The sequence below is a fragment of the Arachis hypogaea genome, chromosome 3 (assembly GCF_003086295.3).
Source record: "Arachis hypogaea cultivar Tifrunner chromosome 3, arahy.Tifrunner.gnm2.J5K5, whole genome shotgun sequence".
NCBI lineage: Eukaryota > Viridiplantae > Streptophyta > Magnoliopsida > Fabales > Fabaceae > Arachis > Arachis hypogaea.
The window spans coordinates 133,162,722-133,234,065 of record NC_092038.1 but is presented as its reverse complement, the minus strand read 5'-3'; the positions used below and the strand labels follow the sequence as shown (position 1 = coordinate 133,234,065).

General features: G+C 36.2%; 4 protein-coding genes and 2 long non-coding RNA genes across 10 annotated transcripts; 2 read left to right on the top strand and 4 right to left on the bottom strand.

Annotated features, from left to right (window-relative positions):
* Nucleotides 1–10,458: 10,458 nt before the first annotated feature.
* LOC112735524 (protein FAR1-RELATED SEQUENCE 5-like) lies at nucleotides 10,459–12,955 on the top strand. Its single transcript, XM_025785058.1, has 3 exons — nucleotides 10,459–12,232; nucleotides 12,407–12,672; nucleotides 12,749–12,955. Exons 1-3 carry the CDS (start codon nucleotides 10,459–10,461, stop codon nucleotides 12,953–12,955), a joined length of 2,247 nt encoding a protein of 748 aa, XP_025640843.1.
* Nucleotides 12,956–14,533: 1,578 nt separating this feature from the next.
* LOC140182803 (uncharacterized) lies at nucleotides 14,534–15,235 on the bottom strand. The gene is made up of 3 exons (XR_011878944.1): nucleotides 15,093–15,235; nucleotides 14,879–15,013; nucleotides 14,534–14,769 (listed from the first exon to the last, which is right to left on the bottom strand). It is a non-coding gene; the product is annotated as an uncharacterized lncRNA (long non-coding RNA).
* Nucleotides 15,236–37,098: 21,863 nt separating this feature from the next.
* LOC140182802 (uncharacterized) lies at nucleotides 37,099–39,648 on the bottom strand. Its single transcript, XR_011878941.1, has 3 exons — nucleotides 39,492–39,648; nucleotides 39,352–39,411; nucleotides 37,099–37,512 (listed from the first exon to the last, which is right to left on the bottom strand). It is a non-coding gene; the product is annotated as an uncharacterized lncRNA (long non-coding RNA).
* A 5,589-nt stretch (nucleotides 39,649–45,237) lies between these two features.
* Nucleotides 45,238–51,749, top strand: LOC112733923 (ubiquitin-like-specific protease 1D). 2 transcript variants are annotated; one of them, XM_025783040.2, is made up of 14 exons: nucleotides 45,238–45,924; nucleotides 46,162–46,216; nucleotides 46,572–46,669; nucleotides 46,760–47,016; nucleotides 47,552–47,600; nucleotides 47,794–47,885; nucleotides 47,969–48,001; nucleotides 48,097–48,192; nucleotides 48,800–48,902; nucleotides 49,591–49,688; nucleotides 50,215–50,337; nucleotides 50,732–50,846; nucleotides 50,951–51,058; nucleotides 51,199–51,749. In XM_025783040.2, exons 1-14 carry the CDS (start codon nucleotides 45,604–45,606, stop codon nucleotides 51,388–51,390), a joined length of 1,740 nt encoding a protein of 579 aa, XP_025638825.1. In that variant the 5' UTR covers nucleotides 45,238–45,603; the 3' UTR covers nucleotides 51,391–51,749. The 2 variants fall into 2 exon arrangements, 1 of the variants encoding a protein (XP_025638825.1); XR_011877640.1 differs by having other exon boundaries at nucleotides 45,326–45,924; nucleotides 50,461–50,846.
* A 4,854-nt stretch (nucleotides 51,750–56,603) lies between these two features.
* LOC112733921 (uncharacterized) lies at nucleotides 56,604–61,664 on the bottom strand. 3 transcript variants are annotated; one of them, XM_025783036.3, is made up of 20 exons: nucleotides 61,574–61,655; nucleotides 61,373–61,478; nucleotides 60,838–60,875; nucleotides 60,723–60,745; nucleotides 60,438–60,544; nucleotides 60,292–60,343; nucleotides 60,116–60,200; nucleotides 59,684–59,774; nucleotides 59,315–59,353; nucleotides 59,153–59,217; nucleotides 58,997–59,059; nucleotides 58,778–58,833; nucleotides 58,620–58,693; nucleotides 58,414–58,506; nucleotides 58,223–58,324; nucleotides 57,931–58,011; nucleotides 57,731–57,819; nucleotides 57,613–57,628; nucleotides 57,051–57,161; nucleotides 56,604–56,951 (listed from the first exon to the last, which is right to left on the bottom strand). In XM_025783036.3, the coding sequence occupies exons 2-20, from the start codon at nucleotides 61,463–61,465 to the stop codon at nucleotides 56,832–56,834; spliced, it is 1,398 nt and encodes a 465-aa protein (XP_025638821.1). In that variant the 5' UTR covers nucleotides 61,466–61,478; nucleotides 61,574–61,655; the 3' UTR covers nucleotides 56,604–56,831. The 3 variants fall into 3 exon arrangements, with proteins under 3 accessions (XP_025638821.1, XP_072083808.1, XP_072083801.1); XM_072227707.1 differs by lacking the exon at nucleotides 57,613–57,628 and having other exon boundaries at nucleotides 57,051–57,182; nucleotides 61,574–61,664; XM_072227700.1 differs by lacking the exon at nucleotides 57,613–57,628 and having other exon boundaries at nucleotides 57,051–57,182; nucleotides 61,373–61,663.
* Nucleotides 61,665–63,136: 1,472 nt separating this feature from the next.
* LOC112733922 (uncharacterized) lies at nucleotides 63,137–66,851 on the bottom strand. Of its 2 annotated transcripts, none has more exons than XM_025783038.3 (9): nucleotides 66,588–66,851; nucleotides 66,429–66,517; nucleotides 65,820–65,922; nucleotides 65,497–65,594; nucleotides 65,213–65,343; nucleotides 64,804–64,912; nucleotides 64,306–64,497; nucleotides 64,086–64,222; nucleotides 63,137–63,643 (listed from the first exon to the last, which is right to left on the bottom strand). In XM_025783038.3, exons 1-9 carry the CDS (start codon nucleotides 66,781–66,783, stop codon nucleotides 63,355–63,357), a joined length of 1,344 nt encoding a protein of 447 aa, XP_025638823.1. In that variant the 5' UTR covers nucleotides 66,784–66,851; the 3' UTR covers nucleotides 63,137–63,354. The 2 variants fall into 2 exon arrangements, with proteins under 2 accessions (XP_025638823.1, XP_025638824.1); XM_025783039.3 differs by having other exon boundaries at nucleotides 66,429–66,511; nucleotides 66,588–66,849.
* Nucleotides 66,852–71,344: the final 4,493 nt, after the last annotated feature.

Genomic DNA, 71,344 nt, shown 5'->3' with positions numbered 1-71,344 from the left:
GTCGTATTGGGACAGCTCAATGGCCCAGGTCATCATCCTTCCAGCCAAATCGGGTTTTTGGAGTACTTGACGGATCGCTTGATCCGTTCTGACGACCACACAGTGACCCTGGAAGTATTGCCTCAACCTTCGAGAGGAGGTTAGGAGTGTGAGCGCCAGTTTTTCCAGTTTGCTGTACCTCAGCTCTGCTCCTTGTAGGGCCCTGCTTACGAAGTAAATCGGTTGCTAGGCTTTCCCTTTTTCTCTTACGAGCACTGCTGCAAGTGCTTCCTCTGTTACTGCTAGGTAGAGGTAGAGTGGCTCTCCGGCTTTGGGCTTTCCGAGCACCGGAGGTGTTGCTAGGGTTTCCTTGAAGTGGTTGAATGCTTCCTCGCAGGCTGGGGTCCATTCAAATGCTATCCCCTTTTTCATTAGATTGAAGAAGGGCAGGGCTTTCGCTGCCGATGCGCCGAGGAAACGGGATAACGCCGTCAGCCTTCCTGCCAGCCGCTGGACGTCTTTGATGCAACCCAGACTCTTCATCTGGAGAATCGCTTGGCACTTCTCAGGGTTGGCCTCTACCCCTCTTTGGGTGATCATGAACCCCAAGAACTTCCCAGCTTCCATGGCAAAGGCGCACTTGAGCGGGTTGAGCCTCATGCCGTGCTGTCGGAGGGAGGCGAACACATCCCCTAGGTCTCTTAGGAGGTCATCGGGTCGTGCGGTTTTTGCGAGGATATCGTCCACGTAGACTTCTACTGTCTTGCCTATGAGCTCATTGAATATCTTGTTCATCAGTCTTTGGTACGTGGCGCCAGCATTTTTTAGACCGAACGGCATCACCTTGTAACAATAGATCCCTCCTGGCGTTATGAACGCCATTTTGTCCTCGTCGGGTCGGTGCATCGGTATCTGATTGTACCCAGAGTAGGCGTCCATGAAGCTCAGGTATTGGTATCCCGCTGCTGCGTCGACGAGTGCGTCAATGTTGGACAGGGGGTAGCAATCCTTAGGGCATGCCTTGTTGAGGTCGGAGTAGTCCACGCACATTCTCCACCTCCCACTGTGTTTTTTCACCAAAACCACGTTAGACAGCCAAGTCGAGTAGTCCAGCTCTCGGATGAACCCTGCTTCAAGGAGGCTGGCTGTCTGCCTGGCCACCTCTTCTGCCCTTTCTTGTGACATCTTTCTCCTCCTCTGAGCCACTGGCTTGGCCTCTGGCTTGACGGCCAGATGGCGTGACATGAGCTGGGGGTCTATCCCTGGCATATCGGCTGGTGTCCAGGCGAAGAGGTCGGCGTTGGCTCTGATCATCTTCATCAAAGGTTCTTTTAATTCATGGGGGAGGTTTCTGTTTATGAACGTGAACTTCTCGTCCTCGTCGCCAACCCTAAATTTTTCCAAGTCCCCTTCTGGCTCAGGTCTGGGCTTGTCATCTATCCTAGCATCCAGGTCGGCAAGGAAAACCCCAGATGCTTCTTTGGATTTTTTCCTAAGAGAGAGACTGGTGTGGTCGCAAGCGACTGCCGTTTCCAAGTCTCCTCTGATGGACCCTACGAATCTGTCATCGGTAACAAACTTTATTACGAGCAGTTTCGTGCTAATCGCTGCCCCGAGGTCATTGATGGTTTTTCTCCCCAGGATGATATTATAAGCAGTGGAATCTCGTAAGACAACAAAATCGGCCATTACCGTTCTTCGCCTCTGTCCTTGTCCAAGGGAGGTCGGTAGTGAGATGATCCCATCTGGCTTAATGAAGTGATCACCCAACCCTACCACACCGTGCTGGTGGGTCGCCAGGTCGGCATCATGTAGTCCCAAGGCGTCGAAGACGTTGCAAAACATGATGTTCGAGTCCGCCCCCGTGTCCACTAGGATTCGTTTGACCAGTCCGGTTCCGACTCTGGCTGTGATAACCATGAGGGGACTTTCCGGTACCTCATCGAACCATTGATCCTCGGGGCCAAAAGAGATGGATGGGTGTCCCCGGGAGCTTCTAGCAGATGAGGAGGAGACCGCCAGGACCTTGGTGTCTTTCTTCTGCGCCGATTTCGACCTCGGGGCAGAATTCCTTGCAGTTACTACATTTACTACCGTGAGACCGTGGTCGTCTCCCTCTGGTTCTTGACGTCGTCTTGTCGCCCTGGACCTGTCCTCACCCTCGCGATCCCGGTTCCGTCTCCTCGGTTCCCTTATGAGGTGGGAGAAGTCGGCAAGCTTCCCGTCCCTGATTGCTTGCTCCAGGGCATCCTTTAGGTCGAAACAGTCTTGGGTCTTGTGCCTGTACCCCTTGTGATATTCGCAGTAGAGGCTTTTGTTTCCCCCCGTCATGTCCTTCAGAGGACGGGGCCTCGATAGTATCCTTTTCTCGGCTATCTGTTGATAGACCTCCGTGATTGGTGCCGCGAGGAGGGTGTAGTTGGTGAATTTCCCGACTCGGGGAAACGGTTTTGTCGTCTTGCTCGAGCCGCCGTCCCTAGTGTGTTCCTTTTGTCTTTCTCCACCATCGTGGTGCCTGGTTTGGTTGTAGGGGGGTTGCCGTTTATTGGCAGCCACGACCCGGCTGACCTCCTCGTCGTTGATATACTCCTTAGCCACGCACTGGATCTCCTGCATTGTCCAGACTGGCTTTGTGGTAAGGTGCTTCCTGAAGTCCTCATTCAGGAGCCCATTCGTCAAACATAAACTCGCCACCGAGTCCGTCAAACCGTCAATTTCCAGGCACTCGTCGTTAAAACGATCCAAGTATTTCATGGTTGGCTCCCCGGCTCTTTGGGTCACCCCTAGCAAATTGATCGGGTGCTTGGCTTTCGCGATCCTGGTTGTGAACTGAGCCGGGAAAGCATGGCTGATGTCGGAGAATTGAGTCACCGAGCCCTGCAGGAGGTTATTGAACCACCGTATTGCAAGTCCCACCAGGGTGACCGGGAAGGCGCGACACCTTACCTCGTCTCCTACTCCTTCTAAGTTCATCCTGGCCTCGAAGACCATTAGATGCTCCAGGGGGGTCCTGCGTTCCATCATACCTCATGTCCGTTGGCTTGTCAAAATGTTTTGGCAGCCAGACCTCGAGTATGGAGCGGTGGAATGGGGTGGCCCCTATTATCACGGGTCTCCGGGTATTCGTTCTCCCGACGAGCGTCTTCGTCCCCCCGGTTCGTCGTACGTCACCTTTCACGTCTGGCGTAAATGACAGGGTCGTGACGTCTTCTCGCGCGCCCTCTCTCCCCGGTGCTTTCTGACTCGACCTGGGGGCTGGGCGTGCGTCGGGAATGGCTCCTGGAGCGAGATCGGGAGTGACTCTGTTCTGGAGTGCGCTGGTCGCGTTCTCGGTCCGCTAACCGGCGTTCTAAGTCTTGCATTCTATGGCGTAGCTCTTGCATTATTCTGGCGTGGTTGTCTCCGGTCCCCCCAAAGGGGCGTCTCTCATGTGATTGGGTTGCGTCCCTCGGGGGTGATCTCGGATGTTGTCGGGTTTCCGTCCCGGCGGCGTCGCCTCCGGGTACGGCCTCGCGGCCTGCCTCCGTTTCGACTAGCAGAAGGTCCATGGACGAGTCCCCACAGATGGCGCCAATGTTTGGTTAGTCGGTTTCCGGTCGGTTCGGGTGAAGATCTTGGGAGACGGTTGGGGCTCGTCAGGTCGTGGACTGCCGGCCGGAGATGCGCGAGGTCCCGAGTACTTCGTGTGAAAAAAGGGGGGTGCCACCTGCAAAGACACTCCGACGCTCTTGTCAGTAAATGTGCAGGCAGAAAGGATAATGTGATATGTGACGTACCTCGGGGGAAGAGCCAATCTTCCCCTTATATATTGTCAGAGGTGGGCCCTGTAAAGGCAGGCCCACTACTCTTGAGGCGCTCCCTTCACAACTGTGGAAGAGTTGTTACGGACGCGTGTCCGGGTCGGCGATGGGGCGCCCTATCCCTGACCGCCCGGGTCGGGTGGAGCTCGGGTCGGCCCAAGCCAGCAGAAGGTTTGGGCCGGACCGTAACAGAATTTATATACACACAAAAAATAGAAAATTTATTGTACAATGTCAGTATATCCTATAGTTCTAACATTCTAAAAAGTCATCGCGGTGGAGAAAAAGCCAATGGTGATAATAGGGTGTTACAGCGATAGATGAGGTGGTGACAATAGTATGGCAATGGTAGTCATAGTAGTTACAGTGGAGTTTCTAGTGATTATCGATGTTGAAGTAATGGATATAGAAGAGAAAATTATGGAAGATAGTAGATCGCTGAAAAATATTGAATGACGAACACAGAAAATACATGTATAGTGAGACTATAAAAAATAGAGAACACAACATCAATGACTAAAATAGAACAGTAAAATCTAAGCGGTAACCAAAACATATTTATATGGTTTTTTTTTTGTATTTTAGTTAATTAATTAAATAAATTATATAAATAATTATTATTTGTTTAATATGCAATTTTTTGTATTTTAAATTTTAAATTAAAAATTAATTTGAAAAAAATTCATTTGTATATGTTTGTTTTTCATTCTCTGCTTTTACATTTATTTGTCTATAATTTTTAAAATATTAACTCTATTTATGAATTTTCATTTATATTGATGGTAGGTTCTGATGGAATACTTTACATCTTTGTAATTCAATCCTAAATTAGTTCAAAAGACATGATAACATATAAAGATAATCATAATTTCATAAAGATTATTGTCGAATTTGAATAGAGCCATTGTATTAGCAATAGAGATTATTCTTGGGTTTGAATTCTGTAATTTTTCTTTTTTCACGTTCTTTTTATTCATTATTTTCTACAACATCAACTCTTTTGATGAAAAAAAAAATAAAATCCTACATCAGCTTTGGAAATTATAATCATGTAGGACCGTTAAAATGGGTCAAATTCATCCGTTTATCCATTTAATGGGTGGGCTTTGCCTATTAAACCTGTTTAAATTTTGGGTTAAACGGACTAAACCCGATTAAATAAAAAAAAATATGAGTTAAACGGGGTGACCCGTTTATATTTTTTTTTTATCAAAAATAGTTACACTTTTAGCCGATATTTCTCGTGATTCGACCCGAAAATCTAACCTATCAACTAAAAAATATTATTTTTTTAAAAGGTTTTTGACCTAAAAGTGATAATTTTTGTCAAAATATTTTTCAAAAAATAAAATAAAATAATAAACGGGTTGGCCTGTTTAACCCATCCGGCTGACCATAAATGGTCTGGACTAAAAAATTATGGCCCGCAAAATGAAGCGGGATTAAACGGTCCAGCCTATTTAACCCACGAACTTAACGGACTGGGTCTAAATAGACCGGACTAATCCGTTTGACAGTCCTAGAATCATGTTTAGTTTATTACAAAAATATTGATATGACCAAACACTTCTTTTTTCATTTAATGACAATTGAATGACTACCATAAATTAATTTATTAATGGAGGTAAAAATGGTGATATGCAATATTATTAGTGCATGGCGTGTAATCCCAAATGTGGATCTGCGATACACAGTAACCTGAAAAACGCAGGTTACGTTTTTTGTGATACAGAAAAAGTAAAAGTTGCAAAATGCAGTTTGCGTTTGTCAGAGAGGGCCATGCAGTGGATGAAACGTGTCCCAACTCCCTGCAACCTGCTGTGTTGACTATCTTGGGAAGTCATCAAACACAGGTTGCGTTTGTCAGTCGTCAATCTACAATTGTAGGTTGCAATTGTCAGCACCGTGTATACATGCGCGACACATGTTCGTCGAGGGCGTTAAGAGGGCCTTTAAATTGAAAAACGCAGGTGGAAGAGGGAAGAGTTTAACAAAACGTAAGGGTGGGTGGGTTCCATTGAGAAAGTATGCGCTGAAGGAGGAAAAGGGTTTGAAGAAAGTGTGGGAGGAAAAAGAAGAATAGAAGGTTTAGGGTTTTATTTTATAAAAAAAAATGGTTCGTGATTTTACGTTACCTGAAGAACACATTATTTGTACAACCGCCACTAGAAGTGTACATTTATATTTTCTGTACAGGTGTGTGCCATCAACCTGCACCAATGGCTTGTGGTATCTAAATGCTACAATATACGGATAGAAGCTCCAAAAAACACAATGGAGAGAACTCTTACACCTCGAACCTCCTCACTCTCACGGTAAACGGGGAGCGTTTTTATTTGAACACGAGACCTTAGCATCTTCGCAGTCATTGCTTTCAATCATACTGGCAGAGTCTGGTAAGAAACTTCCCAATCACCAAAAATTTTGGCCATAGATTTCTGCTTTGCCAACCAAGCCTTGCGGTAACTTATAGTGTAGTTGAACCTATATTGAACTTCTACAATAATAGACTTCACCTTGATCGACGGGTCTGCTTCAACCAACGGCCTAAGAGCATCTGCAATTGTGACTGAGTCCAACTTGGCATGGTCTTGTGAAAGAGTGCCTATTGTGCACGTGTGTTTGCCATTGTATCTCCTGATCTCCCAACAAGCTTTCTTTCGAATCAAGCTAGCTCGGATAAGTCAATCGCACCCTGCACCATAACCCTTGTATTTCGCATAGAATGTCTGCAACTCAGACTCATACACAGTGTAATCAACTCCTCTAAAGATAGTATAGCATTGGACTGCAGATATCACTGACTCTCTAGAACCAAATTCCATTCCGACATTAAACTCACCATCTTCCACCGCAACGTTGCCTTCACCTACGACATGCGCACCACCATCAGTCAGAGAAGGCAAGTAAAATACACACTAGTGGTAACTTGAATTAATAATCATAACATACCCATATTCGCATACTTAGGAAATTTTGGGGCATGCATGACTTCGAGATCCAGAGTCCGCATAAAAGACAAAACGCCAAAGGGGTGCTGACTTACAATCATTTGCGCCTCATTATGTACCGCCAGATTGCCTGCCAAGTCTCCGTCATCGTTTTCGTCATCGTCTTCATAGTTGGCTTCGAACTCTTCTTCACTGTCGTTGTTATCTTCTTCCCAATCTATATTCCCGAACTCATCAACAGTGACCTCCTCGCCAACCGCGTCCAGCCCCGACTACTGTTCAAACTCAACGTACAACTCTATCTTCGGCATGTGAAATCGGGATTGTTGATAAATATAGAACATCTGCTGCATACTTGCATCGTCATTGATGGGCATTATTTGAAACTGTATTAGCCCACCAAATACTTGTATAGGATTTCTGTATAAAATGTTGATCACCCTTTTTGAAATGTGACTTTATATGTTATCACAAAGACCATTTTGCAACTCTACAAAACTCATGGTGCATGGAATAGCAAATGAAAACGGACATTTACAAACAAAAGTCACTCCTTCGTATGTGTTTGGTATAATTTCACCGTTATAATAGAATCGCAAATTTGCAATACCTTCCATAACTTCCACCTCACATAACCCAACTTTTTTACACAATTAACTGCCAAAAAAATTCACTACTATGACATATATGCAAAAAAGAGGACTATGAGGAGAAGTGGAGTGAGGAACTTTGAATGAGTCCCACTTCGTATTTATAGGCAACACTCTTGCTTAAAATATTTTTCCTTCACAAAACACAACTTGCGTTTGATGCTTTCAAAAAAAATTTTTCTGACACTTTAAAAACGTAACCTGTGTTTTGTGGCCTTCAAAAAAATTTTGACACAACAAAAAACGCAAGTTGCATTTTGTTTTTTCAAAAAAAATTCAAATCACTAAACGCATGTTACGTTTTGGGTCAAAAGGAAATAGAAAAAAATTGAAAACTCTCAAAAAGGAAAAACGCAAATTGCGTTTGTTTAATTTCATAAACAAAAAAAAATAAAAAAAAGAATAAAACGCAAGTTGCATTTTATGCTGACATTATAGTAGTGAAAATTTTTTTTTATCTATCAATTTCATTGCATTACACAAAAAATTTTTCCATATAGAAAAAAATCAGCTAATGACTACCCTACACTTCAATTTTGCAAAGGACATGATAAGAAAATTTTGATAATTATTTTTAGGTGCTTTGATTTTGGTAATAAATATTTAATTTATTCTTTGTTTTTTTTTTTTTTTGTAAAATAGTAAATTGATGCTTCTCATAGAAAATAAACATTTTGTTTTATTTTTATCGTAACATTCCTTATTCTTATTAATTTAGAATTTCATCATCAATTTAGATTAAAAAAATGACTGAGTGCAGAAAATATTTATTGAAACCATTAAAACTAATTTCATGGAGGTTTATTTTAATTTTTAATATATTTTGTAGCCATTTTTAATGTTTTTGTATTTCGCATCGGACGTTGGAGTCACTAATCCCGATCTCCCTTTCACTATGTCTTTAATTAGGGAGATTCTACTATGCTGAACTCATTTCCTTTCTTTACATGCTGATGACAAATGGAGAGGCTGCTGCAATGACACACGTTGAGAGAGACTGCCCAGAAAAGCTAGCTTTCTGCTTTGCAACAGAATATAGGTTCCACACACTTTTATTTATCGGTTACTTTTCAGGTGCTTATGTTTCTAACGTTGAATTAACTAAGGTGTTAATTTTTTTTTGTAATTAAGGTTGGTAGTTGTTGCAAAAACTGTGATGGGTTATTTTACAAAAAAAGGATTTGGGTTTAGCCAAAAACGGCCTTTGTCTTATTACTAAGAGTGGATTGTAAGACCACAAAAAAAAAGGATTGGATTAGATTGACCCAAAAAAAAAAAAGGTATGTTTATCATGTTACAAAATTTTTTGTTTTGCTGAAAAGTCTTAAATAAAAATATCATAAATAAAAAGTCTATAATAATGTATAATTTAATAATTAAAGTTGTGACCATATTTGTTGGCAAGATAAAAGATAGTGATAATATAATTTTTGAATTGAAAATGAAGTGTTAACTTTTTTTTTATGAAATTAAAGAGCATTTTTTTAAAATGAATTGTCAATAACAATCACCTTTATTTACTTGTAACGTAGAGAGTACGGTACTCCCAGTTATTTTATTACTCGGTTTTCTTATCGCTACATTTATAATTTTTATTTTTTTTAAATTGTTAATAATTTCAATTAACATAAATAAGTGAATGAAAATACAAATAAAAATAAGAAACATAAATATGAGGGGGAAAAAGTAAAAAAAATATTATAAAAATAAATTAAAATAAAATACGAAGGCTATGAAAATAAATAATCATAAAATTAAATAATCAGTAAAAATTATTGATATACATAGTATGGCCTATAACAGAAACAAAGGATATCAGAATGTTGATTGTAATTTCTGTAATTTTGTTGAAGTGGATTTTTTAAAAATAAAAAAAGGGAGGAGGAAACAATACTAAGAAATAGAAAACGAAATCTTAGTAGAGGGCTAAGAAAGGGATATCCTGAATGACAAAGAAAATCCTAGCTTCTACGGAGGTGTCATTTGTGAGGCAGTGACTAGGTCCCCACATCTTCCACGCTGCCGAACCTGAAGAAGCCTTCTTTGTCCATTGCTGGAACGTGTCAAATGGCTCTTTGTCACGCGTCGCCCATGTTCTGACCCCGACGGTGATCCCACTCTGGTCGCCTGAGGATTTCACGGTCTGCCGTGGAGGCCTGCACCGTCGCCGTCGTTGAGTTGAGTGTTCCAGGTATTGCCGTGCTTAGTCCGCCGTTCAGCCGTCATAGGATCTCCGTCTGAGTTGAGTATTCCAGGTATTTATGTTCGTGGCTGGTCCTCGTTCATGTTATTTGTTGAAGTGTTTAAAATATTGTTCAGGTGGTTTTGAAAGTTAATGATTTTCTTATTATTAATTTGATATTGAATAAAATTGTTCTTGAGGATCTGTTCTTCGAGTGTGTGTCAGGCAGCTGAATTTTTTGCGAAATTGCTAACATAAGTATTGAGTTTGATCTTAGTTCGAGTTTGTTGGTCGTCACGAGCTGGCAATTTGATGAACTGTTTGTGAGGCGATGTTCTTTGGACTTTTTTTAGGTTGCTGTTTTTGGTCCCGGCTATAAAGTTGAATAATTAATTGAAGAGGACATAACGGTTTTGATGTTGTTAACGTGTTCATATGAGCAGTTAATGTTGCTAGGTTGCTCTTTGTTAATGTTCTGACTATTGATATGTAAAATTGATATGACCTTGTGTTCATTTCTTTTTACAACCTAGCTGGAAATGCTTCAATTTCTTTCCTTTTCAAGTAGGGAGTTTCTAATTTGCACTCAACTAGGGGTACTTGGTTCATGCATGTATAGTTTAGACTCTTTTTACAACCTTGGTTTAATGGGATAATAGCTGGAAATGCTTCAATTTCTTTCCTTCCAAGGTAGCGAGTTTCTAATTTGCACTCAACTAGGGGTACTTGGTTCATGCATGTATAGTTTAGATAGAACATGTATTGTAGGAAATTGTAGAGTAATGAGGTTTTTATGAGTATTCAGATTATGTAATGTTTGGAGTTGCAGATGGATGCGAATAGAGGTGAGGCGATAGGGGAGTGCGGGGGGTGGTGTAAGTGACGTGAACGAGGAGATGAATGCGGAAGAGGTTGGTGGTAATGAGGTTCAGGAGGAACATTTGCCTGAAGGAGAACCAGGGTTTGACTTGAGCGCGGATGATATTTTGAACCAAGTTTGGAAAAGTGTGGAAGATGCGTATGAGTTTTATCGAAGGTATGGAAGAGTCAACAGATTTGGGGTACGGAAAGGGGACTCAGGTAAAGATAGCCACAGTAATGTTGTGAGATATCAATTTTTTTGTAACAAGGAAGGATTGAGGGAAATCAAGCACTATAACAGGATTGATAGGCAGCGGGGACACAAACCAGAAACACGGACTGGCTGCAAAGCAATGCTATCAATATACTTGGAGAAGAGTGAGCAGAAATGGAAGGTTAGGAAGGTAGTACTGGATCACAACCATGACCTAGCACCTGTTGGGATGTCTTACCTGATTCGCAGTCATCGCAAAATGACGGACGCGGCAAAGGCTCACATTGACGGGATGCATGCGTATGGAATTGGGACGTCGAAAATCTTGGGTCACATGGCTGGTATGTCAGGTGGATACTCTTTGTTGGGATTTTTGAAAAAGGATGCGTACAACTACGCGGACAAGATGAGGCGGTCACGAATAGCTGATGGTGATGCGAATGCAACGTTGGTTTACCTTGAGGGAAAGGCTGTTGTTGACCCTATGTATGTTGCACGCTACAACCTCACAAAAGATGAAAGGCTTGGTAACATGGTTTGGGCTGATGGGAATAGCCGGTCTGATTTTCAGTGTTTTGGAGATGTCTTAGCGTTTGACTCCACTTATAGGAAAAATAGATACAAACGTCCAGTAGTGATTTTTTCAGGCTCAAACAACCATAAGCAAACTACTATTTTTGGTTTTGGGTTGTTGATTGATGAAACTGTATCGTCGTATACGTGGATGTTACAGAATTTGCTAGAGGTTATGTGCCAAAAGAAACCTTGTGTAGTTGTTACTGACGGGGACAAAGCAATGATAAAAGCTGTGAAGTCGGTTTTACCTGAGGCAACCCATCATTTGTGTGCGTGGCATGTGGAAAAAAATGTGACATCAAATGTAAAAGACGAACGCCTCCGCAGTTTGTTCAAGCGTTGGTTGTACATGGACATGGAGGTTAATGAATTCAAAGAGGATTGGGCTGCAGCAATTGAGGAGTTTGGGCTGCATGACAGTAGTTGGGCAAGGCACATGCATGAGAAGCGAAAGCTATGGGTAAAGGCGTATTTACGTGACAAGTTTTGCGCCAGATTCCAGACTACGTCGCGATGTGAGGGAATAAATGCTGTGGTTAACAAGTTTTCGAAGTCAAGCCATACTATCCTCGAGTTAGTGCAAAATCTAGAGCTAGTCGTCCATGAATATCGGAACAAAGAGATGTTGCTACAATTTAACTCCATTTACACCAATCCGGTTATGACCACATGTTTGAGGTCAATAGAGATAGCTGCTGCTAGTGTTTATACTCGAGAGTTGTTCGCATATGTTAGGAAAGAGATTGAAGGAGCTGGAGCAGTTAATCTACTTACGAAAAAACGGTGCTTGAATACAACCGTTTATTATCTAGAGGAATATGAGAAACCTGATGTTCAGGTAATGGCCGCCTTCGGGAGAAGTACTGGAAAACTCGACTGTCAATGCTTTTTTTGGGAAAAGAACGGGTACCCATGCAGGCATATGTTCTTTATGATGAAAGCAGCGCATCTGCAGGAAATACCTGAAAGATTGGTCCTGCGACGATGGAGAAAAGATGCCAAAGATATAGATCAATATGGTGAGAAGGTGGACGATCCCACCTAAAGAGGTTTTTTGGTTAGACATGGGGCGCTCCACACAAAGGCTCAATGGCTTGTTTACCTTGGTTCACAAGATGAAAATTTGTTTCGAAAAGCAATCGATGGCATAGTTAATTTGTGCAATACTCTGGAATTTGCATGTCGGGGGTTAGGATATGAACGGGACACAAGGGGGACGAAGAAGGTGGTACGGGATCCCAAGGTTGCGAACCCTAAGGGCGCCCCTCGACTGGCCAAACAAAGGCAATTAGGCAAGAGAAGGCGATGTGCTAACTGCAAGCACGTAAGCCATACGAAAAGAAAATGTCCCCAGGATAGGGGGAAGAAGTCGTCAGCAGCTAACGATGCGGACCAGCACGGTGTGGCCGGAGCAGAATGCCAAGATGATTCATCTAGGATGACACCTGCGAGTTTCAAGGTATTCACTTCACATGGTAGTTGTCATGTGTTCTTTACGTATTAGCAATGTCATTCAACTAACTTCCGTCTTTCAGAGGGAACCTGGCCATGGAAATGCTGGAAATTATGCACGGAACCTAGATGACTTAAGGAGACAGTTCGCTGATTCGACCTCCGGCAACTACGTAGGAAACAATGCGAAGGCAGGATGCACCTTCAATGACGATTGGGCAAACGAGGTTAGGATGCCTGCATGTGTATATGTATCATCGTTAAAAGCTTGCGATGATCCAAGTATTTAGGGTCATGTTGTATGCGAATAACTGTTGACTGCGAAAAAATTGTTATGAACAGTTGCTTCCATAATGATGCAGGTTAGGGTCTTTCTCGGAAGAATACAGAAAGGATCACGCAAAGGTTGGGGGAATACCGATCACTAACAGATGCTATCCCGCTAAACAATGTATGGTTCCCTTGTCACTGGCATGGCAACGAGAAGCATATTATATGCAGAGTTATTTGAGTCTGCTTAGTTGTTGGTGTATTGTTCCAGGGATCTGGTGTTTGTTATTTTTTTCTAGCATCTTATCTCAACACCGTAAGTTGAGGGTGGCTATATTTGTTAACCTGCCTTCAAGTATAATTGATTTTGTTTTTGTAAAATTTTGCAAGGCCCAATAGCAATGATAACATGTGCGCCTCTATAGAATGAATTTGGGGCTTGGAGGTTACCCAATCGTGAGAGTAAATAATGATATTTGGGCTTGAGGGGTTACTTGTTGGGCTTTTGATAATGCAGCCCATGTCACCTTAATAACAATTCCCCAACCTGAGGAGTAAGTCGCTGGGTTTATGGTAGCAACCACATGGCTTGATTAAAAACTAAACCTGGGCCGGGTTAGTCAGCTTTTGGGCTTTAAGTTATTATTGCCAAAAAGGAAATTAGTAAACTGGGTTCAACCCACTAGTGTATCGAATGCTACGGGCTTTTGGTTCCATATTATCATTCTTGCCCAGAACGGTAATCATAGTCTTCCATAACTTCCTAACTTGTTACAATTTAATCATAGAATGGCTTCCAATTATTTTATAAAATTCGCTTGAAACGAGTGCGACGATGTGGATCTTATTCATCACTTCTCAATGTTTTTAGCTAGGCATTAAGAAACAATAGCAAAAGAGTTGCAAGTTTTACAATATATTCATGCACATGTAGGGAATATCTAGTCAGTTTAATACATGTACTCCTATTATAATAGTTGAGTCATTAGCATAAGAAAGATTCATTTGCGGTGGCACAGGGCCTCATATTGACAAAAGCGAGGCCCCAAGTATATCCCCAACGAGACACGTGAGGTTCACGCAACTTGGTGCACAATGCATCATAGCAAAATATGCAACTAGGTGCACAATTCATCATAGCAAAATATCCACCGCAACAAAATATCTACGATACCACCTAGAACGTCAAGCTGCCACTACGGGATGGACCTGCATCGGCCGGTGCATTGTTGCCATTGTGACGACGCTTGGAACGGGACATATTTCTGTCCCAATCAGCCATGGCCTTGCGACCTACCTCGCGAGCAATTGGGTTATGTCTACCCATGACCAAATCAAGAGCAAGCCACATCCTAGTCTGATTGGTGACATCCTACAATAGCCATCATTTAATTGGTTTAGCTAATTCCGGACAGTAGCAACAACGATTTCAAGCAATGACAACTACAGTATCAATTGAACTAGTATGTAGGTAAGATAGGTTTGCAACGTAACAACAATGGCATCTAACAATGTCTATTAAAGCATCATTTCAATTTGGCAGTGTTTGTTACCTCTAACATGAAATCTCTAAACACCCAAGATTGCATCATCCACTGAACAACCCACACTCCACAGTCGTTTCTACACGGGAAAGTAAAGTCACATGTGTTGTTATTACATTATTATTTTAGGGTTCAACAAACAAAAACATGGATTAGTATGGTACATACGAGCCCTCAATTTGGTGGCCAACCTCCGGCTCGTCGAGGTCGAATGTGGAGGGATGTGGTTTATAATGTCCCTTATCGCTCTAGAACCTCGTATCTTGCAACATATTCTCTATGAAGAAGGCCTGCAAAGGTCTCAATTTATTAGTTGTACTCAAAGCTACTAAGGTGGAAACATTTATTAATGCCTGAAATGCATGAGGAGTTGATAAGGGTCACGTGCTATGTACTCACCACATATTTCATTTGAGCAATCCTGGCTTCATATTCCGACACATTCTTCGCAGAATCTAGGTAAATTAGCCTGCAGAACACTAGATCCACAATCATCAGGTACCAATGTTGCTCCCTGTACATTGGAACATATATCTACACAAATGAAGTAAATAAGTTACTAACGTAACGGCAAAGGAATATTGTCAATTAAAATGCAGAAATAAGTTGTTACCCGATGCAAGTTATCCGCATAGCCCATAAAGTTAGACCGGATGAACTCGAAAGTGTCAATGCTATGGTTCACAGGACTTAGCGCAATTTGCTGGACGTTGAAACACAATTTTACGTCAGACACATACACGAGTCAACCGCCTCAGGTTTTGCTAACGGTGACGTACTCTCTATGTCACAAGTGGAAAAAAGAGATTGCCGTTGACAAGTAATTTTCAGAAAACGTCTAATTTCATAATAAACAATGAAAATTAAAATTTAATTTCAAAATTTATAAATGTTAGCAAATTTTTAACATTCCAATATTGCTTAAAATAAATTACACAACACCAAACACCACTTTATAGGCATAATGTAATTAACCATGGATAAGAAATCAAAAATCACTATGTACCATAGCTTCTCGGAACCTATGTTCAATGTTTTTTTTTTTACTTATTCCATACGTAATCAGACTATTATTTCAATTATCAAACCGGAATTATGTTATCGCTATCTTTCATCCCGAGAAGGAAAAGTTGTCATAATTCTAATCATAAAGTTACACATTTTCCACAGCCTTTTCTGTAACGACAAATTCATTTCAAACTTCTCATGAAAAGAAGAATCGTTAGCACAATTTACTGGATATGGGGACATAATTTTACCGCAAAGGTGGTTGGCAAAAACCACTTAGGAGACATGTTGTCGAAGCTGAGCATGGAGGCCACCATGTTGATAACCTGTTGCCACAAAGACGGTTATCCAAGACTGCAACTAAGGCTTCCCACACACCAACGTATAACAACAACGTATGTGAACCACTACTTACGTCGTCAACAACTTGCTGCCCCGGTCTTAGGCTCCATAATGTACGCCGATCACCCTGTGCGTGCTCATCCGCAACTAGAATCTCCCTACCACAAGAAACATTAAACAAGCATGGTCACGCTCCGATACATGAATACATCTCAAGTGTAACATTACGACAACTCACATTCACCAAGCCATGTCACATACATACGTACCGTTCATCCATATTCTTCGAGAAAATGTAAGCGGCCATGACAAACTCCGACCCCTGAAAATGCATTCCGTCTGGTGGCCGAAATGCCAACTCGAGACACTACCCAAGCAAAGCAACACAAAATCCGTGTAAGTAAATTCTAGTAGGACTAAGACCAGGAAAATTCACATAGGAGAGAAATATTACTAAATACCCAAACATTAAATTCATTACTTGCGGCATATCAGATGCAACATGGAAGGCGAGGTGTGTGTGATATGTGAACAACGACCCATGCTCAGTTTGGCAGACGTCACTACCTTCAGTTGACGCAGAATCCTGGTTTTCAAATGTTAACTTGCGCTGCACCAACAGTAAATGATGAAGCAAATAACTTGATACTTTTGGACGTAAATTGCCAAAACAAAAAAAACTTCACTTACTTTTAGCTTAGCGGATTTAGTGGGGCCACCGTTTCGGTTCTTTTGTGTCTGCCTCTGGCGGGCCGTGTCCCCTCTAGTTGTGGGCTTCAGTGGCGGTGAGATCTTTACGGCACCACGTTTAACTCCCACAGATTTCTTGCTAACCAAAGTCGCCTCTGGTTCATCTGCCGCCTTTGCCCGCGTCTTCTTACACGCGACCATCCGTGCGTTGCCTTGCACGCCTTCTTTCTTCAGGTCGGCCAGAGAACCAACCGCAACAATTAGAGATTAGAGAATCTTCCCATGTTCCACTAGGATCCCAGAGATAGTCCTAATGTCTTCATTTAGGGTCTTCATCACCTCCCTGGTCATTTTATTCTGGTTTATTATCTGCAATATCCATACAGCTACATACGTAAGCTAGACTTACTAACAACTATACACCTAATTCAAACCTATGGCCACAACATGTTGTGCAGAAAACCAACCTCCTGGAACATGCGGATAAACCTGATGTTATGATCGTCGTCGATTGTCCCGTCACCACCGTCCGTCCCTTTAGCGACCTCACTGCTCGAAACACAACCATGTGTTAACTTGTCAGAGGAAAAATAACACACACCACATAACAAGAATCACAAAGGTTTATTACTAGGATTGCATTACTCACCTTGCGAGAGAGACATTGTCATTTTTCTCCTTCAGTGCATCAACTTGTTCGTTCATTTTTCCAAGTATCTCTTCCACAGTAGCACATGTCTCCATTGCCGAAACTTGCATGGACTATGGTTATGAATAGTTCCACATGTGTTATATGAAACCATGAAATGGGCTCATATCATATCATGGCCCATTAGTGACCTAGCCCAACTGAACAGACACAACTCCATCATTATTCCTTTAAAAAAAAGTTACTCCTACATTTCTAAATATATATTATTCCCAAAAGAAATATATTTTTTTATTTACCAAAGAGGCTTATAGAAGAAGCAATCAGACTGGAATGACTCTTTCAATCACAACCTGCTATGCATTTTCCCCATGTATGCAGTCATAGGCCTTAGGGTAACGGCAACATGACCGTTGACATGACTACTGACATTTGTTTAAGTACACGCCACTCTCACCAGAAGATAATTTTCAAAATCTTTCTTTCGTAATGACTGTATGATTTAATAACTAATAAATCCTATCACTTTTTCTCTTAAGAATAATAAATATGTTTAAATAAATTCCAATTATAATTGTAGATGAATATTGTTTTTTAGTTTTCAGTGTTGCCTGTTTAATTTTTTTGATATATCTTAAATAAATTAATTGACAAAATTTATTCAAAAATACATTAACTGGCATGTCAAATACAACAATCATCTACAACATTAATAGTTTAAAAATTTCAAAAAAATTATATTATTCATGTACTCAAATCTTAAAAATACAAACATTAAATTTAACCGTTACTATTCATGTATAAAAATTTTAAATACAACATTCTTTTACAAAATTAATCTTTTTAAAAGTTAGACAAACTTTTATTACTCCATGCAAAACAATTCCACCAAAAAATACGGACTGGTCACTCATTAGTGTATTTAGGTTTGTTGATTTTTTAAATTTCATTATCAAAAACTTTATAAGTGACTGTCAAATAAAAAATTATTATAACAATTATTTCTTTCACTGATGGTTAGAAAGATTGCTAGTATTGATTTTTTGATGCAACAACGGATTCTTAATTTTAGTTATTAATCATCGAATTAGAAATTTATTCCAATTTGGTGCAAGTACAAATTTGAAAGAAAGACCGGTCATCACCTTGATTACAAACTTAAGCGGTTAATTGTCTTAGCTTATTATTCTATTAGTTTAGTTGGACAATATTAGCTTCTTAATTTAGTTTGTTGCATCTCTTTTTTTTTTTTGGGAAAACAAATTTTCGAAAAAATAAATTTTAAAAGCTCTTTGGACTCGAGAATCGTTTTCAATACACTGATCAACATCCATCTAATTAAGCTTAACAAACTTACATATTTCATACAGCCAGTTGATAAATAAAACTTAACAATTACTTCATTAAACCTAGAGGGAACCCAACGGAAAACCCTATTCCATTAGGACCCAAATTAAGTGTCTTTGTGGTCAAAAGCCCAACCAAAGCACCATCTTCATTGTCCCTTACAACCCCATAAAGGCAGGTCTCTCATCTTATCAAATAAAAAAGAACCTTTAAAAAAGAACCACATACAGAAAGACTATTAGGCGTAATCTATTCCTCTAACATTTCCCCAAACATTTCAACTTGTCCCCTAAGCTCCTCGTTCTCAAGCTCAAGTTTACGAATTCGGTTGTTCAATCGGTCAACTTCTTCCTTCTTCTCCTGATTCAACTGGGCCGTGACACGTACAACAATGTGATGATTGTAATCACGAATAGTATAACCCATAGTAGAAAGAATCTTATCCAACATTGTGAACGAAACTTCTTGACGAGCAAAGTGTTCGCTGTAGCACAACGGACCGTGAGCCACAAGATCGAGTCCTCTTCCATTGTGGGGGAGCACCACCGTGAAACCAAAAAGCACATTATCATCCTTCGGGTTGATCTCGTGGGGGACAAAAATTGGGAGACCAATTTGAAAGAACGAACACGCTCTCAACAACATTAGTTCCATGTCTTCTACATGCATGAACGCCCTCTCACTTGCTGGCTCTACCACTGCACATTAACATCACACTCACTCTGGCATTAAAAGCTTGCTAAATGAAAAACTTAGATAAAAGTATTAGAAGTAAAGTTTTTGCATCTCACCTCCCTGTTCAACAGGGTTGCTGCCACCATCACATTCCTGGCAGTTGGATGGAACTATTCCGGAAGATACTAGCTGCGATGAAGACATTGAACAGAAGGCCACCTCTAACAACTTGGAAGGTTTTCTTCTCACTGTTTGAACAGGCGGTGTTGGCTGTCGGGCGGGAGATGCTGCGGCGCTGCGCAGCCAAGCCACGGCCTCAGCCAAATTACGGAACCCACGATGTTCGCTGTTTCGATAGCCATTGACTTGTTGCTCACACTCTTGCCATGAGCGATAAACGCCGGGAACCCGACCCCTTCGCACCGCGTAGAATGGAAAACGACCACCGTCGGTGCTCATTATCACTTAAGTATACAAAAGAAAATGTGTTTCATAGAGCAAGGAGACAGAAAGCACCCCTGACACCACTAATATCTTCTTTCTCAGCTAACACTAATTCGTAGAATACATAAGGAGAGCATTTTATAAGCCACCTAAAAGTTCATTCCAAACAAAATAATAATAATAATAACAATAATACTAATAATAATAACAACTAACATAAATAATAACTATAACAACATTATTAGTAAATAATTGTCTTACTAATAACCATCATAAATAAAAATAAAAAATTTAAACATTTTTTCTCTAACGATTACAATATTTACATCACACCAACATATTCTATCACTAAGACAAATGTTGGCAGGTTGATTTAAAACTTTGTTTACATAAAAGATGAAAAAATAGAAGGAGATAAAAAGAGAAAAAAAATGACCACCTAAAACTTGGGAAAAAAATTCGGTTTTTAATGTCTTAATGGAAAAAAGAAAAAACAGGTCTCAGGAACAACATAACTAGGAATATCATTATTCATTATTTCTGTTGGTCTTTCATAAATACAATAAAAAATTATATTCTAAAATATTTGCTTCACACTATTCATCTCACATCTGTAACGATGACATGAGACTCTCTCCTATGACACATTACTCTAAGTCTCTAATAGACTGTTTGCAAAATTAAATTATTGAACAATAACATTTAATACCATAATTATTGTTTCTGTTATAGGTCATACTATGTATATCAATAATTTTTACTGATTATTTAATTTTATGATTATTTATTTTCATAGCCTTCATATTTTTATTTTAATTTATTTTTATAATATTTTTTTTTTACTTTTTTCCCCTCATATTTATGTTTCTTATTTTTATTTGTATTTTCATTCACTTATTTATGTTAATTGAAATTATTAACAATTTAAAAAAAATAAAAATTATAAATGTAGCGATAAGAAAACCGAGTAATAAAATAACTGGGAGTACCGTACTCTCTACGTTACAAGTAAATAAAGGTGATTGTTATTGACAATTCATTTTAAAAAAATGCTCTTTAATTTCATAAAAAAAAATTAACACTTCATTTTCAATTCAAAAATTATATTATCACTATCTTTTATCTTGCCAACAAATATGGTCACAACTTTAATTATTAAATTATACATTATTATAGGCTTTTTATTTATGATATTTTTATTTAAGACTTTTCAGCAAAACAAAAAATTTTGTAACATGATAAACATACCTCTTTTTTTTTTTTTGGGTCAATCTAATCCAATCCTTTTTTTGGTGGTCTTACAATCCACTCTTAGTAATAAGACAAAGGTCTTTTTTGGTTAAACCCAAACCATTTTTTTGTAAAATAACCCATTACAGTTTTTGCAACTACCAACCTTAATTACAAAAAAATTAACACCTTAGTTAATCCAACGTTAGAAACATAAACACCTGAAAAGTAACCGACAAATAAAAGCGTGTGGGACCCATATTCTGTTGCAAAGCAGAAAGCTAGCTTTCCTGGGCAGTCTCTCTCAACGCGTGTCATTGCGGCAGCCTCTCCATTTGTCATCAGCATGTAAAGAAAGGAAATGGGTTCAGCATAGTAGAATCTCCCATTTAATTATCATTGCTTTTCCAGTTGACACTATAACATTATTTTTGTTTACTTTAGCCTTCTTAAATTTATATTGAGCCCCAAAAATTTATAATATCCTAACCTATATTTTGTGTATTGGAGATTAAGGTTTTACGAATTTGGATGTCAATATAGATTTCAATTGATTAAGGTTCACAAATTAGGTTATAATATCAAAGAGATGTCTAATATCATATGTCACACCACTTTCTTTTTTTTTTTGGAACTTACGATTTTTTGGATGGAAAACAAAACAGGTTAAGATTCGGGTAAACGGTAAGCAAATATCGAATACGACCGAGCTATAAATGGACCAAGGAGTCAAACATATGTATTAAGAATTTTGCTAAGTAACTAACTAGGAGTCCAACTAATTTCTGCCAACTCTTAATTGGCTAGATCCAAAAACTCAAATTACCAAAAAATTATCTACCCAATTATCTAGCTTTTACTCTAATTACCCTGATCGATTAAAAAAATCACTGTTTCACCTAATGCCCAGTTTTTCACCATTATGTTTCACTTCTCTAGTTCCATACCATTGGCGAGCTTCCTCTACATGGCGACGATTTCCTCATCTCTCCCCCTAGTCATCTTCTCTCCCACAACTAACATCAATCAGCGCCGTCCAGTGCTCGGGCGAAGAAGATGCTGCCGTCGCGTGCGAGGAAGCCATCCACGTCGACCGTGACGGCACTTGCTGCTGCCTCTGCTTCGAATCCTTATCAAAGATGCCGCCACGGATTTGTCTTCTCCGGTGGGTGGGTCGATGCTCCACCTCCTTCAGCATTCATCTCATGGGCGTGAAAGCCATTGCTGTCGCCAGGACGCAAACTCGTGTCCTCCATTTCCGTCGCATGCTGCTGCTCTACTGCCACCTAATTCATATCTGGTGTGTCTTCCTAATACGTCGGATGTGTCCTTTGGGTATGTCTTCCTATGCGTGTATCTTTTAATAGAAGTGTCTTTTATACATGTGTCTTCTAATGGAGGTGTCTTTGGAAATACGGAATTTTGGTTCGCGGCTTTGGGATGTGGCCGAACTTGCGGGGTGAAGGTGCGTGCGATCTCGATGACAATTCCGTTGCGTGCAAACTACCGTTGCTGGCTGATGACGGCATCGATGGCGTTATGGAGAGCGTCGAGTGTTTCTTCCGAATGCATTATGGTGGGCATTAGGCGCGGCTTCCCGTCGGTAAAATGGTCAAGAATTCAGGTGGAGTGGATGTTGGTGTTCTGTGCAATGATCCAGGCTGACTGAGGTTTTGAGGGGGGGTTCGGTTCGAGGTGGGGGTGTGGGTTGGTTTCTCCAAATTCATGTTATGTGAGTATGGAGTTGCTATTTTAGGTTATTTTTATTTTTCAAATTTGTAATTAATGTTGATCATTACTATCAGAAATTAATTTCTAAATGGATAACACAATGGTGAAGTGCAGATAAATGGATACATGGTGTGATGTCCACAAATGTGGACCTGTGAAGATCAGAGACATGCAAAACGCAGGTAACGTTTTGCAGGCGTTGGAATAAAAAAATGCAGGCCCTGCAAAACACAGGCTGCGATTGGTGAGGGAAGGAAACCAGCAAACGAAACGTGCCCTGCATGCCGACAGGAGCAGTGCTTGACCAACTTCGGACTGCGCAAAACGCAGGATGCGTTTGTTAGTAAACCAGAGCCAAACGCAGGTTGCGTTTTGCATGCTCCCTAGCTGCATGCGTGCCACGTGTTCTCGGAGGGGATTCAGCTGGGTCCTTATAAGTGAGAAACGCAGATTGAGAGGAAAGCAAAGTTACTAAAGCAAAACTAGTTACTGAAGAAATAGTTGAGGGAGAGTGAGGAAGCTGTGAAAGAGTTTGTTGAAGAAGAACAAGTACACAGTATAGAAAAAAAATGGTGCGTGACTATACCAAACCAGAAGATCATATTATTGAGTATTTGGATCATCCTCAATTTGTAAGTAAATTTTTTTTAATATGTAACAATAAATATAAAGATTTATTCGAATTTTATTTATTTGTGTTGTAATTAATAGTATTGAGGTTATTAATATTATTATAACTAATATTATGTTGTTATTAATTTCTCATTACGGTTTAATTTTTTAATATTGTTATTATATTATTATTATTATTAATAGGCAAATTAATCTCTGTATTGTTAGTGACGTTGTTGTTGTTGTTATTATTATTATTATTATTATTATTATTATTATTATTATAATAATAATAATAATAGTGGGTATGTTAATGAAAATAATTTATTAATAATTTTTAATTTCAATAATGTTTAATAATTTATTATTATTTTTTAGTGATTTATTATTATTTTTTATGATAGTAATAATAATAATAATAATACTGTTAACAGTAAACGGTTTTTTTAATAATGTTTACGTAGAAAAAAAATTATTACGTTTAATACTTTAGTAATATTTTGTAATAATAATTAATACTGTATGTTTATAACAAACCGTTTAGGTTATAGATATTATAATAAATGTTTATTATTATTGTTATATTTGGGTAGTTATTATTATAATTAGAGTGTTATTATGATTATTCTATAATACTGGTTATAATATTGAGAATAAGTTATTATTAATTTTTAGTAATTAATAATACTGTTTAATAAATAATAGATAAATTTTTGTGATTTTTTAACAATTTATTATTATGTTATAATCGATATTATTTAGAATTTAATAATTATCATTATTTTTTTGCAGGCTATCATAAATTTGTTGCCCAGAAAATTGGATCCGCCAGATACCTTTAACGAGGTAGCTGCATCGACATTAGCATTGACTGGGTTTCAACACGTTTCGCGAGCAGGCGAAATGAGAGGTCATTCTGCACTACCGAGTGCTTTGGTGGAACGCTGGAGGCCGGAGACTCACACGTTTCATCTTCCGGTCGGTGAAGTGACGGTGACGTTGGACGATGTGAGTTATATTCTTAGTCTCCCGATTAATGGGGAGGCTGTTACGGGAAGATCAGATACCACCAGTTTTTGGTGGAGAACTGCATTGCGTGTTTTGGTCGGGAGCCTGGTCTGAACGATCACGTGTTGGGAAAGGTTAATATTGCTTGGGTTCGGCAGTGCAGAGACACCGAGCCGTGTGATACTCAGGAGTCTCTCGAGCGGTACGTCAGAGCGCACATTTTCTGCGTGCTCGATACAATTGTGTTTCCGGATAAGTCGACCGTTTCATTGAACTCGAAGTTTCTACCGCTACTTCGGGATTTTCCCCGGATTTCAGGGTATAGTTGGGGAGCAGCCAGTCTGGCACACCTATACAGATCGTTGTGTCGTGCCTCACAATACAACTGCAAGAAAATGGATGGCCCACTGATACTACTTTTTGTTTGGGCGTGGGAGCGTATGCCGTTCCTGGCACCTATACCCCGTGATCAACTCGGCAATATTGGTATTCCACTAGCGCGACGGTATTGGCTTTTATCGTTATTGTTATTCTTATTATTATTATCAAGCTTATTCATATTGTTGTTATTATTATTATTATTATTATTATTATTATTATTATTATTATTATTATTATTATTATTATTATTATTATTATTTTGTTCTTCTTATTAATATTGTTATTCTGTTTTCGTTAGGTGGAGTCATTGGCGCCGACATACGAGATATATATGGCGGCCTACTGCACATTTTAGGCGAGGACTCGACGACATGGGAGTTGACGACGTAAGTTGTACCATTAATGTCCAATGTTTTTATTCAGAAGAATAGTTTTTCTAATCGGCCTCTTGGTAACTATTGTGCAATTTATATGGCGGCCATATATGGGAGTGGGGATTCCGGATGGCCTCGCTCCCCATATGGTTATGTGCTCCACCCAATCGCCTCTAATGTCATTCGAGTGCATAGAGTGGCACGCGACAGACCGGGTCAGACGACAGTTCGGGATGCAGCAGCTACTACCAGGCCCCGCGTTCGACCTTGGTTGTGATCACTGCAAGCGGTTGACAGGAGCACAGAACCATGAATGGGGACAGATTTACAGTCAATGGGTTAACAGATGGACATCTGACCGCTATAACACATTGCAGCTAGGCGAAGAGATTATTGACTTCCATCCTCTCCCAGTGTACTACGACTGGTACACGCAGCAGTATGAGATTCACTTGCGACTGTCAGATAGAGTTCTAGGCGAAGAGGTTGGCGCTGATGAACCACAGCAGCAACAGGAAGAACCAGCTGACTCTCACCAGGAAGTCCCGCCTCATGAGCAACAGGAACATGTATTGTTTTTAATTCCTAGTATTATGATTATTAGGTTTATAAATAGTTATCAGTAATTACTATTAATTGTATTTAATTGTTAATTAGGTGCCGGCATATGAGCACCACTATCAGGTCCCGGAGTATGAGCACCAGTTTCAGGACCCGGCATATGCCCAGCAGTTTCAGGACCCGGCATATGTCCAGCAGTTTCAGGATCCAGCATATGCCCAGCAGTGGCCAACATATCAGTAGCAGGCAGCATATATACCGGAACCACAGCCGCTTCAGGCACTTGAGCCCTACATACCACATCTGGTAATTCCAGCCGAGGGTCACTTTAGCCCGTTGGGTGGATTGGACACTGTTCATACCCTGGGTCGAGCTATCCGACATGGGATGATCGACGACAAAGCGACCGACCTCTTCAGGTCAAGCGGACCGACTTCTTCTTAAAGAACTCGGCCAAATCGACAGGAAATCCCATAAAGGGCCCAAGTAGAGGAACACGACCCAAATCCAAAGGCCGTCCAAGCCTATAGAGATAAGGGCGGTTCCCTTGAAAATAAGCTGACCTCAACTCAAAGATAAAGATAAGATAAGATAACTAACTTATCTTATCTAGAAAGGTCACTCTACAACTACTATAAATACACTGGAGCACCCAGGTATAACTCATACTCTGATTCTACTAAAAACCTGTTTAATACCCATGCTAACTTAAGTATCGGAGTCTCTTGCAGGTACCCTCCACCCTCTGGTGACGAAGGATCAGTAGTGTAGCCAGATCAACAAGTCGGACACGACAGCTCCGGCCGTCTCCCACCAGTCGGACACGTCGGTACCGATCCGTACAGAGGATCTCAACCAAGATCAACCTCCAGTTTCAGGTAACCCTCGGAACAGACACCATCAGCTTCTCTGAGGTCCTGAGAGATACATATTTTCTCGGCCCGATGCAACCGCAGGAAGGGCCTGCTATATCTCATCATTCTAGTGGTCGTCGCGCCACTTCAGGTCATACTAGTGACTTCGACTTTGATCACTCGACGGGTCATGTAGATCTGCCTGGTCCGTCCGCACCACCACGCGGCCAATTATTTGATTTGAATGAGTACCTGCAGCAGGAAGAGGGAGACTTGGGATACGACTTGCAGCACTGGTATGATCTTGGTGGATCGAGTGCTCCGGGGATGAGTGGCATTGGTTTGTATGACACTGGTTGTGCGAGCATGACAGATTTCGACAGTGGTCCTGACGTCGACAGTGGGCTAGACGCCGGTGTGTCTCAGGGTCATCCGTATAACTTACGGACACAGACTGCACCTTCGAACAAATACACCCCATCCTTGTATTCGAAGAAGGTGCCGAGGAAGTAGTTAGTTGCAGTTGATCTTGTATTCAGCATTGTATTCAGATTTGTATTCAGTGTCGTATGTTATATTTAGATGATTCTATTCAGTATTATTATTATGACATATTTAGCTTTGCTCCTGTATAACTCTGTTTGGATCGAGATGTTTGTTCTCCAAAAAAATAAATAACAAACTTAAAAACTTTACTTATTATAAATTGTTAACTACGTTAAAGTAAATGACGAGGTTACAAAAAAATAACATATAATTGTGAAGTATGTCATAAGAAAGTTACATTGAAAAGCCTAACCACTAATGACCTCCAGCGGAACTTGGACCTGCGCGCTGCGGACATCGGCTGCGGCTATGTCCCTCGTGTCCACATATAGTGCACCGGCGAGGACCACACATATCCCGCGAATCCATCTCATTCAAGTATCGGGTTGACTTCGGCCTTCCTTTCGTCGCACGCCTCAATGTCCAGTTGGCGATCACCTTCGCTCCTTCGTATCTATCCCACGTAGATAGGTCACCCATCGGAACAAACTCGCCTCTGTACACCTTGCAAATTTCAGACATCTTGTACACATCGTGCACATACACTTGCCAATCAAGACGCTGGTTGGCGCAACATGCAAGCACGTGGCAACATGGAAGTCGCTCGACCTGGAAATGGCCACAGTCGCAGTGTCGTTGTGCAAGGTTAACAGTGTAAATGGTACCATCTTGCATTTCGCGAACCTCAAACATCTCGTTGCGCCTGTCGAACCGGTTGACCACAATGTTTTCTGCACGTCGGAAGCTTTCTTCAACTCTCTTCGTTGCAAATTCTGAATACGTGAATCCGTTGCGGAGACGCTCATGGGCCTCGGTACTCTTCCGAGTGAACAACTCATTCAGCCAATAGAAAGTTGACCGGACAAGGGCAGTCACAGGAAGGTTACGTGCACCCTTCAGGACAGAATTTATGCACTCTACCAAGTTTGTCGTCATATGTCCCCAACGATAACCACCATCGAATGCCAACACCGATCTCATCACACCATTAAGTATATGCCTCACCCCGCTCTTTGAGCCTTTGGTAGTTTTTGTTGTACTCCTGCTCCGTCCTAGAATAGCCTGTTGAACAAACCATTTAATCATAAGCAGATGCCACAAATTTGAAATTTACTATGAATTGAACCATAACATTGAGTTGAAATACCTGTGTTCACCATGAGTTTATGCAAATATGGAGCCTTGAACCTCCTTAAGAAGTTGGACCCGATGTGCCTGATGCAGTACATGTGCTACGCCCTTGGTGGTAACCATGCACCGTTACTGCGAGCTATTGCAGCGTCGATGGAGGTATGGCGGTCAGAAATAATACCCACACCATCAATGGTAACAACATATCTCCGCAAATTGGTTAGGAAAAACTCCCACGCGTCTGCTTTCTCGCCCTCGACAATCGCAAATGCAATAGGCACAATGTTTTGATTCCCATCTTGTGCAACCGCTACCAGAAGTGCACCTTTATATTTTCCGTATAGGTGCGTGCCATCAACCTGCACCAGTGGCTTGCAGTGTCTGAATGCTACAATACACGGATAGAAGCTCCAAAAATGTGGTGCAGAACTCTTACACCTTGAACCTCCTCACTCTCACGGTAAACAGGGAGCGTTTTAATTTGAACACGAGACCTTGGCATCTTCACTGTCATTGCTTTCAACCATACTGGAAGAATCTGGTAAGAAACTTCCCAATCACCGAAAACTTTTGCGACAGCTTTCTGCTTTGCCAACCAAGCCTTGCGGTAACTCACAGTGTAGTTGAACCTACCTTGAATTTCTGCAATAACAGACTTCACCTTTATCGAGGGGTCTGCTTCGACCAACGGCCTAATGGCATCAGCAATTGTGTCTGAGTCCAACTTGGGATGATCTTGTGAAATCGTGCCCATGGTACACGTGTACTTGCCATTGTATCTCCTGCTCTCCCAACAAGCTTTTTTTCGAATCAAGCTAGCTCGGATAAGCCAGTCGCACCCTACACCATACCCCCTTGCATTTCGCATAGAATGTCTGCGGCTCAGACTCATACACAGTGTAATCAACTCCTCTAGAGATGGTGTAGCTTTTGATTGCAGATATCACCGACTCTCTCGAACCAAATTCTATTCCGACACTAAACTTGCCATCTTCTGCCGCAACGTTGCCTTCACCTACGACATGCGCACCACCATCAGTCAGACAAGGCAAATAAATTAAGCACTATAGAAAACTTGAGTTAATAATCATAACATACCCGTATTCGCATACTCAGGAAATTCTGGGGCATGCATGACTTCGAGATCTAGAGTCTGCATAAAAGACGGAACACCAAACGGGTGTTGGCTTACAATGGCATACGCCTCATTCTGCACCACCGGATTGCCTGCCAAGTCTCCATCATCGTTTTCGTCATCGACTTCATAGTTAGCTTCGAATTTCTCTTCGCTGTCATTATTATCTTCTTCCCAATCTATATCCCCGAGCTCATCAACATTGACCTCGTCGCCGACCGTACCCATCCCCGACTGTTGTTCAAACTCAACGTACAGCTCTATCACCGGCACGTGAAATCGAGTTTGTCGATAAATATAGAACATCTGCTGCATGCTTGCATCGTCAGTGATGGACATTATTTGAAACTGTATCAGCCCACCAAATACTTGCACAGGTGATAAACCACTATTTTATGGTTTATCTTGTGCTCAATTGAGTGATTTTTATCAACTATTTACCCACTTATTCATACTATTTGCATGGTTTTACGTTTTCCTTCCTAATTTTATGCTACGATTGAAAACATGTTTCCTGGGCCTTTAAATTGCTAATATTAATCCTCTCTTATTACCATTATATGCCTTGATATGTGTGTTAAGTGATTTCAGAGTTTATAGGGCAGGAATGGCTTAGAGAATGGAAAGGAAGCATGCAAAAGTAGAAGGAATACAAGAAACTGAAGGAACCAGCCTGACCTATTGGTACTAAATCGACCATAACTTGAGGTACAGAGATCCAAATGACGCGGTTCCATTTGCGTTGGAAAGCTAACATCCGGGGCTTCGCAACGATATATAATTTGTCATAGCTGCTCCGAAGCCAGGCGACGCGAACGCATGGATCACGCGGACGCGTGACCTGGCAGAAACACAATCCACGCAACCGCGTGGATGACGCTTTCGCGTCACTTTCCCGCGACCTGTACGTACCAGAATACGCTGGGGGCGATTTTTGGGCTGTTTTTGACCCAGTTTTCGGCCCAAAAAACACAGATTATAGGCTATAAAGTGGGGGAATGCATCCATTCATGAAGATGTCTTCCATCATTCACTTTTCATAATTTTAGATATAGTTTTTAGAGAGAGAGGTTCTCTCCTCTCTCTTAGGATTTAGTTTTAGGATTTAGGATTATTTCTTCTTCATCACAGGTTCAATGTTCGTTTAATTTAGTTTATCTTCTACTTTTATTTATCCTAGTACATTGGTTTATTTATTTTTCTTATTGATTCTCTTCTTTTCCAATTTGGCTTATGAACTTTCCAATGTCAGACTTGATTCTCTTTATTTAATGCAATTTGAGGTATTTTAGATTTATCACTTCTTCTATTGTTTGTTATTAATTGATGTTCTAAGTTAGATCCGAACTTGATTTTGGAGTTGATTAATATTTGGAGACCCTTGAGTTGAATTGTAATTGGGTTTATTGTTGGCTGGCTCTCTAGTCACTAACGCTAATCCTTCCCAAAGGAGAGGATTAAAACTTGTGAATAGAAGTAGACTTCCAACTTACTTGAATTTCTTTTACTTTACTTGGTAAAGGATAACTAAGTAGAAGCAACCTTCAATTATCAATTGATCTTGAGAAAAATCCAACAAGGATAGAACTTCCGATTGATCTCTCCTAATCAAGGCTTTTTATTGTTATTATTTTATTTCCTCTGCCATTGCTATTCTTGCTTTTTATCTTAATCCGAAACCCCAAAACACACTTTTCTATAACCAATAATAAATCACACTTTCCTGCAATTCCTTGAGAAGACGACCCGAGGTTTAAATACTTCGGTTATCAATTTTAAAGGGGTTTGTTGCTTGTGACAACCAAAACGTTTGTAAGAAAGGATGATTGCTTGGTTTAGAAACTATACTTGCAACGGAAATTTATTCTGAATTCTAAACCGTCAATCTTCCATTCTTCAAAATGGCGCCGTTGCCAGGGAATTGCAAACATGTGCCTTATTATTGGTTATTGTAAATATTTGCTTTTTGTTTGTTTATTTGTTTTTATTTTTGTTTTTATTTTTGCTTTTTCATAAATTAAGAGATTATTGGTTTTTATTTAGTTATTAAAAATTTTTCAAAAATTTGTTCTTCGTGTCCATCTTGACCTTCAAGTTGTTCTTAGTTGTTCTCTTCGTTTTGATCTAAAAATTTTAAGTTTGGTGTCATTTTATTGTTTTTCTCTTTCCTCATTTAATTCAAAAATATCTTTTCTCTTTATTTTAATTGAATTTTCGAAATTTGCAAAAAAAAAAAATTCAGATTTCTTTTTTAAAATTTTTATCTTATCTTATCTTAGTTTTAAATTTCAAAATTCAAATCTTTTTCAAAAATCATATCTTTTTCAGAATCTTATCTTATCTTATTTCAAAAATCAAATTTCAAAATTCAATATTTAAATTTCAAACTTCAAATTTCAATTTTCAAATTTCAAATTTCAAAATTTAAATTTCCAAATTTAAAATTCAATTTTCAAAATTTATTTTTCAAATTCAAAATTTAAATTTCAATAACCTTTTAATTTAAATTTATTTTTTTTATTTTTATTTGTTATTATGAGTTCTCACCCCCATTGCTTTGAGTTTGGTCCTAATGCTATTGCAAGGAATAAAAATTATAACAGGAACATGCATCAAGGTCAAAACAATCAGAGATGGAAGGAGCCACGAGGATCTGATCAACCCTTTCGGCAACATCACCTTCCAAGATACCATGGACAACGACCATCCTACAATGCATGCCAAGACAATAGATATGGTGGACCCCCTTGTAATTACCAGCAAGCTCCATCATATGCCAATGAACCACATCCTTAAAATAGCTTTGGACCACCATACTCACAAGTCCCTTTCCGCCATTCACCTCTATATGACCCTAACCCTCAACTACCATACCAACCACCTTATGAGCCAAATGAACCGTACATAGAACCACTCCCATTCCAACACAATTACTCTCATAAACCACCACCTCAATATACAACATCTCCTTATCATTATCAAGATGAACCACCTTCCCACCATGAACCCTTTCTCCCAACAAATGAACCCTCCTATCCACCCCAAACCTCCATGGAGAAAGCACTTGCCGATCTAAACTCTACTATACAAGCTCTTGTCGCCCAAATCGGACTACCAAATACCTTCAACAATCAACCCTCAAGTTCTAGTGCACTTCCTTTTCAACCACAGAATGATCTCTCCATCCCATCACCACCATCCATGGAAGAGTACCCACATCCATCAATCCAAGAGCAACATGATCCCAATGATGCTATTAACATGGAACAAGAGAGAATGGATCATCTTCGCGAATCCATACTTCATAAGGAGCTAGAGGAGGCCCTAAAGGTAAAGGTAGTAAAGACCCTTGAAGTTGAAGGAGTGGTTGAAGAATGAGTGAAGGAAGACACCAAGGAGGAGTCTAATTTTGTCTTAGAGCAAGAGGAGGCCCAAAATGTGGAGATAGGAGAGACCCTTGAAGATGAAAGAATAGTTGAAAGGAGTTGTCATGGAAAGAAAATCATCAAGGATGAGTACAATTTTATATTAAAACTACTAGACAAAGCAATAATTATTGAAGAGGAAGAAGTGGTTGAAGATCTGGGAGATGCTGAACCTCCATGGAAAAGTCAAGACATAGAGCCTCCTTCCAAGACAGTTGCATTTGATGTTGAGGAGGGTGTACAACCTCCAAGGCGTGTCATGGTTAAGGAATTGGAAGAGGTCGATCAAGAGATGGAGATTCAAGAAGAAGAAGCACAACCTCTCATGCCCTTGGAAAGCAGTGAAGAGGAGATTGAATTGGAAGAAAGCTACTAAGAGAAAGAGGTTGATATTGAAGAAACTTGCAAAGAGGTTGAAGTTGTTAGAGAAGAGCACAAGGGAGTGGAGCTTGCAAATTCGTTAGAAATACCTCCCCCTAAGTTGCCATCATCCTTCACAACATTCAAGTGGGTAAAATTCATATCCCTTAGCTTTCTAATTCCACTTGAATATGGGCTACTGGAGACGGATGGTCAACTTAGAGCTCTTTGTGGCATTAAGAGTAAGAGGAAGATGGTCAGTGGTAAGAATTGTCCTGCAAGGTTCATTATGGTTGGAAGCTTTAAGTTTAAACGCAAAGGTTGGTGTAGAGCTCAATTGAATGGGTCTAGGAAGTTGTTTGGACGCTTCAGTGAGAATTCTAAAGCTGAACCACCCGGATGGAATCATGATAATCAACTTGAAGACGGGTGTAGAAACAAGATTTGGGATCCAGGAATATATGAGGATCAACTTTGGGAGCTCAAAGCTTGTGAAGAACTCTATCAAAACTTGAGGAATTTACTTGGTATTGATAGAGCTTATTGGAAGTCCAAGAATTGGTGGAAGTTTCAAGACGAGTTCAAGCACAAGCCACCATAACAAGGAGCTCACCAAATGTCCAACTTAAGGACTTTAACTAAAAGTGCTAGGTGGGAGACAACCCACCGTGGTATGATCGTTCCATTTTCAATCTTATTTAGTTTTGTTTGTTTTTGAGTTTTATTTTATTTTATTGAACCTGGAATTATTCATAACATCCGCATCAGCATCTGCATACTGCATTCTGCATTTTGCATTAAAAAAAAAACACGGATGCGGCAGCGTCGCTGACGCGTCCGCGTCACCAGTGCATTTTGAAGAAAAGAGAATTGAACAGAGAGTCACGCAAGAGCGTGGCTGGAGGCGTGCCTTTGGCACAAATTGATCCACGCGACCGCGTCGCTGACGCGTCCGCGTCATGTGGGAAAAATGCCTCCCATGCGAACGCGTGGCCCTATGAAATCGACGTAAAGAGGTGTATGGCAGAAAGTTATGATGGAGTGGGGCTGGAACCATGCTAGCAGCACAAGCCCTACCACGCGAACGCGTGCCCCATGCGTCCGCGTAATTTTTAAAAGAAAGGTCATTCACGCGATCGCATCACCCACGCGACCGCGTCACCCAAAAATCTGGCGAAAAGAGTTTCGAACAGAGAGTTGCGCGAACGCGAGGCTGCACTCGCGCCAATCGCACAAATCAGGCCACGCGATCGCGTGACCCACGCTTCCGCGTTACCTGACCTTATCGCGCACCACGCGACCGCATCACTCACGCGTCCGCGTCGCCTGCGCCGCACAACTCATCCAAATCAGCGCTAATTATCTTCTCTTTTCTTTTCTAATCCTAATTTCTTCTATCTTTTCTTCTTTCTTTCTTACTTTATTTCTTTCACTTCTCATTCCTTTTCACCTTCATTCTATTTTACTTAATTTATTTGCATATTTCATTCATTGCATTTTAATTTAGTGCATATTTTTCTTTTCTTTTCTAAATTTTTCCTTTGGTGTTGATTTTCTTATTTAACTGTTGCATCTTCTCTTGAATTATTTTGGGTGCTTAGTGACTTGTTTTATTCTGGTTAGGTAATATTATTTAAATCAATGCCAATCTTTTATATCTGTATTAATTTTACATTGACATGACTTTATATTTTCTCTCCTTACCCACACTCTCTTCCCTATTGTTGCAAATTTTTGCACTCTTGATTTTCCATGTACTTCTACTGTTTTCTCACTTGCATGTTGTAGTTACCATGTAATTGAGACCCTCATTATTTGGCATTAACCCAACCATATTTTATTTTATCTTTATTTCTGGGTTACTATTCTTCTTTTTCTCTTCTTTCAGGCTGGCCACCGAAGACGAAAAAAGGGAGAAACTTCTAAAAGGGGAGACAAACAAGTCCATCTGCACAATCCTTGAAGAAAAGCATCAGTTGGAACAACCCGTCCACCTGCACATCTCAGCATGCACCGAGGACGATGCAATCTTTAAGTGTGGGGAGGTCGATACCGATCTCCATGGGTTAGCTATTTTCTTCTTTTCAACACCATTGTTTTATTTTCTTTGTTTGTTCATTTTGCATTTGCATGTTTAATTGCATGTTTGTTTGATTTTATGCATTTATCTACTGCTTGGTTGAGAAATAATAAGTTTATTTTTAAAGACCCTATTTTTGAAAAATTTTTACTAATTTAAAATCAAAATTTTTGTGTTAAACTTATCAGAAGTTGTATTTGGAACATGGTTTTTGAGCCAAAGAACACACAACCTGTGAGATTTTGAGCTTATTTATATGGTTACATTATTTAACCATAAATATTTTATTCTTGTGTGTTTTCTTTTCTATGATTGTAATCTTTGCTTTGTTCCACTCTATATGTCCATTATTTAGTGTATTTACATGCTTGCATATGATTGAGGCCATCATTTGAATTTTTTCTCACTTATCCCTAAAATCAGCCTACCTTTTACATCACCCTTGTTAGCCCCCTTGAGCCTTTTAATCCCCTCTTGTTCTATAAACCACATTACTAGCTTTAAGAAGAAAAACAAAATAAAAATCCCAAGTTAAATCTTTGGTTAGCTTAAGATAGAAATTGTGTATTATTTAAGTGTGGAAAATTTTATGGGAACATGGGATGATAGAAACAAAGTAGGAATTTAAAAAGAATGAGTTATTTGAAAATTTGGGAAGCATGCTCATGTGAAATCAAAATACCATGTGCATTGAAAAAAATAAAAAAAATATATTAAGTAATTAAATAAGGGGATACAAAAAAAAAGAAAAAAAAAAGAGAGAAGAAAAATAATATTACCCCAAATGCAAAATAAAAAAGAATCAATGCACATGAGACAAAATTCAAAAATAAGTTTGATACATGAGCATGTAATACAAAAGTGGAAAAAATTTGGGTAGCTAGGTAAAGTATTTTTAAAATTGTATAAAGTATGTATATGTTAGGTGAGATCTTAGACTAATCAAGGATTCACTTTATAAAGCTCACTTGGCCATACATATATCCTTACCTTTACCTCAGCCCCATTACAACCCTAAAAAGACCTCATGATGTTTGCATTGGTACATTAAATATTTGTTGATTGGTTAGATGAAGAACAAAGTTTAGAAAGCATGACTAGAGAATAGTAGAGTGAATTACCCTGTACACTTGAGAGATTAGAGTGTATATACACTACCAGTAAGGGTTAAATGCTTGATTCTATGTTCCCTGCTTTCACGAGCTATCTTCTTACAAGTTTACCTGTCTTTCATTGTATAATTTGAATTAGTGGAATTTGATTCATATTTGTCTTGGAAAACTTATTTACTTTTAACCAAGTAGGTAGAAACATCTTAGCATGTAGTTGCATTCATATAGATAGGTTGCATTTCATACATTCTATCATTCCTCTTCACTTTTATAGCTTCTCTTGAGCTTAGCATGAGGACATGCTAATGTTCAAGTGTGGGGAGGTTGATAAACCACTATTTTATGGTTTATCTTGTGCTCAATTGAGTGATTTTTATCAACTCTTTACCCATTTATTCATACTATTTGCATGGTTTTACGTTTTCCTTCCTAATTTTGTGCTACGATTGAAAACATGTTTCCTGGGCCTTTAAATTGCTAATATTAATCCTCTCTTATTACCATTAGATGCCTTGATATGTGTGTTAAGTGATTTCAGAGTTTATGTAACGACCCAATTTTCAATATGTCTAGATCATACCGGAAACTGAGCGCTACCAATTTGTCTTCCTAATTATTATCTATTATTTATCATATGAGCCTGATTCATTGTTAAATGCGTAGTTAATTTGCGTGGTGTATTTTTTTTGAAAATGTTTGGATTAATAGACAGAATCATTTATAATCAATTCACAAGTAATAACAGATAAAACAGTTATAAACAACCACACAAAAATACATAACAAGTAGTTGACAACATTCGGTGATTCAGCCTTTATTAGCATATAGAATGTTAGTTAGAACACCCCTAGATATAGCTAAATAATATCTATATACATATATATATATATATATATATATATATATATATATACAACATCCCAGGTCCTGACCTGTTCAAGAGGTCCCTAAGCTGGCACCTAGGCTAGCCTAGACTCTATACTCACCTAGTCCCTCTAAACTACTAAAGCGAGGGAAAGTACGTTCTAGGTCTTCAAAACTCAAGTCAAGTGGAACATCATCAAAAGATAGAACATCATCTGCTACTCCTCTGCATGATCAGACTTTTCCACAGGACGTCTCTCTGGTACCTCATGAAGTAGCCACACAATAGGAATCTCATACACATGATTTAGGTTAAAGTGCGCATACGAACGGGGTGCAGACGTTGGCTGGTCTCACAGTATATACATATAATCAGAGAACGATATTCACCCTAAACTCAGAAGACTGCCTAGAGCGGAATCCCTTTTTGCGTACAATCGTCAGCGAACTACGGAAAGAAACTCTTACTTCCATCTAAAGGGGAAAGGGAGAGAGAAGGGGTAAGAACTGGGGAGTTCTTAGTAGGGCCGGGGTTATTAGTTACGTTCATTTACTTGGGGTCGATTAGTAGACGAATAACATAATATAGCGAAGCAGTAAACAGAAGATAAAGATAGAAAGAGAAAGTAGAGAGAACAGAAAGCAGAACACAAACAAAAGAATATAAGAAAATAAAACACAAAAATAGCATACAAGCAGACAAACATAAAGAAGTAGATCACACACAGAAAGGAATGCAACAGAGAATGATGCGCAGACAAGAATGATGCATGTCTAGCCCTAGCGCAGGCCATGAGCTCATGTGCCGGTTGGCTGCCCGCAATCCCGACATTTATTCGGTCACGAGTAATCCTGATTTCCCGGATACGATTTTCCGTTCCTAAATAAATGCGCATATAATAATAGCCGCTCATTTGAGACAACCTCTGCTTACTGCAGAAAAATATATATACTCTGCTCTGCTCTGGGGAAGTGGAAAATAGCTGTAGGTGACTTAATTTCCCTACAGAAGCTCTGGGTTGCATTAAGCAACTAATATATATTAAATATAACTCAGGGTTGCATCAAGCAACTAATATATATATATATATATAGCTCTGGGTTGCATCAAGCAACTAATATATATAAATATCTCTTTATTATATTACTCTTCTCTTTATATCTCTTTACTCTGTTCTGGTTTCTCTTTTCTCTGTATCTCTTTTCTCTTCTCTGATTACTCTCTTCATCTGTATCTATATTACTCTTTTTCTCTTTATCTCTTTACTTTACTCTGGTTACTCTGTTTTCTGTATTTCTCTACTCTGTTCTGATTTCTTGGTTTAACGTATGTATTTAAAGCTTATGTAAATTTCGGTATGAACAGTTAGCCTATCCCAAGTATAGGTTCATTAAGTCTATACTGAAACAGTTTAACTTTTCATATAATACATAACCCTATTCGCAATTCCAAGACTAACTATGTTGCCCTAATTCGTTCACTAGTCTCTGTCTGTTTTTCTGTCATTAAAACTTTACAGACTTTTTCTTCGATTTTTATCTTTTCTTCAACTTTTTATCTTTTATTTATCTTTGCCTCACTAATATGTTTTTACCACTCCCTAAGTGTTTTATGAAGATAATTATGAGATTCTGCGCTTAAAGTTTTCTTTCTAAAGCTTTTACAGAAAACTGCCTTTTCCGCATTATTTTATTATTTTTATTAAAATATTATTTTTAATTAAATATTATTATTTAATATTTTATTATTTTTTTATTATTTTATCATTAAATTTTTGAAAAATTAACTTACTTTTATTTTTAACCTTTAAAATTCACTTTTTACCACCCGTAACTTTTAATATTTCTACTTTTACCACCCTAACTTTCAGAAATTACCAAACAACCCCTAAAACACCAAAAATTTTACTTCCTTGCCCTTTTTAAGATCTAAGGCCTGTTCTTCATTGTTCTTCATCACACTCAAAGTGTTCTTCATGTTCTTCAGATTCTTTCTCTGTTTTTACCCGTTTTTCAGTCTTTTCAGCAACCGATTTTTACCATAATTCAAAATAAAATTACAGCCACTAAAACCCCATCTTTTCTACATGATTTCAACATAAATTGAACCTCAATTTAAGCTTAGGGTTTCGTTTTTCCAGCTGCCCAAGAATATGAACTTTAAAGCTTGAATTTCATCAAATTTCATCAAAATTTCACCAAATTTTCACCAAGAATCAATCATATATGCAACCAATTTTTAGCACAGCCAAATAATACAACTTTCACACAACTCAAACACAAATAATCAAGATTAATTTCGTGACACCCTACCTGGTCTTGCTGCTCCTAATTCAATCAAACTTTCAGGTGGTCCTTAAACACTTTTTCCTCCTAAATCACATCAAGAAAACACATATTTAAGCATGTTTCCTTGAAACTAAATCAAAAGAGAGATGGTACAGCCAACTCACCTTGATCCCAGCCTTGATAAGTCATATGATCATGTAGAGAAAGAAGAGAGGATCATTTTGGTCGGATTGAAATTTTGATTTGAGTTTTAGTTCAGAAGAAATCAAGCTTTGAAGATTAAGTGTTCATGAAAGTTTCTCTCTTTTCTCTCTTGTTATTTTCGGCCAAAATGATGAAATGAGACAGCCTTGGAGGTCTTGGGGGTGTAAGGTGAGTTGTGATTGGTTGGCTTGGAGGTGGATTAAAATAATATTAAAATATCTCTGGTGTACAACTACTAAAACTAGGTGTATCGGAACACTCGTAAAAATATCTCTAAAAATTATTTTCTGAGCTACTAGCATAAATGACACTAGTAACATATTTATTATGAGAATAGAACATGTATAATGAGGCCTTAGCATTGCTAAATTCATCAGAGAGTGCTGGTGCTAAGCTGCACCAGTAAACCGTAAATCCGGTTAAACCGATTTTCTGTTTTTAACAAAAACAGACCAGGTAACCTTATAATATCATTCAAGAATTTTCTAATACTAATATAATGATAATATTATACTATTATCTCTCTCCTCTCATGAATCGAGTCCGGTTCGTCAAACAGAGACTATTTACGAAAATCAGAATCAAAACTGCCAACCGATACGGTTCAAAAACTAGGTTCTTCGTGATTGCATTATCGAGCTTGCCTCAGAGGAGGTTCTAGCTTAAGGATGACATAATGATAATGAGGATTGAAATGCTTGATGATATAGCAGAGCTGTTCCCTTTACTAATCTTCCGGAGAAATCCGTACTTTCAGAAAAGATCTCATGTACTCGAAAATCAAGGTTATTACAGTTTATAGGGCAGGAATGGCTTAGAGGATGGAAAGGAAGCATGCAAAAGTGGAAGGAATACAAGAAACTGAAGGAACTGCTAAAGCTGTCCAGCCTGACCTCTTGGTACTAAATCGACCATAACTTGAGGTACAGTGGTCCAAATGACGCGGTTCCAGTTGCGTTGGAAAGCTAACATCCGGGACTTTGCAACGATATATAATTTGTCATAGCTGCCCTAAAGCCAGGCGACGCAAACGCGTGGATCACGCGGACGCGTGACCTGACAGAAACGCAATCCACGCAAACGCGTGGACGACGCTTCTGCGTCACTTTCCCGCGACCTGTACGTACCAGAATACGCTGGGGGCGATTTCTGGCTTGTTTTTGACCTAATTTTTGGCCCAGAAAACACAGATTATAGGCTATAAAGTGGGGGAATGCATTCATTCATGAAGATGTCTTCCATCATTCACTTTTCATAATTTTAGATGTAGTTTTTAGAGAGAGGGGTTCTCTCCTCTCTCTTAGGATTTAGTTTTAGGATTTAGGATTATTTCTTCTTCATCACAGGTTCAATGTTCGTTTCATTTAGTTTATCTTCTACTTTTATTTATCCTAGTACTTTGGTTTATTTATTTTTCTTATTGATTCTCTTCTTTTCCAATTTGGCTTATGAACTTTCCAATGTCAGACTTGATTCTCTTTATTTAATGCAATTTGAGGTATTTCAGATTTATCACTTCTTCTATTGTTTGTTATTAATTGATGTTCTAAGTTAGATCCGAACTTGATTTTGGAGTTGATTAATATTTGGAGACCCTTGAGTTGAATTACTCAAGAGTTGAATTGTAATTGGGTTTATTGTTGGCTGGCTCTTTAGTCACTAACGCTAATCCTTCCCAAAGGAGAGGATTAGAACTTGTGAATAGAAGTAGACTTCCAACTTACTTGAATTTCTTTTACTTTACTTCGTAAAGGATAACTAAGTAGAAGCAACCTTCAATTATCAATTGATCTTGAGAAAAATCCAACAAGGATAGAACTTCCGATTGATCTCTCCTAATCAAGGCTTTTTATTGTTATTATTTTATTTCCTCTGCCATTGCTATTCTTGCTTTTTATCTTAATCCGAAACCCCAAAACACACTTTTTCATAACCAATAATAAATCACACTTCCCTGCAATTTCTTGAGAAGACGACCCGAGGTTTAAATACTTCGATTATCAATTTTAAAGGGGTTTGTTGCTTGTGACAACCAAAACGTTTGTAAGAAAGGATGATTGCTTGGTTTAGAAACTATACTTGCAACGGGAATTTATTCTGAATTCTAAATCGTCAATCTTCCGTTCTTCAACAGTATTCTTGTACAAAATGTTGCTCACCCTTTTCGAAATGTGACTTTGTATGTTCACACAAAGACCATTTTGTAACTCTACAAAACTCGTGCTGTATGGAATAGCAAATGAAAATGGACATTCACAAATAAAACCCACTCCTTCGTGTGTATTCGGTATAATCTCACCGTTATAATACACTCGTATATTTGCAATATCCTCCATATTCTAACTTTTTTTACCCTTCTAATAACCGAAAAATCTCACAAGCACAAGCATCAGATACATGAAAGAAAAGGGAATGGGAGTACAAGTGAAGAAGAGAAGTGAGGTGCGAGTTGGTATTAGCTGTGTTAGCTATTTATATGCAAGGCTCTTTATTAAAATATTATTTCGCATACAAAACGTAAGCTGCGTTTTGTACATTTTGAAAAAAAAATTTAGGCCCAAACAAAATGCAACCTACGTTTTCTCTTCTTCCAAAAAAATTTGAACAGCTCATCTAACAAACGCAGCCTGCGTTTTACTTTTTTTAAAAAATTAATAAATCTTTTTTGACAAACGCAACCTGCGTTTATGCCTTTTTTTTCTTAAATAAAAAAAATATTCAAATGCAAAACGGAAATTACGTTTTGTTTTATTTGAAACAAAAAAAAAAAAACAACGAAATGCTAGAAAATGAAAAATGGAAGCTGCGTTTTTCTCCTGACACCCATAGCAGTGAAAATTTTGGCTGTTGCTCCATTTCATGGTGATACACCATAAGCTTCTCTATTTGCAAAAAAATGAGCCCATTACTATATTATTTTTATTTAAAAATTAATTATTAATTATTGTCGTTACAACTTGACCGATTATGAGTTGGTCTCTAATATTTTTCCATGCGTTAATTAAAGGGTGAATAAATTACAATTTAAACATTAAGATTAAGAGTGACCAATTCTCATGGTGGACTCTTTATGATTTACTCTAACTTTACACAATATTTTCTTTTCATCCAAAAAATCAGAAATTAAAAAAAGGGTAAAACTGAGGAAATAACAATCGATTTATTTTGTCAAATATTTTTTATATTTTTAGGAGCCACATGTTTATTTTTTTATTTGAAAATTATTTTGTCAAATAAAAATTTTGGATAACAATATGGTCATTACCCAAAATAAGATTACTTACAAAGTTTATTGAAATAAATCTCTTTCCTATTTTCAAATTATTTAATTATTGACAAAAATACTCCCAATTTATAATACCAAAAAAATATTTTTAAAATATTAAAGATTTATGTGTATATTAAAGACAAATATTAAGATTATTATTAGTAAAAATATTTAAATATTTTATTTTAACAAATGTATTTAAAATTGACATTTTTATATTTTTTTATAAAATTTTCTTAATTATTAACAATAACGTTTGCCCATGTTAACTAAATCTGATATCTAAAACTGCACGAAACATATCCAAACATAAAGAAAATTAGTTTTCGTTAACAAAAGCAATTAGGATCACAAACAAAGCTTTTGTGGTCGTCTACCACACCAAAATTCGCAAAGGATCATGTTTATGGCTAAATTAACAGAGACAATATTTTTTCACTTTTTCTTTAAGGAATTATAGATCGGATATTTTGGTATGTAACAAATTTTTTTTTTTTGAAAGTCATCCAAAATTAATCCATCTGATAAATTGACATCTCTATTGTTTTCAATCAATTTTTAATATACGTATTAAATAAATAAATACCTAACAAATTTTATTATAACACAATTATATTCTAAAGTATGATGGTAAAACAAATCACTCTACTTCAAAATAACAAAACGACTAATCTATTTAATGAAATTATTTTTTGAAAAGTTAAAAAAAAAAATAAAATTTGTTAAAAATCAAAATGTTTAATCTGAAATTCTTCTATGTCCATCTTTAGTGTTTATGCTACTATTTATATATTATTTAATATTGTTTGAGTATTTTTATTATTATAATAAATAAGTAATATTTTTGTGGGCAAATAGATAATTAGAAGGTTTTTTTTATCCTAATTATATAAATTCTTTTATATAATGTATTAATACTCAAATTTATGACAAATTTTTTATTTTGGTCTCTGAGATTTATGCGATTAATCATTTTGATCATCGAAATTTAAAATTACTTGTACTGGTCTTTCAAATTCAAGTCCGGGTATCAATATGATTCCTCGACTCTTTTTGGCGATGACTAGACAAACAGAATGCTGGCACCCTCTCTGCCACCGTGGATGATGAGTAAATGACGTCGTTTATCATTGGCACCCAAACAAGTCAGAAATGTCGTCACTTTGTATATGAAGGGAGAAGAAACAATGGAGACCAAAATAAAGTATTATTCTTCTTCTCTACCTCTACTATTCTTCATTTCAGACTTGTTTGGCCGCCAAGGATAAACAACATCGTTTACTCATCATTTAGTATGACAAGGAGGCTCCATCTCAGCACTCCGTTTATCTAGTCATCACCGGAAAGAGTCGAGGGACCATATTGGTGTCCGGACTTAAATCTAAAGGATTGATATAGGTAATTTTGAATTTTAGAGACCAAATTAAATAATCGTGTGAATCTAAGGGACCAAAATGGGTATTTACTATTTAGTCCAAATTCATTTTTAAAAGATAATTTATTTTTGAGAAAATTCCACTCCTTCTCCTGCGAGATGCTAAAATGAAAATGACACTTTTCTCCCCTCTATTTTATAAATGTACATTCTCTTTCCTTCTAACTTTTAAAAAACCTCCTCTTTAATCCATTTTAAACTTTTTGTGTTAACTAATGTTAACTTTATCCATTTTTAAAGAAAAAGTAAATTATTTTTTTAAAAAATATTCATTAGCAAAAATTTTATTTTTTATCATTAAATTTTGCTTACCAAAATACTCTTTAATAAATTATTCTTTTATTGATTAAATTGTATTTTTAAAAAAATTAATAATTATATTATTTTTTTCTAAAAAATCCTTCAATAATTTTTTAATTATTAAATTATAATTTTTCCAAAATTTTTGTTAACAATTTTTTTATATTTTACTATTAATTTTTCGATATCTATATATATTATTTTAACATTAAATAAAAAATTTTAATAAAATTATTTTTCAATATCAATATATATTAGTTGTTATATATATTAATAGTAATAAGATTTTTTTATTTAATATTAAAATAATATATATTGTTATCAAAAAATTAATAATAAAATATAAAAATAATTGTTAATAAAAATTTTGGTAAAATCATAATTTAATATTTAAAAAATTATTGAAGTTAGGTATCTTAAAAAAAAATAATTTAATTATTAATTTTTTAAAAATATTTTGATAAAAATACAATTTAGTCAATAAAAAATAATTTATTAAGAGGTATTTTGATAAACAAAATTTAATAATAAAAAATAAAATTTTTGTTAATGGTATTTTTTTAAAAATAATTTATTTTTTCTTAAAAAATAGATAAAGTTAATATTAATTAATATAAAAAATTTAAAATAAAATAAAGATAATATTTTTTAAAAATTAAAAAAAAAGAGAATATATATTTATAAAATAAAAAAAATAAAGTGTCATTTTAACAAGAGAGGAGTAGAATTTTCTCCTTATTTTTTTGGAAGATTTTATTTGTTATATTATTACGGAAAAGTGAAAACATACAATTCTAAGTTTTGAGAAGGAATTTGAGTATATATTAATCGGCTGAAATATTTTACCCTTAACAAAAAGTGTGAAGTTCCATCGTTCTCTGAAAAACTGTGCCACCCTAGCATAGCAGCGCAGGCCACCACACCGCACCGTAAAATGGATTCTCCGCCGTTACTTCCTTCATTCCAATTTTTTACGGATTGCTGATTCATTCCAAAAATACCCTTCACTCGCTGAGTTCACTCGCCCGCTCGCTGAGTAACTCACTGAGAGTTAAAAAAGATCAAATGAATGGACCAACAACGCGAACCTAACTCTAATTCGCAGAAGAAGCGCCGTCTCGACCTTGACTGGGAAGCTCTTCTCCCCCGCCACGGCGACGCACCGCCGCCGGAGATCGTGGTCAAGCCTATGGCCTCCGGTAATTCCTTCTCCCTCGACGATGAATTTAGATACTTAACCGACCACCAGCTCATCGAAAGCATTCGGAGCAAGAAGCAAACCTTGAGAATCCATCTCCCGAAGTTGAAGGATGGAGGTGTCAAGATTCTCGATACCATCAGGCGACAAGAGGAAGAGCTAGCTCGCCGGAAAAGGACGCCACACGTCCAGGTTTGCCTCTTAATATACAAAGAAACATTCATTTGTTTTTTGTTTTTTCCTTTTAAAAATGTGTGTTAATGTGTTGTGTGAGTCGTTGGTTTTGATTAGCCCGCGTTAATCGATTCGGTTTTCGCTTCAATGAGCATTGCGCTGTAAATTCATGTGGTTTATTGATGTCGAAGGACTTTTGTTCTAAGTTTAGTTACTTATATTTTGTTTGATTTTTCGTTTTCCTATGTAGAACAGGAAGTTGTTGATGCTGATGATAAACCGAGAAATGCTACTGGCTCAAGTGATGTTGGTGAGGTTTCTGTTTTGGTTGAATCAATCTTGTGGCAATGCCTATTAATTAACTATCAGCTTAACCCCATAGAGCCTAATCATATGGTTGCTAATAGAAAGTGGCTGTTGAAAATGGTCTATGAGTGAAATTGAATCTTTTCTTGCCATTGTTACTGGGGCATTATGTCATGGCTTTGCATTCGTTGGTTAAGGTGTAGTAAAGCATCTTCGGTATTGTAAAAGTTTCTCATATCAGATTATCAATTTGGACACCAGATGCTTAATGTTTGTTGTGATATATCTGTAAAACCATGCAGTGACGTGTGATTGAATTATTTGTTTGTGGGATACTGAGAAACTGGATGTTTTTGAAGGTGTGTCTAGTGACTCGAGACAGAAGAGTATCTCATCTCAAGTGCCAGTTCAATCCCAATTTGCATCTTGTTTTTCTAAGAAATTGGAAGGAGCTGATGTAAGGTCCTTTGCAACATTTGCAAGATACTCCATTTGTCCTTTTTGACTTACATGTCAGTACCCGGTTTGACTGTTATTTGTTAAGCAGACGGATTGTATGGTGGTTGACACATCTGGAAAAGAGACTTCACAATTCAGACATTGCAATAACCAGACAATAAAAGACATGGGAGAACCTAAAAGAGGAAGGAGGCTTCGATCATCTTCTAGAAATGAGCCATTTCAATGCGCTACCAACCTTTCCAAGAATGATGCTTTTAATGATGGTAAAAAATCCAGAGCAGCTTCCAGTATCTCTACTGCGAACATTGGGAAAAGCCTGTCAAGATTCTTCGCTCCAGAAGTGTAAGAGAAGAATGTCTTGCTTCACTGTTTTTCATTGAAACCCTAGCCATGTTGCCATTGTTAGTTCACTTGACATGTATCCTTTGCATCTCTTGTACTGAATATTTCTTTTTCTAGTATATGCCAATTTTAGTTAAATTTACCCAGGGGCATCCTATAGTTTATAAGGATAATGGTGTGTGGGATTTCTGCCTCTGTATTTGGGTCAGTGCCCAATACAAATTTGGGCTAGATGAAGAATAGCAATCGGTTTCATCTGAAATTATTTTGTCTCCTTGTCCTTTTTTTTTAAAAACAAAGTTTTTTGCTTTCATCCTCTTCCTGTGTAATCTAAACTCATGATCTGGAGAATCTGATGCTCAATTGTTCGGGTACTTAAGTAAGCCATTAATATTAATATGGTTTTCTTTTACCCGTTTACTATCTGAGCCGAAGATGTTACATATATGATTTGTTATTCATGTTTCTCACTGGGAGTTTTCAAATGAATGAATTTGTTAGTTGTGTTCTAATTTGATTTTTTCCTCTCTTGTAGGAAGGAAACTAGACAGGCAATTCAATCAGATGACTCAAGGTCCAAGAAGGTATATTTATAATATATTATTTATTATTTATATTATATATAAAAAATGTCTCATATATCCATTCACCTTTGGCAGTTAGAGTGATTTATACTAGAACCCACAGTTTGATTAGTAGTATGTTGATAATCAAAGACAACTTTAGCTTCATTAATAATTGATTTGTGATATGTTATATATAACATGTTTTAAACAGGGTCAGCCCATTGTCCTTGATGATGATGATGACGATGATGATGAACCTTATGTGCTAGAGAAGACAGAGCAAGAAAAAAAACTTGCTGAATGGTATATATATTTAGTCATTTCATCTTCAGCAATATGTCTATGAAATTTGTTGTTTTATCTGATTTGTATGTGTTGCTTTTCAGTGCGAAAGATGCTAAGATGTATTACCCATCAAGGTACTCCAAAGTATAGAACTTTGTACTTTAACCATCATTGTTTAGATCCACATTTTTCTTGTATGACCTTTAAACTTACCTTTGTGATGGCCCAGTGACGATCCAGAGTCTGTTGAAATTTGTTACTCAGACATAGATTGCCTTGCTCCTGAAGGCTATTTGACTTCAACTATTATGAATTTTTACATACGGTAAGTTTATTTGTACTTTCCCTCCATTTCTCCAAATAGGTTATTAGTGTTAATTTTTTTATTTTGTTATTTTGAAGTGAAATATGTAGTTTGTGTTTTCTTTCTCTTGTTAACCTATATTCATAAGATGTGATTTGGTGGGGATGTATATGGATAGAGCAAAATCGTTGCATATTTGATAGGATAAATTATAGTTCTTTTTACTACTGAAACTATTTAGTCTTTAAGTTCAGTTGTCTGTCTGTGTATGTAGCCAAATATAATACCCAGAAATTTGATATTGCTCCACTAGTTTTTCCTACCAGAGTTGTCTGCCTGTCATTACTATTGCTTTGATTCCTAAACCAATGTGCTGTTTTTGACCTTTTGTGTGTGTGTGTGTTTGTTTGTGTGTGGCTATGCTTAGCCAAATATAACACCAAGAAATTTGATATTGCTCCACTAGTTTTTCCTATTGGAGTTTTCTACCTGTCATTACTATTGCTTTGATTTGTAAACCAATGTGCTATTTTTGACCTTTTGGATGACTCTAGCTGAAAACTTGAACCATACTGCAGTATGATGTTAGCTTTTAATATCTCTACTTATGACATTTTCACTTTGCTAGATATTTGAAGCAGCAAGCATCTTTGGCAAATAGATCGTTATCCAAGTATCATTTTTTTAATACATATTTCTACAAGAAGCTTCAGGAGGCTGTTTCGGTTAAGGTAATATATTATCTTTATGCACATGCATAGCTGTATTTATGTCATTATGTGCATGTATGGCAATAATTTTCTAATTATTTGCAAGTAGAGTTTAGATGTTTAAGATCATCACATTCTTAATTGTTCTATTCTAAAAATAATATGCCCTTTACTGGCTGCTGGTTTGACTGATAGCTGATAACGTATTAATGATGTTTAACTTCTGTTATTAAATATGTTTTTACTTGATAGTTTTGAAGGAAACATTTAATTGATCACCATACAAGTGCAAATGACTGATCGAAGAACTATTTCTCGGGCAGCATAAACTATTAGTTTATCACTTGTATCATGACCCTTTTGCAATGTATTTTTTTTTTTTTTTTTTTTTTTTTTTGCAATGGTTCTTTCTAGAAGACATGTGAAGTTACTATGGGGAAAGTAATCTGGAAATTGGAGTGGGATATTTGATAGTTCATTAGTTAGAATGCATGATAGAGAACAAGTGAATAATAGGTGTAATTATTATTCTTATTAACAGTTAAATTTCAGCTGGGTATTGTCTGCATTTCAAGCCTAAAGGCTTTTTTATGTGAGGGAGGGTATAAGAGACAAACTGCATCCACGTGCCTTAACCTAGCAACTTAGGCATTTTGGAGTGTTAATTTTTAGTATGTTCTCTAATTCATTTTCCCATTAAATGATATAGCAAAGTGACAGAGCAACATTCTTTGTCAAATTCAGAAGGTGGTGGAAGGGTGTAAATATATTTCAGAAGGCCTATGTTTTGATTCCAGTACACGAGGAGTAAGTTTTTTCCTTAGCAGTGAAACTTCATTTTGTAAGTTATTAAATTCTTGACTGCGAGGAAGTTCTTTTGTGCTTTCTTTTGTTTTAGGTTATTATAGGAAGAAAATACAATTCTTGTGATAGGGAAAGCCCTCTAAGGTCAAGAAATATATTTAATACTTGGGCTATAGTGTCACCTCATTTTACACTGACTTGAAACTACAACTATGGCTTGTCCGACTAAAATAAGGGGCTGATATGCTCTGTAGTTAGTTTTTCTTTGATATATTTTAAGTCTCTTCTGCCTTATAATATTTTCATATTAGAAGAAATAGTGGGAGAAGAAAAACTGGTAAGAAAAAACAAATGAAGAATGGGTTATTTAACTGTAAATTTTTATAGTTATGTTTTCTGTGCTCCTGTGAATGCACTTCATGCCCAATTTTATATTGGCAGCAGGGTAATTTTTATTGTTATATTTTAATCTCTCTTGTCCATTCTCTCATTTCCGGATTCTTTTTCTTCTGATGTTTCATGTATTCAGTCTTCATTGGAGCTTGATCATTATTTGTATCCCGGATAAAGGTGATGAATCAGGGCCAATCATACTTCATCTGGATTCTTTGAGTCTTCACTCTAGCAGATCACTATTTGATAACATCAAAAGGTTAGGATGAAGTAGCACTTGATTTATTGTATACCATATATGTGACATATCTAATTCGTTTGTGCTCTGGTTATTAGTTCTTAAATATCTTGTGACTTCACTACCATCCTATGTTACAAGTAGGTACTTTTCTTATGTGCTTGTAAGTACTGGACTTGAAAGCCAGATCCAGCTAAACCTCTTGGGTAGTGTGTTTGGTGGGTATGACAAATTCAGTTAAGTCCACTACCACCTACCTGGGTAACCAATTTCCCTGATTTATTGTTTTTGGACCTGGGGCTGATAACAAGGCCATTTGACTAGGTCGACGCACAATCTAGTTTTTGCTTGCTTTGTTAGTCATTTTTTTACATTTCAAACATCGAAGTTAATGTAGCGAAATTATGCTTTGTAGCTTTTTGATAGAAGAAAAGAACTATTTGGATCAGGAACATATGTCATCAGATGTTTCAATTGCAGACAGGATATGGAATTGCCTTCCCCGTCGAATTGAAGCGCAAGTTATCACGGTAAATTTATGTGCTGTAATCTAGCATATCGTGTTTGTGGTAGTTTGAGGATGATAATATGATTTAATTTTATTTCCACTTTTTATGCGTGTCTTTTGCACCAGGTTCCCCAACAAAGGAATGATTATGATTGTGGCCTTTTTGTATTGTACTTTATTGAACGTTTCATTGAATGGGCACCGGAAAGACTCAAAAAGAAAGATTTGGCTATGGTAATTAGTGTTGGTCTTACTCCCCCCACCCCACCCTCACACACACCCCCACCACAAAATAAAAAATTTATTTTATTTTATTTTATTTTGATAGTTAAAATAAGAGAAGATCTTATCTCTAATAATTGATCAATTTGCAGTTTGGCAAGCAGTGGTTCAAACCTTCAGAAGCATCCAATTTGAGAGTGAAAATCCGTAAACTGCTCGTGGAAGAACTTACAAATTCAATTGACCGTAATTCTTCTCCAAAGTGTTCTCCTTCATTATTTTCGGGCACAAGTCCAACTGAATGTACTGAGACAGCCAAGGACCCTGATCTAACCACCGCATGAATTAGAATTTGCATTTTCATTGGATGAAGAATCTTTCGACAGTTCACATAATCGATGTTATTGTTTCTTCACCTGTACAGACATCAACTATCTGGTACTTTTTTTTATCACCGAGTTTCCCACGGTACATGGAAAAAGGTGGCCGGCAGTTTACTATGCGTAAAAACACACATCCAGTTTCTAACCATTTCTTGTGGATAAGAGTTCCTTCCACTTTCCAAATGTATAGTAGGACAGGTCAGTACAGAGATGATAGTCTGCTAGGTAGGCTCCAAGGTGAATCTACCAATTATTTTGTACTTGAATCGCTGAGAGTTGGATTAATATTATAGGATTCCAATTGAAGTTTGATGCGGTAACTCATTTGATGTTATGTTTCACCATATCGTTTTAACTTGCGGGTTTGTCTTGTTCACCTTAGTCCTTAACGTTGTCAGTGTCAGTACATGAGTTTAAGAGCAAACTAACACCACCAATTTGAGCTAATTTGGCTAATGTCTCGATATTTTATAAGTTGTGTGATAAGCGAGCTCTCGAGTCCTTGCAGTATAACCGAATGAGGCATCTATCATAAACTGTCTTTGGTCCTTGGCAAAATTAAAACAAGAGGAAAACAATTATTTTTCATATACAAGTCATTTTTTGATACAAGTTTATACAAATAATTTATATTTATGTGCACACGTTCTTTCTCGTGCCGTAATTGCACCTTCTTTGTTATTTTTCTCTTTCATTATCGTCATCATCAGCACCATCTCCTCCTCCTTTTCTTCCTTTTTTTCATTGAAATTTCTTTTCCTTCTTTCTTTTTCTCTTTCTCTTCTATCATCAGTTATCTCGTTGTTGAAAATAATAAATAATTTAAGTTCAGGTTGTCAATTGAACTTGAACGAAATTGATTATTGTTTTAAATCCAATCAAGTGGCTGAGGTATGATTCGATTCTAGTTAATTTTTTCGTTAATAGTTTATGATTCTGTAGGTGAATAATGTTTTATCGTTAATGGTTTGAATTGAATGTAATGTAAAAGTTCTGCATTAAAGAAAATATTTTTCTGAATTTGCAGCAAATTTAGATGTAATACAAAGATATGGGTGTAACACAAAGATATTCGAGTATATTGTTTAAGAATTTTTTGTGTATGTGTGCTGATAAGTTTTGCATAATTAAAATTCTTCATCTTCCTCCTCCTCATCTTCTACTGCTTCTTCTTTTTATCATCATCATCATCACCATTTTCTTCTTTTTTTTCTTATTCATCTTTTCTTTTTTATTTTACCTTCTCAAGTTTCTTCTTGTTTTACTCTTTTAACAAGAATAAAAACAAAAAAAACCAAACAAAGAAGGAACACATAATGCTGCAAAATTACTTAGAAGATGATGAACTTATATTCATTCAACTAAAAGAAAAAAAGGAATAAGGAAAAGAAGAAGAAAAAAATGCAGCATTAGAGGAAATATTTGTCTGTAATTGTAGCGAATTTGGGTGTAACACGAAGATATTTGAGTGTAATACGAAGATATTCGAGTGTATTGTTTAAGAATTTTCAGTGTATGTGTACTGATAAGTTCTGCATAATTCAAAACTCTTCCTCTTCCTCATCTTCTAATGTTTCTTCTTCTTTTTTTCATCATCATCACCATCTTCTTCTTCTTTTTTTCTTATTCATCTTTTTCTTTTTATTTTATCTTCTCAAAATTCTTCTTATTTTACTCTTTGAACAAGAATAAAAATAAAAAAATCAAATAAAGAAGGAGAAGAAACACATAATGCTGTAAAATTACTTGGAAGATGATGACCTTACATTCATTCAACTAAAAGAAAGAAAGAAAGAAAATAAGAAAAAAAAGGAGAAAAAATGCAGTATTAGAGGAAACATTTTTTTGTATTTGCAGCAAATTTGGGTGTAACACGAAGATATTTGAGTGTAACATGAAGATATTTAAGTGTATTGTTTAAGAATTTTCGGTATATGTTGCTCATAAGTTCTGTATAATTCAAAACTCATCATCTTCTTCCTTCTCATCTTCTGCTGCTTCTTCTTCTTCATCTTCTTATTTCATATTCTCAGAATGCTTCTTAGGAGCAAAAAAATCAAATAAAGAAGAAAAAAATAAATAATGTTGCAAAATCAATAAAAAGAGGAGGAGGAAAAAAAATACAGCAACAATAACGGTAATAAAAAAATGACGATGAAGATCACGCAAAGAAAAAGGAGGAGAAACGCAAAGAAAGAATGAGAAGAAGAAGGAAGAGGAGTAGGAGGAGGAACGCGGGATACAAAGAGAAACAACGTGATTTCACGCGCGCGTTGAGTTAAGTGACTTGTATGACTTGTATGCCAAAAAGAGCTTAAAGAGCTTAAATCATAAGGACTTTTATTAATAACAACTTATAAATAAGTTATTTTGTGTTTAGATTTTTAGTTATAAAAGTACTTATTTTAAAGTTATATCGTTTGGATAAATAACTCAAAAAAATAATTTTTTTTTACATAAGAATGTGTTACGGCCTGTCCCAAACAACATACGGGCCGACCCGACCCGTGGACCACCCGACCCGAATGGTCGGGCTTGAGCTACTCAACCTCTCACCCGGACATGCGTCCTGACAGCTCCACTACAGCTGTGTGAAGGAAGCTTCGAGGAAGGTGGGTCTGTCCTTGTGGGACCCACCTCTGACATGGTATATATGGGGAGGGTCCTACCCCTCCCCCAAGGTACGTCACATATCATTCTCTCACCTTTTCGCCTGCACACTCGACTGTCTAGAGCGTCGGAGTGTCTTTGCAGGTGACACCCCTCCTCTCCACGCGAAGAGCTCGGGATGTCAGCACACCTTCTCCAACCCAGCGACCAGGAACCAGGCGATTCTCCCTCGATAACCGAAGTACCAACCCGAACCGTCCGGTACCCCGACTTACCAAACAGAATGAATATTAAAATAACGATGATAACAAATACTTTCCAATATTAAATGTTAATTTTACATAACCTAATCACTAAATATTGTGTATGATATGGTAGGTGAAAATAAAAAATAAATATAAAATGTGTGTCAATATATATTTTGTTGTTTTTTTATTTTACTCCTATTAGAACTCCCTTCTCCTTTATTGAGGTCAAGAACTTGTTATAATTAACTATGAAAATAATAGCAAACTATAAAATCACATGTGAAATAAGTAAAATTAAAATTGAAATTTCATACCACAGTTAAATACAAATTTAATAATAAAAAATAGAGTGATAAAATGATAAAAAAATATTTAGAAGGAATATATGCAGTAGGTTGTTCAGATGCAATATTGTCTGAAAATGAAAATGGTGGTAGAGGATCAATACCTCCATCAGATGAATCATTATGTGAAAATGGTGAGGTTTGGAACATTGCGTGAGAATGATGGTGGAAGGCAAGTGCTTCTAGCAGAGTTGCGTAAAAATGGTGGTGAAGGATAAGTATTTTTCACAGAGTCCAAAAGGAAAGTAGATTTTTTTGTTTTTGAAATTAAATTTTTTTTAAGGAAGTGGTAGAATGACTTATCGAAAAGTAGAGAAGTCAAATATTTATTTCTACTTGTAAATTAATTTTTCGAAAAGTTAAAAGTTTTTTTTAAAATAGTGGCAAACACGCAAATTGTGACTTTTCATAATCTAAAAGAAAAAAAAAAAAAAAAGTAGCTTTTACTACTTCCCAAACAGGCTCATGTGTAGTAGTACTAAGAGGAAAATACCAAAATAGTATTTGAAGTTTACATCCTTGATAAAAAAAAATCTCAAAAGATGTTAATGATAAATAAGTTATCGAAAAATTTAAAAATGGGATAAAAAAATTATATTAAATATATATTTTAAAAAAGATTTAGAGATCATATTTTGATATAAATTTTTACAATCATTATTAAAAAATTAAGATCTTTTTATTTTTAAAATTTAGTAATTTTATGTCAAAGTGAATTTTTTTAGAAAAATTTAATTGTGAATGATAACATTTTTTTAAAAAATTAAAAAAAAATCTAGAGATTAAATTTTGTTTTAAATTTTTTTATTGTGAATGATAACATTTTTTGAAAAATAAAAAAAATTTAAAGACCAAATTTTGTTCTAAATTTTTCTATGCACTTTCTAGATATTTATTCAAATATCACAAAAGATTAGATCAAATGGATAAACTATTTACTAATTAAAAAAAAAAATTTTGTTTATTTACAAAAAAATATAATATTTATTAGTTATTTTTATCACATTTTTAGATCATTCAAAGATTATTTTATCGATAATATCTTTAAAAAATTTTGTATCATCTTTTTTATACCAAATTAATAGTTAACCCTTAAAACAAAAACAATTCCGTGAAACCCAACGTCATAGTTCTAACAACTAAGATATAAAACAAAGGTTCTAATAGAAGTCACGAGTTCAATAACAAAATTCATTCCATTAGATAACATGGGTACTCCTTTCAAAAGAAATAAAGTACCAATCTACCACTGTCTTTCTTTTTCAGAATGGCAATGCAATTTTTGACAAAAATAAAGATCTATTTCGATTTTTGTTTTTGATTTTTATGAGATAATATTGTCTTTCTGTAATACTATTGTTATCTGTTAATAGAAATCGTTGATGTATTGTATTAACATTTTGAGTTAGATGTTAAGTGACAACATAAAATAGACAAAAATTGATTTATTCCTAAATCTAAATTAGTTAAAGACTTATTTGTCTTTATTCATTCCAATAAAACAACATCATTTTGATGTTAAATTACTTAAAAGTCTATTTATCAGAAATCTATTTGTCCTAAAAAAAGTTTATACAATTTCATTTTTAAATTAATTTATATTTATTATATTAATAATTTTTAATAAATTATTTAATGTATAGTATAATAAATATAAATTAATTAATAAATTAATCAAACTTAACATATAAACAAATTAATAATTAATTTAGTAGTATTATAGAATTATAATTAGAATTTAAAATCTCTTGTCCTCCTTATTATATAATAATAAATGATATATTATTAGACATTAAAAAAATATATTCTTAAGGTCAAAACACATTAATCTTTATCTATTTTTTTTTCTTATTACTATTTTTTTTATATAAAAACATTCAAACCTACTTAAAAGAATTTTTAAAATTACAAGATAAAAAGCTACGGCTCTACAAGTAATATCAAATATCACTCATTATTTATTAGCACATGCTTTAAAAAGTAACTACTTTTTATATTATCTGTCTGAATAGTCATCTAAAAAACAAATGTACGATTATGTAAAAAAGTTTTATAATATCAGTTCTAGACGTATAATATACACAATTCATTACGTAAAATGGTTACCATTTTAACTAAGAGCCACTACCTACGTATATCGTTTGATCTGAGAGAGTTGTGAGTAGAAATTTACAAATTCAAAGCTGGGGGGGTCAATAGGTTAGACATGCAACTGATGGCATCTTCCGCGTTTCTTCTTCTCAGGAGTTTCGTGCACTTGCGCTTTTCTTCCAAATATCTTGTACTGATAATTTTCAAAGGCAGCAGAAACAGCACCAACCTACACCATCATCATCATCATCAACAACAACAATAATAACTACTTGTGAAAATATAATACTTTTGCTGTGGTTTCTTCATTTTGTCACCAGGTACTAACCAGTTCAGGCTTCTTACTGTATACCCTCACTATGATGTCTTTGTTGAAAGCTGGCAACAAATGACTGATGCGATAGTCTGGGATTGGGAACTTTTCTTTGCTCTCGTAATCCTGGTCAATGGAGAAAAAAAACTGTTATGCTCTTCACTATCGAACTCAAAGTTACATCTAGAATATGCATGATATAAGATGCAGTTTGGATTTTGTAATGTGATGTCTGTGGGCTAAGCTTGGTTTACAACTTGGAAGAATGTTCAAAATGAAGAGACAGATTATACTTTGCCAACATGCAAATCGAATAGCACATGGAGGAATGAGGATTATCAAAGCCATTACAAAATTTGGATTGCAACATAACAATATCGAGCAATTACAGGTATACCATAACCACCTATTGGCCAAAAAATTGATTACATACATACTAATAATCTTTCCAAATTAGACTATTTTGCTTGCCTTTTGTTTAAGTTGTTACATGTACTACAAGATTTGCAATCACCATTCACACACCAACGTGCAAAAGTTTAAATGAAATATAACTCTAGAACATAAATAACTGTACCTTGAAGAATTTAATTCTGGATCAGGAGATTCATGCACAATAAAGAAAGAACATTAGTCAATGCCCATACCATATAAGAAAGTGCTTTGACTTATGTCACCATTTCTTTGTCAAGTACCTTTCGAGAGGGTTTTCTGTTCCGTATGTCAAATCAATTTTAACATTGCTCACAGCAACATCATCTTCCTTCAAATTTATGCCATTTGTCTGACAAGCCAAAAATTAAAAAACTGATATATATCATGAATAATAAAGTAACGAACCCCCTCTCTGCCAAAATAAATAAGCAAATAACTAGTTAAACGACTATTTGTGAACCTGGGAACAAACAATATCCTGGGGTGTGATGTTTCTGAAGTGGTCAAGTCTGTCCTTTGGTACTGAAAACTCATTGCAGAACTACAAAGTGGAGTAAAATGATATAGTTTAAATAACATGTTAGCATGCGCTGATGATGATAATTATCTACTAAGCAATACTACAATGCTACACAGAAATATTCAATTCTCATGTCCTGTAAAATAGACAATAGTAAAGGAGAAAAGACAATGAAAAAAGAAACAAAGATAGAGAGTTAAGGATCTATGCTAGAAAATGTAAGGTAGAATACCTGGTATATATCTCTTCTGCGAATGCGTCGGATCAAGTCTTGGGATTCCTTGAGCTCTTCTCGAGGAGAAATCTCAATTGCTTTAAGAATCGAGTCATCTAACTGCAATATATGGCAAGAGAGAGATATTTCCATGGTGCTACTGCTACGTTCGAAATCCCAACTCCAAAAAATTTAAAATTATTACAGACCTTCCAAAATTCAGATGGTTGATGAATTGAGGAGGCAATATCAAGATATGGGTTTGCTTTCACCAGCGCATCTATGACCATCAATTCTATTGCCTGATAAAGGAAACAAAAGTCAACATTGAAGTGGTTTTCTCTCGTTGAAAGGCGGAATAATTGGATTTTTGCTTTTGCATCAGTGAAGTTAGTAAAATACTAAAATCACTCACTTGTACTTTTGCATGTGTATAGACAGTTCGATGCAAATCAGCCCGCGTTGCAAATAACTTGTGAATTGTCAGATCTGACCAACATGTCAAACTGAGATAACATACGTACCATAACTTCCACCCTAACAATGATATCAAAATTTTCAGAATGTACTAACAATCTTTGGCACGATAACATATTTCATCGTCAATGACTTGCATTGTCTCCATCAATCTGCAAAATACAGTAAAATTATTTTCAGTTATCATCCCTTTTGAAAAGAGAAACTGGATAAAATATGGATGCTTCTGCATAGTTCAGGAATCAATAGTAGAGTAACATTTCTGCACAAAAGAGCAATCATTGTCAAACTCAAAGCATTCATCCTAATAAATACCTTTCAGGCTGAAAGTTGCAACCTAGGCCACAAGCACGACAATCACGAACAATGTAGTCAAACCTGAAAATAATGAATTTTATAGTACTATTATCAAAAGCACACATATCAATAACAGTCACACAAGACGAGGAAGAAAGGCAGAAAAGTATGTACTTATCAACATCAATTCCATTGCGACCATTTGCCACAATATCATACAAGAACTGGTTTCCCTTTGCCTAAGAAATTCAAAAAGGAAATTTTAGGAGTAGTAAGATGGTAGAGAGCAAATAACTAACATCCAGAAGAGAGACAATTAGAATTAGGAAGACCTACATTTTGTGTAGGATTGCCACAGCTTGAAGTGATCATTTCCTGCCACAATTTAAAACCGCATCAGAGCTCCTTATCTATAAACTGGAATTTTCTAACTATAGATGTGTTATATGTACAGAAAGAGAAACATAAGAACCTCAACAAGTAAAATAGTTCAAGGAGCCAAAACATATTAGATTACAAAATAGCAGAAATGTAATGATGTTAATATGGTCCAAAAATAGAGTATCATTGCACTCCAAGAATTTCTTAATTGTGCAACATGTCAAGAGGAACTGCCCTTTCTCACCGATCACAGAATGCTGCTTCAAAAAACCATGAAACAGAAGTACGAGTGTATTCATTTGATAGCACACACTAAGGTCTAACCTTCACTTTCTTGAGGAGTTCAGGATCAATATCAATATTGTGTTCATCAACCATGTAATCTATCATCTTCGCTGACATTTTCTCATGGGACCTGAAAGTAATGTTAATTCAAAAGGATGAATTCTCAACCAACACATAGTTGCAGGTTCTAGAAAATCAATTTAACTCCTTAAATAGAAATAAACAAATCCAGAAAATATGTAAAAGTTACTAAGTCATAATGACAGAATCCGTTATATCTCTCTTCAGTTTAATGGATAATGTGAAGCAAGTCCCACAAACATTGCTATATTTCTTTGTTCTAGTTATAGACAATATAATTTTTAGGAATGTTGTTGGAAGAAGCAGGAAACATGTGCTATTAATCATGTGAAGAAACTTCAATGTACAGAAGTCAGAAAACCTGAGTTAACAAGAATATCGTAGAATTACCATTTGTCACCATTAGAGACCCGGGGAAGGAACTTGCCCTCAAACATGTGGCTGAAGGGACCATGGCCAACATCATGCAGTAATCCTAGGCAGAATATCATATCATATTAGTAATAATAACAAAATAGCGGAATTAGAAGTGTCAAAACAAATAACTCTCCAAAGATGTCAGGTACCAGCAAGCTTTACTGCCATCACATCACAATGTTCAATACCAAGCTCTGGGCCCTAAAAGCATAGTAAGATTGTTTAACAACATAATCTCATATCATCTTGCCAATAACAAGCATATAGCAACACAAGGTAGTTTATATATATTTACTTGGTATTTTTTTATTATGTCAATAGCTTTGCCGGCAAGCCAATAAACACCAAGTGAATGCTCAAAACGAGTGTGTACAGCTCCAGGGTAAACCATATGAGTTAGACCTGTATTACATTAAAATCAAAGATTCAAAGTTAGGGCTTAATTTTGATCGACTAAGTGCAGACTTCCTCACAACATCTATATGCTCTGCCATAAAACTATATACTAAAGTTGATAAACATAGAGTTATTTCATGAATCCTATTTGACTACTTCATTCACATGTAGTAAGTTGACTCACCTAGCTGCTTCAAATCACGAAGTCTGCATAAATTTAAAACAAGAAAAAAAAATAAAGTTAAAAGAAGTAAGAGAGTTAAGTAGTAGTAGTATATAGTTTGACTATGCGCACTTGCCTCTGAAATTGTTCGGTGTCAACAAATTTCAAGAAAATCTGCAATGAACAACGAGAATTTCAGGTTCAACCAAAATCAACGGAAACAATAAATGATGAAAAAATGTACCACCAGAAAAGGCTAAAATAAAAATAGTCCATCCGGTTTCTGAATTTACTATTATTACAACTTTCTCATAGTGAAAATCTTCATTTATTATTCTCTTTCACTTTCGATTAAGTTTAATCTTGTTTCAACCGATGTTATATTGTTGATCATAAATTCACAACTATACGCATACTCCTGAGGATTTCCGAATCTTCTCTTAGTTAGAGGATTACACTCCATCACGGAAAAATCTCATTCATACATACAACTATTCAGTTTACAGCCACAGAATCTACACCTAATGTTATAAGTAAGCAAAAGTGACCAGAAACACGAAGAGGAAAAAAATAACAACAAGCGAAGCAAAATGAATTTAGAGAAAATTTTGAATGAGAGTTATGTTCCATTTTTTGTTCCTAAATAGTATATAAAAAAAGCTGTTGATTACCGGCTCGAGGAAAATATTGCCATGGACGTTGTCGCGAACGTGCTTGAGCAATGTCCTTTCAACAGCGACGACGTCGTTTGCAGGAGCAGCCATTGAATGCTGATTGCTGAGCAACAACAACGAGTGAAGCAAAGAAGAGAATGAATCGTGAGGCTAGAGAGAGAGAGAGAGAGAGAGAATGAGAAGAGGTGTAACCGTAACTGTAACTGCAAAGGGGAGAAATGGAGAACCAGAGAAAGAGTGCGGGTTCTGGTTACGTATTGTTCAATGTTTTATGTTCATCAACATCAGGTGAAAACCCCGCCAAGTTTACATTCATTCCTCACCTCAAGATGAAGCGCGTGCACCACAACTCCCCGAGCAAAATATCAATTTCCTTTCCCTTTGCTTCGCTAAAAATTCAAGCTAAAAAAATTAAAAATTAAAAAAAAAAATTATGTGTGTGTAGTAAAAAAAAGTTAATTATGTGTTGAAAAATAAAAAAAGGTCAATTAACTATGTAGTTATCTCAAAAGTCATAAAGCATAAACATTTGGTTAAATAGCATTATTAACCCAACTATGCCGAAAATGACATAGAAATTATTTAATTATTTTATTTTTTTCTGTATTATTTTGTTTTATTTTGGTGTTGAACTTTTTTTTTCAAAAAAAATACCGTTAATTATTTGTTATTTTCATGTTTTAATGCAATACATATTGATTATTCTTTTTTTATCCTGCACAGAATGTGGAGCACAATTAACAATGAAATATTTATATTATAAAATTAATTATTATTAACTAAAAATATCTTAGTAAATAATTTTGCAATTAAATTCCTAACTTTTATTTTACTTGAGTCTTAGGGGTCATGCAGATAATCGGAATATATGGCGTTGCTGGTTTCATAAGCAGCACTTGATGATGGTTGCAACTTGCATGTAGTAATTTAAGGAATATTAACTACTCAGTTTTACGAACAATCGCACTATTAATATTACTTGGTTTAGTATACAGACCCCGAACGTTTTTTAAGTTCCCATGTAATGATTATTATTAATAAAAAAAAATGTAAGAAGAAAAAATATTGAAAATGGATCTTTTTAATTGTTAAAAAAAATTGACAACCTAAAGTATGATTCTTAATCTTCATTATTTTTTCTCTCATATTTATTTTTGATTCTACTTATAAAATTAATCGTGAGAGATCACACTTTACTCTTTTAAATGTTAAAAAAATAAAGAGAAATGGAGAAGATCCATTCCCAAAATGATTGCTTGTTGACGGTGAAAAGGACCTAGTAAGTTCCCTAGGCAAACACGTTACACTAACTAAAAAAAAACACTTGAAAGCCCCTCCTCTAAAGTTGGACACCTGTACCTGGGAAGAACAAAAGAATATTCTATGCTCACTTCTTTAGGATAAACTTAACCAACAAGAAATGCAGGTGTTAATGAACTAAAAATAAAAGCGTGTTATGTTAAAAAATGCCTTGTTTTCATTATTATTATTATTATTATTATTATTATTATTAGTATCATGTTAAAAAAAATAAATATATATATATATATATATATATATATATATATATATATATAGAGAGAGAGAGAGAGAGAGAGAGTGGCTGGCTCACAACCAGCAATAGATCACAGTTTACAGATGGAAATACTAGCCAGAGTCGTGCCAAAAAATGTAACATATGCAAGAGCCACCACAAGTTTTCCCTTTATTAATCAAATAATCTGAAAATGCAAGCAAACAAAACGTGATACAACACCAGAGTTGACCAAAGAATTTGGATGCTCCACGGTTATGAAAATATATCATACATCATATATCAAATTTATTGTGAACAGTAGGGATTTCCAATATGGAAATAGATAAATATAACAATCCGACTAGCTAGTGCTAAATAAATTTTGCTTTCTCAATGTCAAGTCTATGTGGGATTCATCTAATAACTGTTGGACAAATTTGTAGCCACATCTATACGTAAAGAATCAAGCTGAATTTCCAATAGCCATTTGGAACTGCTGTGGTACGCGGAGCAACGGTGCCTGAATGGTGCCGGGCTTGCCTAACTGACCACAGGCAGCCATCTGATCGTCGCCACGACTGAGCCGCAAGAAGACTGTGCACCCTCCACCGGCCAATGTGTTCCGGAACTCAATCATCCTCTCCTCTTTTGTTGGTCTGAAGAATGATCCACTATGCGGGTTGAATGAGATGAGATTGATCTTGCATGGAATTCCCTTCACAAGCTCAATTAGCCTCTTTGCATCGTCATCACTGCATAAAAGATTACAAGTTAAGGGGGGAAAAACTACTGAGCAAGGGAAAAGGGAAAGTCACATAAAGATTTCATCAACAACAAACGACCCATATTCCACTGGCTGGAAGAATATAGATATATGGATGAAGATTTTAAACTTAACAGCCACTAGTCATAGAACAGATAGAAGGAAAAAAGGTGCTACAAAATTTTATTAAATATCATGAAAAATCCTACTTAAACATTAAGCTACAAGGAACCGCCAATATAATAGCAGAGCATCATGCAATTTGGAATTCTTTGCTCCATTCCAATTCAAAATCTTATGGATTTTAATCCTAAAAAGTCATTTATGACCCTGTTGTGTGTGGACCAAACAAATTATTCTGAACTGAAAGTCTGAAAAATAGTTTGTCTGGCAACATGACAATGAACACTAGGGGGCAAAAGCAAACTAACCTGTCATTAATTCCTTCAAGCATCACATACTCAAAAAGAACTTTATAGTTGCGTTTCGAGCAAAGCTCCTCCCGAAGAGTACCCAGAAGCAAGTCCAACTTATACTTCCGATTTATAGGCATGATCCAATTTCTCACCTGAAATATTATATTCAAGTTTGATCAACCCTCCCTCCCTGTCATCAACTTTTTTTTTTTCATGTAATTAATAATAAATTTACCTCATCAGTAGTGGCATTCAAACTAACAGCTAAAGCACACTTGGATTCATGAAGGAAACGTCTGAGCTGTGGAACAAGCCCACTGGTAGAAATAGTGACCTTGCGGGGACTGAATTGAAGCCCTTGCTCATCCACCATAATATCTGCAGCTTTAATGACATTATCAATGTTATGTAGTGGTTCTCCCATTCCCTAAAAGAAATATATAGCTGGTATTAGCATGTAATCAACAATAACATAAAATCAAAAGTTTAAATAGGGACTCATGGATAATTTTATATGTTAGGAGACAGGAGTAGCGAAAATAAAAGATAGAATATCTTTCCCCTCATATTTTAGAGATATTTTTCTATCACCACATTGACATGTTAATGTATGAAGTGTGAACAGAAGTAGCAGTCTATTATCTAGAATTTAAGAATACAGTACAAATTCTGATCTATGCAGACTGTTGACATGAGGTAAGCTTTACAACTGTCAACAAAATTATAGACCTACCATAAAGACAACATTAGTGATGGAACCAACTTCACTGGTAAGCATTCGACGGGCAAAAACTGCCTGTTCTACTATTTCTGCAGCAGTAAGGTGTCTCCTGAGACCCATTCTGCAAAATATTTAGGTGTGTTTCAAACTTGCAGGCAAAATAGAACAAGAACCAAGATTCAAATGTGATAAAACTGGACCAGCGAACAAGTGAGTGAAGGAAAGAACAGTAAAACAATAGAGGAATTATGCGTTGTTGCTACTTATTATAAATGGTTACAAGTGTTAAGGTCCATTCTAGAGACCACTATCCTCTCTTAAATCCTAACTACTCATATACCAGCTAACTCCTAACTAATCAGATGTTTGATTCCTATCAGAATGTAGCCAGTAAATTGATCACAACAGAAAAAGAAGTTACCTTCCAGTATAGCAAAATTGGCAATTCATGGCACAACCAACTTGACTTGAAACACACACAGTGGTCCTGCCTCTATCGCAAGGTATGACAACTGTTTCTACAACCATCCCATCATCCAATGCGAACAAAATCTGCAATATCCTGTGAGATTAACAGTCAACACGAAGACTCTCCAAAAATGCATCACAAAAGAGTGGGAAAAATGGATTGCAACATGGATTAACAGATGAACGTATGCTGTAAGAAAAATAGAAGGCAAACACAGTGGGAAAGATCATTTCAACCTTCCTAGTTCCATCAGCCGCTGTGCGAATTTCTTTCAAAGAGAGTGCCCTGAACTCAGCTTTTTCACTCAGCATCTTCTTGAAATCTTTGTTCAAACCTACATGTTTATAACATTGGTATATAAATTACATTTATTAGTAAACTAGAATCAGAATATCTAAGCGAAAGTTGATAGAAAATCATGAGTTTTAACTCATTCAGTTGGAGGATCTGAAAAAGATGGACATTAGCATGATTAACTTATTGAACAGTACAAATTTTCATAAAACAAATGATTTGAACTCGCTTAAATACATGAAGGAGAAGATGGTGAATTATGAACCTTCCAGTTCATCAGTATGAAAAGCCCAAATATCGTTTCCATACATACGCTTCCATAACATCATTGCCTGCCCGGGTCTGTATCCATGAGATTGAACCCATTTCTGTGCAGTAACAACAAAAATTGAGAAATCAAATACCCATTTTTCACAATATATCTCTCTTTGCCTGCTCATGACATGTTCAACAGAAATTCAAGAATAAAACAATTCTACCCGTGAAAGATATAAACTAACCCATTATCATCAAAGATTGGGTAGTTTTGTCAACCGTTTTGGATAGCTTTGTCAACTACCCCAATCTTCAATGGATATTGAGCTAGTTTATCTCTTTCATGGTTAGAATTGGCTGTGCATAAATCTTTGGTTGTCATAAATAGTAGTTTATTCATAGAACAACATAAGATACCGAAACTAAAACTTTGACTTTGTTCTATCCATATTCCATAAAACCTGAAGCAAGCTTAAGAACTGGCATGTCTTACTAACAATAACATATTATTTGAAAATCATCTTATTTATAAAAAAAAAGTACATAGTTTAAGTAAATGAAAACAATTCATATCGAAAACAATGATAAACGAAAGTGAAATTAAAACAACGAAACATACTTGGAGTTGAGTATAAGTCATCCCTTTAAGAAGCACCTTAGAACCATTCCATGGAATTGCATTTGCAACGCAGTCGCCTTCTCCTGCATCTAAAAAATATTGACAAAATTAAAAAGGGAAGTAAAATATTTTTAAAATTATAGAGCGTTAAGTAATGACCAAAATCAGAGAAGTGGTAATGAGAAGAAGAGGAAGAAGATGGAGCTGAAAGAGTTAGGCGGCGGGAAGTAGTGAGAAACGGCGTAGTTAGGGTGGTGAAAGAGCGAGGGAAGGTAGGGATTATGGAAGGAATAGGGTTGGGTGGCACAAGTATCGCCATTCCCATGCGCCTCATCATCCAACTCCTCATACTCATGCTTCATTTCCTCTTGCACTTCCCCATACCCACTCAAAATAACTTCATCCAAATATCTCATAACACATACTTTTTTATTTTTTATATTCAAATTAATTCATCAAAAAGTAAAAATTTTGTTTTTTTTTACAATAAAAGAGTAAAAAGAACTTGCACAAAAATGGACACACATAATAGTTTTACCTTTTACAATTAAATTCAATTATTAATAAGCTAGATTTAATTTTTGTGTGTTGATTTAATTAATTTATTTCGGTCTTTTGAAAACTGAATTCGCGATCAAATCGATCAAATTAGATGTTTAAAAATTTAAAGGTTCAATTCAAATTGAACTAAATCAAAAAGGAGTATTAGGGGACAGTAGGTTTTGTGATTTGTACCCATCAATTAGTCATTATTAATGATGTGAAATTATATCTAATGTGAAATTACTCACTTTTCTTTTGTTGGTTAATTGTTGGTCAAATTTGAATAAAAGTACTGGTCCTCTAGACTTTTTCCTAATGAATATAATAAAATCATATATTTATATAAAATATATATAATTTCGATCGATTAATTAATTATTTAATCAATTTTTTTATTTTTAATTGACTTATCGCTGATTAATTTTTATCAAGGTTGCGAGAACCAGATCGGTCATTGAATCGGTCGAGTGACTGGTTCAATGGTTCAATAGTTCAACCGAAGTTGAACCAATTTAATCAAATATAGAATAAAATTATAAAAAATTCAATACATAATTTTAAAATTTTAAATTCAATAATTTCTGAATTAATAAAATTCAAAATTTAACAATTTCACAAAATGAATTATTCATAATTTATCATTAAAATTTAAAAGGTCATAAACAACTTCAAATATCAAAGTTTATAACTAAAGACAATCAAAACGCACATAAATGACAAACACAAAATGTTTTGCAACCAAAAGAAACAACATTGAACAAACAATACTTCAGCTAAACAAAGACACTACTCATTAGAAGTTATAATCATCATTAAGTATTCCGATGTCTCCATCATAAACAGGTAATTCAAAGCCACCATTTTCAGAAGTACCACCAAAAGAAGTATTTGAGGATTCAATTACAACATCAGGCATATCTACTTCAACTTCCATGTCTCCTCCATCTAATAAAATAGGAAAAAAACTCAATAAGAAATCAATATTAACGACATATATCTTTATGGAATGAAACAAAGTTTGCTATGTCACTCACCATTAAGATACGAAGACATAGCATTATTAGTGTATATTAAACTTTCAATGCCTTCGACATCTCCATTAGTAAATTCAGGATCATCCTCATCTGTCATTACCCAAAAATCTACCGTGTTAATGCTTTGAATGTCAATTTGATCATAATTCCTCTTCTTTTGATGCAACCTATATTGAAGGCGTAGGTTATAGGTGACATAAATAATGTCACTTAACCTTTGATGCTCTAACCGGTTCAAAAAGGCTCCAGTTCCTCTCACATCCAAATGAAGAAGAGATTTGATGAAGAAGACAGATTGCCATTTTTTGTAAATTAGGAACACTTTCACCGTGTAGCCTCCACCGTTCACCCACATAGATATAAAAATCAAATACTTTTTAATGTTTATCACTCAACATATTAAACTTTCAAACTGAACTGAACTTGGATATAAAATAACTTACCAGGTTCGAGTCTTGATTCCGCTCTTTTAGCACTTTTCCTCCCAAAACTTTCTTTACAATTTCGATACAGCTGTATCTCTTGCATTGCGGCAACTGAGTCATCACAAAGTGTTTCAACATCAAGCAAATCAAGTAAAGATCTCAATATATTTGTCTTCTCAACAAATTTCTCACTATATAAAATGCCTGGATTTAAAAAGTACGCCGCCGCATGGAGATCGCGCTTCAAATGCTTATCCCATCTCATTTTTAAGATACTCGTATATGGCGTATAAGCAGCTTTTCAATTTTTAAACACTGTCTTGATAGCATTTTTGCCTCTTTGCATGCCTTCATACACGTATTCTAAAGAGGGTTTCTCATCAACATCAACAAGTTTCAACAACTTAATAAGAGGACCAACAATTTTCACAGTGGTAAGACAATCTTGCCAAAACTTACTATCCAAGACAATTGAACTAACAATCTTTCCATTAGCACTTTTGGCTAATTTATGAGAAGTGAAATATTTGTCCATCACCAAAGCCTGCAAATCTTCCTTGTGATCATATATACTTTTTAAAGTAATGAAAACAGTGGCAAACGTGTGACTCCTGGTCGAACAATTTCTTTCTAACTTTTTCTTTTTCTAAGTCAAGACAAGAAGATCATATGATTGTAAACAAACACAGTCACTTTTGAAGCACGGGAAGCAAGGTCAGCTATGTGAGGAATACTTGCAATATCTTTCAAAATAAGATTGATATAATGGGCAGCACAAGGAGACCAAAATATATTTGGGTATTTTTCATGAATGAGTTTTTCAGCATATACATAATTAGCAGCATTATCAGTGACCACATGCACAATGTTACTAGGTCCAACCCACTCAATAACATCAGCAAACAAATTAAACAATGTATCGACAATTTTTATCACATCAAAAGCATCAACAGTCTTAACAAATGACATACCAACAGGACAATAAACTAGAAAGTTAATTAAAGTTGCCTTTGATCAGTCCACCCATCTGCCATTAGCGTACAACCGGTGGTTTTTTATGAGCTCCTATACTTTTCAACAAGCAACTGACACTCTCTCTTAAGATCGGCCGATAAATGAACTCTCATTTCATCATATGACGGTCTCTTGAAATCAAGTCCAATTATAGCAATCCATCCAATACACGTTAAAAGTAAGATGATTAAATTGCATTGAAAGGAATACGAGCATTAACGATCCATTTGACAAATCCCAACTTAGCCTTGTGCACAATCTTTTTACTGGTCAAAACACTTTTCAATATCGGTTGAGATTCTGGAGTAGTCTTTTCTTTAAACTAACTTTCAATTTGTGTAGCTACTAAGGTTCTTCTCATTAATCAAACTTATTAGGTGATCGATGTCCGGTTGCCAGTTCAATTTTCAGAACAATGTTCCATCCTGCACTTGTGGCCTTGTGGGGCTTTTAGTTTCTTTTTTCTGTTTTTTATGGTTTGAGGATAGCTATTAAGCTTTTGGTCTTTTTCATTTTGGGCAAGAACCATATACAGGGCCCATTGGAACATACAATCTACATATTGGTGATGATGGGCCAAGATTGAAGAGGAGAAAAAATAATTGTGGAAGTTAATAAACACATTGGCTCTGGCCGGCTGGCCCCATTGGTCCACTAAAAAAAAAGAATATCATTAGCACAAGAACAAGGTATTTGTGACTCGACCAAAAACAAAAAAGGTATCTGTGACTTTATCACTTTACTTCACAAGCAAAAATGTACTAAAAAATAGGAAATTTCATCTAATAATATACTTAAAAATGAGAGACAATTTGCGTAGTAGACATTATTCTGATTTGTCAATTGTGAATGATGAATGAAGTTTGGAATTTGGATGTTAACTGTGTAAAGCAGCAGCATGTAGTGCAAAGAAGAAGCGCGTAATGAATTTGGATATTAGTTGCGATTTGCCAAAATTCCCTGCAAGAATCCCAAAAGTTGGAAATTTGTATACACAAGAATTGATTTGTTGTCGTTACACTGTCTCTCAAAGGGAATGGCGTTACAGCGTTGGGAGGGAATATAAGTTCATGGCTGATATAACTACCATCCTTGTCATAGATTGTGAATTCTCTTGCTTAACAATCTCTACCCTTCTCCATATCTATATTATTATTATTGGACGACCTTGCAATATATAAGAAATAAGAAAAAGAGGAATGTTACGGGCCAGCAACTTTTGGGATTTATAACCATCAAATAGCCATCAATGAGCTTTTTAATGGTGTGAGATTAATGTGAGATTTCATCAAATGACTTACTCTTCTTTGATGGTTACATGTTGACCAGAATTTGATAAAATTACTGGCCCTAGACTTTTCTATAAAAAAATAAGGTGTTTACTACGGTACGATGATAAATTCATACATACCGATACGTTTAAAATATGGACAAATAATAACAAGTCACGTAAAATTTATTTTTCACATTGACATTTAATTTTTATTTTTTTAAATATATATTATATCACCACTTTTACTAATACACTCATTTAATTAAATAAAAATAAAAAAATATTTTTTATTTAATTTTATAAAAAGTTTTAAACATTTTTCTTTTATTTGATTAGACAAAAATATCCTTTTAAATTAACGAAATGTTAGAATTCAATTAATCCTAATTTTATAGTTTTAAATAATTTAAACAACAAAACAAAAAAAAAAACAAAAAATTAAAATTTCTTCATCTTCTCCAATTTCTCTAATGATTCGTGCCCCATCTAAACAAAACATATCAAAAAAACAAAAAATCGATCGTTCTTCATCTTCTCCAATTACCCTTCTAAAGCAAAGCAGTAAAAGTCCGAAACCAAAATCCTAATTTCTTTGCCGCCGCCCATTGTCAAAGAACACTTGCCGGG

Bases quoted from the DNA above. Each gene is read 5' to 3' on its own strand.
- LOC112735524 (XM_025785058.1), top strand. From the start codon at position 10,459: ATGAATGCGGAAGAGGTTGGTGGTAATGAGGTTCAGGAGGAACATTTG. The intron at 12,233-12,406 runs GTGAGAAGGTGG...GTCGGGGGTTAG, and splicing joins CAAAGATATAGATCAATATG to GATATGAACGGGACACAAGG. The intron at 12,673-12,748 runs GTATTCACTTCA...TCCGTCTTTCAG, and splicing joins TGACACCTGCGAGTTTCAAG to AGGGAACCTGGCCATGGAAA.
- LOC112733923 (XM_025783040.2), top strand. From the start codon at position 45,604: ATGGACCAACAACGCGAACCTAACTCTAATTCGCAGAAGAAGCGCCGT. The intron at 47,601-47,793 runs GTATATTTATAA...TGTTTTAAACAG, and splicing joins ATGACTCAAGGTCCAAGAAG to GGTCAGCCCATTGTCCTTGA. The intron at 50,338-50,731 runs GTTAGGATGAAG...TATGCTTTGTAG, and splicing joins CTATTTGATAACATCAAAAG to CTTTTTGATAGAAGAAAAGA.
- LOC112733921 (XM_025783036.3), bottom strand. From the start codon at position 61,465: ATGGCTGCTCCTGCAAACGACGTCGTCGCTGTTGAAAGGACATTGCTC. The intron at 59,218-59,314 runs GTAGGTCTTCCT...TGAATTTCTTAG, and splicing joins GTGGCAATCCTACACAAAAT to GCAAAGGGAAACCAGTTCTT. The intron at 57,820-57,930 runs GTTCACAAATAG...TTGGCTTGTCAG, and splicing joins AGGATATTGTTTGTTCCCAG to ACAAATGGCATAAATTTGAA.
- LOC112733922 (XM_025783038.3), bottom strand. From the start codon at position 66,783: ATGAGTATGAGGAGTTGGATGATGAGGCGCATGGGAATGGCGATACTT. The intron at 65,923-66,428 runs GTATGTTTCGTT...GTTACTGCACAG, and splicing joins TGACTTATACTCAACTCCAA to AAATGGGTTCAATCTCATGG. The intron at 63,644-64,085 runs GTTAGTTTGCTT...TCTTTTATGCAG, and splicing joins CTTGAAGGAATTAATGACAG to TGATGACGATGCAAAGAGGC.